The sequence below is a fragment of the Sminthopsis crassicaudata genome, chromosome 2, assembly GCF_048593235.1.
Source record: "Sminthopsis crassicaudata isolate SCR6 chromosome 2, ASM4859323v1, whole genome shotgun sequence".
NCBI classification, from domain to species: domain Eukaryota; kingdom Metazoa; phylum Chordata; class Mammalia; order Dasyuromorphia; family Dasyuridae; genus Sminthopsis; species Sminthopsis crassicaudata.
Window position 1 is genome coordinate 651,033,009 of NC_133618.1, and position 72,089 is coordinate 651,105,097.

General features: G+C 35.9%; 1 long non-coding RNA gene across 2 annotated transcripts; it reads left to right on the forward strand.

Annotated features, from left to right (window-relative positions):
* The first annotated feature begins 20,469 nt into the window (after positions 1-20,469).
* LOC141553829 (uncharacterized) lies at positions 20,470-44,465 on the forward strand. Of its 2 annotated transcripts, none has more exons than XR_012485667.1 (3): positions 20,470-20,542; positions 21,066-21,180; positions 44,156-44,465. It is a non-coding gene; the product is annotated as an uncharacterized LOC141553829 (long non-coding RNA). The 2 variants fall into 2 exon arrangements; XR_012485666.1 differs by having other exon boundaries at positions 20,494-20,816.
* Positions 44,466-72,089: the final 27,624 nt, after the last annotated feature.

A 72,089-nucleotide genomic window follows, 5' to 3' on the forward strand; every position in this document is an offset into this window, starting at 1 on the left:
TGGACTATGAGGATCTGACATTCTCTGCATTCATGAACAATACTGATAATAAACAATACTTACTCAAACACCTTGGTAGTCTCAGTCAATGTATTTCCCAGGGAATATATTTCAGTATATTTCCCAATTAGCATTACTTCTTGCATCTCCTCAATTATGTGACTTCTAAGGTAGCTCTGTAGCTTCCAGAAAGTAGCATCTCACTTTGCTCCTCCCAATAACAATTAGCAGACAGTGTTGGTTAATTATCAACATTTGTTCTGAAATTTTCTCTGTTGTTCCTCTCCATCGCTCTATTTATGGTTTTCCATAGCATCCAGTGGTTGGTAACATCTGACCTATTTCATTTTCTTCATTATCTTTTAAAATTTATATAAACTTTTCCTGACTCAATTTCTTCATTTGGAAAATAGGGATAATATCTGCCTTTACCATTTGCTGCAGAGCTGGAACAAACATTAAGTAAAATAGTAAAGGGAAGCTAGATGGTACCTTGGATAGAATGCCAAGTCTAGAATCAAGAACTCTCCCTGAGTTCAAATCCAGCCTCAGATGCTTCCTAGCTGTGTGATCCTAAGCAAGTCACTTAAGTCTGTTTGCCTCAGTTTTTTCATTTATAAAATAAACTAGAAAAAGAGAAAGAAAATCATTCCAGTATCTTCGATAAGAAAACCCCAAATAAGGTTACAAAGATTCAGACACAACTGAAAATGACTAAACAACAAGATTGTAAATATAAAACTACTTTTAAAAGTATAAAATATTAAATGACTATCAGATATTTATTGCTTTTGCTGCTGCTGCTGCTGCTACTAGTACTACCACTACTACTACTACTACTACTACTACTACTACTACTACTACTACTACTACTATCATAATCATTCCCTCCAGGAACATGAGGATGATATGAAGAAGTAAAATTAACAACAACAATAATGACTATTATTCTTGTCTAGCTCTGTGATTTCGTTGGCATGGAAAATTTTCAGTAAGGAAAGTATCTCTACTTGTACTAATGGCTACTGTTCTACAAATTACAAAATTTTCTGGGGATATTGAAGGCTAAATAATTTGCCAGAGGTTTGAATTTGTACTGGTGTTATCCATAATCCAAAAATATAGTCATTATATCACTCTGCCTCTGATTTATAGCAATAGTTGTAAAATATGTACTATATCAAATACTCATCATCTCCAAGTTTCATGGAATAAGAATTTGCAAAACACAAAATAGTAGAAGAAATCCAAATCACATGGGAACAGGATGAGAAGGAAATAATTCCTCCTCATTGTTCTATTTGCTCATGGAGATGATCTGAAGATGCTGTCAGTGAGCCTATAGAGGAAGAGTCCATGCCCTAATACTTTCATTCAACTACAAAAAGTCATTTGATCTACCAGTTATTTTACCCATCCATGCAATAGTCTGCAGAATATTAACTATCAAAGAATAATAGGATGGTGACTTGTTCCAGTATTGTGTCTTACTAGAACTCCATCTAATGATATTTCTTTTTTATTTTTAAAGCTTTTTATTTTCAAAACATATACACAGATCATTTTTCAACACTGACCTTGCATAGCCTTGTGTTTCAGATTTTCTCCTCCTTCCCCTCACCCTCTATCCTAGATGGCAAACAAATCAATATATATTAAACATGTTAAAATATATGTTAAATCCAACATGTATGAACATATTTATAAAATTTTCTTGCTGCACATGAGAAATCAGTTCAAAAAAAAAGAAAGTAAATGAGTAGGAAAACAAAATGCAAGCGAACAACAACAAGAAGAGTGAGAATATTATGTTGTGATCCACCCTCAGTTCCCACTGTCCTCTCTCTGGGTGTAGATGGCTCTCTTCATCACAGGATCATTGGAACTGACATCAGTCATCTCATTGTTGAACAGAGCCACATCCATCAGAATTAGTCATTGTATCATCTTGTTATTGTTCTGTACTATGATCTCCTGGTCCTGCTCATTTCACTCATCATCAGTTCCTGTAAGTCTCTCCAGGCTTCTCTGAAATCATCCTATTGGTCAACAATAGAACAATAATATTCCATTATATTCATAAACCATAACTTATTCAGCCATTCTCCAATTGATGGGCATCCATTCAGTTTCCAGTTTCTGGCCACTACAAAGAGAGCTGCCACAAACATTTTTGCCCATGTGGGTCCCTTTCCCTTCTTCAAGATCTCTTTGAGATATAAGCCCAATAGTAACACTGCTGGATCAAAGGGTATGCACAGTTTGATAACTTTTTGAGCATAGTTCCAAATTGCTCTCCAGAATGGGTGGATGTGTATCAGGAAGATATAATGTAAAGGAGGAAGAGGAGGAGCTGCAGAAGAAGAAAGAAAAAGAAGGAGGAGGAGGTAAATACTAAAGAACATGATAAAAACTATTTTCAATATACTTTCTATGTGGATTCCATCAAATTGGATGAGAAGAATTTTTCAATTACAATAATAATTATATATCACATTATTATTAACAATTGGTGACATCTCTATGGCATTTTAAAGTGAGCAAAGCAATTAATTTACATATGCTTTTAAAAAGCTTAATATTCATGACAACCCTTGGAAGTAGGAACTGCAGATATTTTACAAAAAAAAGAAACTGAAGTTTAAAGAAGTTGTGCATGATCACATAGCTAGTAAATGTAGGGAATGGAAAGTCTTTCTAGCTCCAAATCTTGCATTCTATCCAACCAAAGACCAGCTGCTTTCCTGAACTGGTATGCAAAGGGAATGATTACCCCTGAGGGCCCCAAATCTTTCCATTTGGACAATGTTGCCTGGATTTGAAAATGTAGCAAAGCTAGGAAAAGTATGTGCTTTGAAATATCTATTAAATGTCTAACCAATGTATCTCTTTGCCCATTTTCCTTTCCTGACAATAGGATCCAAAGATCTCAGCTGGAAAGAACCTCATAGACAAACTCATCCTATATCTTAAAAAAAAATACGATTTTTTCTGATTGGGTGCCCAACAAATGGTGGATTAGCCTCTGGTTAAAGCTCTTCTGCAGTGAGAATGAATCTGTCAACTAGTTCTAATTTTAAGGAAGTTGATTTTCTTTCTGTTTCAAGCCTCAGTTCGTTCCTCTCCAATTTCTACTCACTGCTCCTATTCCTACATTCTAGGGTCAAACTGAACTAGTCTAGACTAAGCCCTCTTTCAGATGGTAGCTAAAGATGTAGATTTTAGGATTAATTCGCCTTAAGATGGGAGCAGGTAAGAATCAGTGATAGTCAATCCATTGGTTTTCTCTGAGAAGGACAAGTAGCAAATCTTTGTTATTTCCTCCCAATGTGTTTAGGGCAGCTGATGAGTCTGTAAAAATCCATGGCCAGGGCTAACCCTGGGAGGGAGAAGAGGGTGAGTGTTCTATTTTTTCCTGATTCTTCACTTTCTTACCCTCTAGCCACTCATTCAAAGTGAGATGTCTGGGGCTTTTCTTCATTTCTATACCAGACTCTGTTGAGAGAAAGCTTGACCATTGTATTTCTGAATGAGTGAAAAAGCATCTGCTATTTCACAGAAGATATGTCATCTCCTTATTCAATGCATTTGCATTGATGTCCCCCAAAGCCTGGGAAGCTTTCCTTCCTCATCTCTGATTCCTGGCTTCTCTGATTTCCTTCAAAACTCAGTTCAAATTCCATCTTCTCCCAGTCCAAGCTCACCCCTCCCTTCCTCCCAAGATTCCTTCCATTTACAACACATATATCTTATAATAATCACTTGCATGTTGCCTTCTCCATTAAAATGTGAGTTCATTGAGGACAGAGACCATGTTTTTGCCTTTCTATCCCCAGAACTTAGCACAGTACCTGGTACAAGTAGCACTTAGTAAATGCACATGGACTTCCTGATAAGCACCTGGCATGTAATTGTGGGGAAAATGGTCTCTACTTTCAAGGAGCTCATACACTAAAGGGAAAGATCACAGAGACAGAAGAGTTCTGATGCAGGGTGGATGGCAAGGACCTGAATTTATTGTGACTAGAGAAATATGGAAAGTCTTTAAAGAAACCTTCTTTATGTCACAAATTTCTTTGATTGTCAGAAAAAGACAATAGTCCCTTCTCAAAGACATGTTTCTGAACATTTTAAAATACTGCTAAGTTTCAGTTAGAAATTAGTGAAAATAAAAATATGATCATTCCCCCTCATCCAATTTTATGCACTCTCTGAAATATATCCAGGGATCAGAGGGGATATTGTGGATCCAAGTTAAGAACCATTGATTGGAGTGATTCTGCTCTCTAGCTCACACCTCATGGCTCCATCCGGGGTACACCAATGTCGTGTCCTGTCTGCTCCCAATGTATCTGCACAGCTGGCAGGGATGTGGCCTGGGAAGGAAAGCCTGTAGACCTAATGCACATCTTTGGAAGAACCAGGAAGGAGCCTTGCTTCACATCAGGGTGCAGTGAGACTGAGCAGACAAGGTTAGAACCGGGGCAGCACTACTCTGGAAATGCCACACAGTTTGATGGATTGATTGTTTAATATTTATTGAGAACCTGATGTGCAGAGCACAGGGCTAGAGACAAAGAAATAGGTAAGAAGAAAGGCAGGCAGATGGTGAAAGAGAGAAACCAGAGTGTCCAGAAACTATAATGATTAGAAAAGAACTTAGGGAGTCATTTAGGCATTTCCCTGGCTCTGAACAGGTCTTTGCCCTAAATCTTCAAATAGGAAAGACTTTTCTGAATCCTACAGTACTATTGGGAAAGGACTTTCATAGTTCATCAGCTATTATATTTTTAAAAATCTCATTTTTCAAAGAATCACTTTAGAGAAGCCATAACTTTTTACCCAAGAAGACAGGAGTTATAATTTGGTTTCATATTTCCCTTCAGCATCAATGGAGGCCAAAGATGTTCATATTGGGGTCACATGGGCTTGGAATAGAGCCAATATGGGGAAATGACCTTCCATTTTTTTGCTAATCTTTTCATTCTATTCCTCTTATTTAGAATAGCTTGAAACAGCATGCCGCACCTCCCAGCTCCCATCACTATGCTTTTCAGAAGGAGCTTCAACGGAGCAAAGAGAGCGGTAAGAGATAGGGAGTGAAGACTTGCCTTCATTGTACAAATCAAGAAATTTATTCAGGAAGAGGTGAAATAAATTGTCCAGGATCACATAGGCAGTAAGTGTCTTGAAGTCTGATTCAAATCTACTTTTCCAATTCCAATCTTCCTCTTTTATTTTATTTTATTTTTTTCCATCCACCAACCCTCGGTGGTAGTGGTAACTGAAATCTATATATGTTCCTTCCATGTCTACAAGACACTTTTGTATTAGCTCATTTGAATCTCACAATATACTTGTGAGGTATCTCTGGCCCCGCTTTACAAAATGTGGAAACAGAGGCTCAGACAAGTTATATGAGTTTCCCAGGGTGATATAATCAGTAAGTTCTAAAAAGATTTGAATCTACTTAGTAGTTGCTGCCAGCCACAAGAGTCTATTGTTAAATTTTGAATGTGAACATTTACACATCAGAATTTTGCATACACTACAAATCAGGGTTTGATTTATTGTTTTGTCAATTGTCAGATTTAAAAAAAACATGTGAAAATAATAAGGAACATTAAATTTAAAAGTGTATCCTTCAAGAGCTGGTTATTAAATATTTCCCAGCACATCCCTGAACTCGGATCTTTCTGGTACCAAGTCCTACATACTTTCTGCTCTGCCACACACCCTCCCCAATTAACTTGTGTAAATCCAGAATGAAGAGATTTTGATTTGTTCTCTTTTCCACTCCATGTACTATTTTCCCCTCATGAATGTCTTCTCCTGACCCCTGAAATCATGCCCTCACTGCCTTAAAAGTCAGAAAATCATAGGATTCAGATCTAAAAAGTGGCTTTAAAATCACTATTAGTAGAAGAAATTCTTGTCTTGAGATCTTGAATTTTTAAAAAAATATTTTGATAACTATTTCAATAGAATTCCTTTCCTTTATAATCAATGTATCAAAAACATGATTCTACAAAGCAGTTCTTAGATTTTACCAGATTGCTAAAGCAGTCCAAGACACACAAGAAAGTTAAGAATCCCTGATCTTGTCCAATCTTCTCAATTTAACAGATGAGGAAACTGAGTTCCAATTTCCTCCAAGTCCTCTAAGTCCACATTCAGTATTCTTTCCACTATCTTTCTCTTAATTCCATGGGCTTTTTTATTTTGATAAACTGAACAATCAGTGTATTCCTTTCTCATTCTGAGAAAGTCTAAATGCAATTTTGTCAATAGCTCATATCAATATAATGCCTTAAATTTTGCAGCATTTTCACCACAACCCTGCAAGGTAAGTAAGTGAAGTATAATTTTATTGACAAATTGAGACAAAGAGGATCAGAGTTATTTACTTAGAGTCACTCAGCTACTAAGTGCCACATATGAATTTGCTGTTCTCCTAGTTCCTATGTTCTATTCATATCTATTGTGTATCTTATGATATGGAGATCTGTCTTCTTATAGTACACAGTTATTATTCAAGCATCATATTTGATATGTTACTTAAAAAACTATGATGCCAAAGAATCCAAAGGAAATGTTACTTAAACATTCTGCAATCTTGGGAGAGGGTTGTCCTTTTATATGTGACTCTGATTGGGCTGGGAAGTAGGAAAGGAACATTGCACAAGGCCTAAGAGGGAAACTTTGGCTTGCATGAGTGGTTACACATGGCCCAAATGAGGGAAGAGCTCTTCAGTTCAAGGGAAGTGATTGCTAATAATCAATAATTTGGGAAACCCCAGATTTCTCCTTTTCTTTCCAAGTCCTGATTTTGAAAGTTCAGGCTGTAGAAGGACATTGCTGATAATGAGATTGAATAGGACCCCACCATGATGAAATGACTATTGGGTTCTGCTCAGGGATAGGTAAGATATGTATTCTTTGAATAGATAATCTAAGACTTGGGATAGTCTGGTATAGAGAGAGTTTCTTTGTCCAAAGATGACATGGTTTCAGTCTCAGCCCTCCCCCCCTTTTTTAAAATACAAATTACCTCCTATTGTACTAACAATTAAAAGTGATTGCTGTTTGAAGGACCACCTCTTGTCCCAATAAAAACCTGAAGAAGTAGCCTTTAGATCTTTTTAATGAACTAGAGGATAAGGAGAAATTTTGTCAATTTCTTGCTGGTTGAGATGGATAAAATTGGTTATAATTTGCCCCAAACTTTGTCTCTCAAAATTATTTTAATCACCACAAACTGTCATCCCAAACACATCATCTCTGATATGTTTATGATCAAGGCAAGTCACTTTATCTCTGAGTCTTAGTTTCTGCATCTGAAAAATAGGAAAATTTGACTTGAAGACTTTTAAAGTTTTATCTCATTCCAAATCTGTGAAATTTTCCTGGGTACAGCCAGTCAACTCAACTCTACAGTTTCTTACTGTTTGTCATTAAGGAATAAAAGAAGATTGGATCCAAATGAAATCTAGATGGAAAAGTTCTTATTGCAAACAAGATGGCATTTGAATGAAAGGATTGGTTGACTGCCAGCAAAAGTGGCATAAATAGCAATAACAAAGGTAAAGAGGTGACAGTGTTGACATTTTCAAAAGAACATAATCCAGGTTTACTAGGGCATAAGATATTACTAGGGGCATAGTGCAAGATAAGGATGAGAATAAACCTGTGATTTCATTGCATAGGGAAATACCCAGAAAATCTCTATCAATTCAAGTTGGCAACTAATTGTACCATTTTGTAATCTTTGAGAATTGCCTAGAGCATTGAGAAGTTAAATGAGGAAAGTCAGAAACAGGCCTTGAATCCACATCTTCCAGTCTTTCCTGAATATGCTTTCTATCCATTAAGCCAAGCAGGTCCTCCAGAATGGGAGATAAGGATGCAAACACGTACAGAGGCCAGAATATTATGTTGAGATACTAACAACCTACATTTTAGTCTCAGTTCCACCAATCAATGGCTACATGACTTTGGGCTGGCAACTTAATCTTTCCGGACCTCACTATTAGTTTCTTAATCTTTAAAATGAATTAGTTGTACTAGATAATTTCTAGGATCCTTCTAGCTCTGAAAGTCTATGAGATCTCATGAATCTTTATTTCTATCTAGGAGGCTGTTTGGGCTAGATTGTGAGCCCTAAAGGTCTGAGAAAGGAATCTTGACTTTATTTTGCCAGCAATGGATGCCATTGAAGATGCTGTCACAGGGGAAGAACATGATTAAATCATTCTAGAAGTATAGCTAATTAAGTAATAATTGGATCTTTAAGAGAAGAATTTCAGGAGAAAAGCAGGGGGCTATAAAACATTGTTCCTGTTTAATCCTTGCTCCTGTCTGGGTTTATCCAGTCAGGAATATGCTCTGCAGCAACAGGTACCAATGGAGTGTTTTCTGATGAGGAAAGATGCCATTCTGGACTGCCACTTGTTAACACCAAACTAATCTGACGCAGCTACTGATTCACGTTAACTCCTAAGGTTCCTTGAAATTCAAGGTACAGGGGCCAGCAGTTATCCTGATTTTAATATGTAAAGTGTCCCTAATTGCAAACACAAGTAGAGGTACCCCTTGTACTAATTAAGCATCAGTGGGCGCTCTCCTTATAGTCTGTAGCTTGCTAACATTATGGTGGATGCTTTATTAAATATTAATTCTTCTCTTCTAGTCATTCATTAAAATGCCTAGTGTTGTCTAGACTTAGGAGCAGAAGACAGGCTCAGAAGGGAGGAGAAATGGGAAGGCTGGTAATCTTAAGGGTATCTTTGCTCCTCCGTAACACTTCTCTGTCTTGGAATAAAGGGCACCAACATAGACTGGGGAGCTTGAGATTTGCCCAGTAGTTGAATCTACTCATTCCTCTGGCTCATCCTCAAAACTGGGGACCCCTGTGGACTTCCCCCTTAGTATATAAGCCAGTTTTATTCCACAGATCCATCCAGCTTGTGTCAAGCTATGTATACATATAGCACATATAGCAGAAAATGAAGAATATTTGTGAATATATCACTATGTAGCTAAATGTACTCATGTAATTTCTCTAAAAAAAAAAAAAAGTTATATTCTGGAGAGCAGTTTGGAACTATGCCCAAAGGCTATCAAAGTGTCCATTGCTTTTGATCAGTAGTGTCTGGGCTCGTATCCCAAAGAGATTATAAATGAGGGAAAGGGACCCACATGTGCAAAATTATTTGTGGCAGCCCTCTTTGTAGTGGCTAGAAACTGGAAACTGAGTGGATGCCCATCAATTGGAGAATGGCTGAATAAGTTATGGTATATGAATGTTATGGAATATTATTGTTCTATAAGAAATGATCAGCAGGATGATTTCAGAGGGGCCTGGAAATACTTATATGAACTGATTCTGAGTGAAGTGAGCAGAACCAGGAGATCATTATATACTTCAACAACAAGATTATGTGATGATCAATCCTGATGAACATGGTTCTTTTTTTTTTCTTTTTTTTTTTCCTTAAAGCTTTTTATTTACAAAACATATGCATAGGTAATTTTTCAACATTGACCCTTGCAAAACTGTCTGTTCCAAATTTTCCCCTCCTTTCCCCCATCCTTTCCCCTAACTGGCAGGTAGTCCAATACATGATAAATATGTTAAAATATATGTTAAATCCAATATATGTGTACATATTTATACAGTTATCTTGCTGTAACTGTATAAATAAATAAAAACTGCTGTAACAAAAAAGTCAGATTAAGAAGAAAGGAAAAAAAAACTGAGAAAGAAAACAAAATGCAAATAAACAACAACAGAAAGTGAAAATGTCATGTTGTGGTCCACACTCTGTTCTCATAGCTCTCAGTCTGGGGGTAGATCGCTTTCTTCATCACTGAACAAGTGGCACTGGTTTGAATCCTCTCCTTGTTGAAGAGAGCCAGAATGTGGCTCTTTTCAACAATGAGATGACTTAAGCCAGTTCCTATGCTCTTGTGAGGAAGGGAGCCATCTGCACCCAGAAATAGGAGTGTGGGAACTGAGTGTGGATCACAACATGGTATCTTCACTCTTTTTGTTGACGTTTGCTTCAATTTTGTTTTCTTTCTCTTTTTTTTTCTTTTTGCTATGCTTTTTCTTGTGCGGCATGATAATTGTGGAAATACGTATAGAAGAATTTGCACATGTTTAACATGTATTGGATTACTTGCTGTCTAAGGAAAGGAGTGGAGGGAAGGAAGAGGAAAAAATGGATTGCAAGGTTTTTCAGGGGTGAAGTTGAAAATTACCTATGCATATGTTTTGAAAATAAAAAGCTTTAATAACCCTCACCCCCCAAAAAAGAAAGAGTATGAATTTTGTTCCAGTACCAAATGCCTTAGACATAGTAAGTATGTGCTTCAAAAATATTTTGAGTTGAATTGAATTGGAACTAATAGAGCCAGAAGTAGGATGGGACCATTAATACCCTGGGGTGTCAGTGTTTAGATGGACACTGATAGCATTCAGACTCCTTCAGCAGCAAACAATTGAACTTTGCATAGTATTCCAGGGATAATACTATCTCTGCCCTTGGATTGCAAAGTATAAGGCTCTCTGGATCCCCTAAAATAACTTTCTCCCCCCTTAAAAAGTGTCCTTGGTTCCTCCCTACTATCAACTAAATTTGTCTGAAAAAGTTGAAAAGACATTTTCTCCTACTTTCTGGGAGATATTTTCTGCCTCATGTATCACACACCAAAATTGTTAGTTGTAGGTTTGGGGACCAAAGTAACCAGTAAGAGCCTCTCTAGAAACAATGCTTCAAGCAGTAACAGACACTTAAATAGTGTTTCAAGGTTTCCAAGAACTTGGGATGCATTAGTTCATTGGATTCTTGAAACAGGCCTTATAATATCTAAGATAGATATTGTAAATGAGGATATTGAGGTTCAAAAAGGTTAAATCACTTCTCTGGCCCTTCTTAATTCTCAAGTCCAGCACACTTTCCATGCCATCATATTGTCTTCATAATTTGCTATGAAAGCTAATAGGATGTGATAGATTATACACTGGAATGGGCACCAGGAATCTTGGGTTCTAGTCCCAACTCTGCCCCTCATGTACTTAATGACTGTCACTCTCTCTGAATTATAGTTTCCTTATCTACTATAATGTTTACTATTATCTATTTGAGGTTCAAATGAGATCATGTATATCAAGTATATTGTGGTCACAAAGCAATCTTATGAAAAGTAAACTGTAACATATAGTTTATGCTTCCAATATCCCCAAGTATGGACATTAGAGATTTCTGGGTAAGATTTTCTTTAAATTGGTCTTAAGAGAGATTGAATCTTCTAATTGGTCAAATTATTGCCTTTTCCTTTCAAATCATCCCTACTTTGCAGGTGGGGGGTAAGAAGCACTAGGGAAGAAAAGAAAGAAAAACCCTTCCAAACAGTGTAAGAAAATGGTGAGGTGGATTTTGGCTAATTTAAAGGGAATGTATCCTTTGGAGTGATATTCAAACCAACACTCTTGAAAAGAAAGAGAAATGATAAGGTTTTTTTTAGTGAAATGGAAAATATTTCCCTCTCTTAAGATCAGGCTATTGCCCCTTTATCTGTTTAGTCAAGGAAATAGCATATTCTGTAAGGTTCAATTTAGGAAATTCTTGCCATAAATTGTCGTTGATTTTACTGAGGTGTAGACTTGTTGTGAAGATAAAGTGAATATAGTATATCTGACATTTATGTAAAGCTTTAAATTTTGCACCTTGCCTTTGCAATCTCATTTTATCCCTACAACTCTGAGGGAGGGTTAGCACAAGCATCATTAGTTCCATTTTACAGATGAAGAAACTTAAACTCAGGTTAAATTGCTTGCTTTTGATCAAGATTTTTCAATTATTGTATACAAAACATTGTCCTAGACACAGGAGTAACAAAGAATCATTATAATTATAATATCAGCTCATATGTATAGCACTTAGGTAGCACAATAATTATATCCTCATGTTAGAAATGAAGAAGCTTAGACTCAAGTTAAGTGACATTTAAGTCACTGGCACATAGTAGGAATTTAATGAAAGTTAATTGCTTAATTAAGTGACTTACCCTTGATAAGATGGCTATTTAATATTACTGCTATGCCTTCTGATTCCAAATCTCATGATCATCCCTCTGTGCCATATCATTTCCCATTCGCTATAAGAAAGACTTACCTAAAAATTGTGACTAACAAGAGAATGAGCTGTGTAATGAAGTAGTGAGCTCTCTATCACTAGAAAAGCTCAAGAAGATGATTACCAACAAATGATGTCCTAGGATGCTTGTCCTTGAATGACTAATTTTTAATTCTAAAATTATAAAAAGATAGATTTGTGAGTCATCACTATTACTGAACCTCAGAGAGAAGATAAGATCACCAAAAGAGAAAGTTTGAAAAGAGAAGGGGGTCCAAGATAAAGCTATAAGGGACAGCAATAGTTGTTCCTGTAGTTAGTGTAGGGTAGGAAAAAGGTGAGTGGGAAAATGAGGGAGACTAAGAAGCAGTCAGAAGGTAGGAGAATCCAGGGGTCTTTTGCCATTAACTTGGGGGTCCTAAGTTCTTTCTAAACTTTCTTTGATTCCTAAAGTAAGAAGAATGATTAATTTGAATTCAATAAGGCATAGGTTCAAATTCTGATTTTGCTTCTTATTATCTATATAACTTTGAACAAACCACTTAAGGTCTCTGAACTTCACAGAGATTCAGAGGAGACAGATAGCCTTTCTTTTTCAAAAATTCTTCCTGATGATGAGATACTTCATCTTAGCTTATGCTGATCACCTCCTTTATTCATTACATTGCCCATATTTCTATTTGATCTTAGACAAATTAACTGGGGACAATATTAGTAAATCAGTCTGCTTTCTAGGGTCAAGGGCTTTGTCTCTATTAGCCCTACTCATATAATTGAGTTATTTAAAGTCTCAGCTTCTTACAAGTTATTAACTACTTCATTTAAACCTAAAAGGATCTTACTCTTACATGTCATTATTACTGACCCTCAGTTGTTGTTGTTACTTTTTAGATCTATAAAAATGGGTTCTGGACTAAATGATTTTTAAGATCTCAGCTCTAAATTCTATAAGCCTATTTTAAACATCCCTCTGTATTCATTGAATTCTCACTCAAACTGGCAAGTTGGGTCTTAATAGGAGTGATAGCTATATGTCTATTTTTTTCAGGGTAATATTGTGAGTAACTACTCCCAAAACTTTCACCCATGAGTCCCCATTAGTGTGCTTCCTATTAGCAATCAGTCAATAGACTCATTTGGCTCTTAGGAAAGATATTTACTCAAATGGTATAGCAAGCATAATAATTAAAAGGCACTCTCTACAAAAAAAATCAGTGTCTAAGGATGGAAGAGAGGATAAAAACTTAAAATACACCAGCAGTAGCACACTGGTATAGGGAATACATGAGGTCAAGGTAACTCTGCTCTAGAATTGCAGGACTTCAATGTCATCACAAAGTTCAATGTAAGTTGGTACCAGTGATGGATAAGTTAATTCTGCTTCTAGACTGGAAAGATTTCCCACAGATAACTAGATGGGTAGTTTACTTGGGGTTGTTCCTCTCAGGGCATAATGTTTCTGCTGGATGAAATCAATTCACTGATAGATCTGGGAAGGTCACTTATCCTCAGGCTGTCTTTTCCCAGAGCATGAGATTGATGCTTTACATGTTGGTCCAGGCAGATTGCTCAACTGCCCACCTAGCTTTTCATATGGTGCAACATCTTTGCTGAACAGCTTGAGCCACTAGATTCTTTTGGCCCATTTTTTGATAGGCAAGTATAGCCTCCCCTAACTCCTAATTTCAGGCTTGGCTAAGTATTCTATTTTCATTTAGAGTTTATTGTGGATTTTTTTTTTCAAAAAATGAGAGAATTTTTTAGTCTAGGATCAGCAGATATTTCTCTAATTCTGTTCCCTCACCATCTCAGCTCCAAGATTTGTCACCTCCCAGGCAGCGGATAGACAATATATAACATCTCCTATTCAAAAATTCTTCCTGATAGTGAGACACTTCACATTAGATTATGGTGAATTCCTCCCACTCTATCCCAATTACATTTCTCATATTCCTATTGCATCTTCTGCAAATGATTAACAAGGATAAACTTAGTAAGTCTACTTCCTAGGATCATGTCTCTTCTATCCCAGCTCAAATGCAATTATTCAAAGGCTCAGATGTTTACAAGTTATTAAATGCTTCATTTAAACCTTATATTTCATTGTTTCTGCCTTGCTTCACATAATACCTTCACCTTTTATTGAAGTAAAAGGAGGCACCCTATTGTACAATGAAAAATAAAATAAAATCAGAGATATGAGAAACATAGAGATTAATCATGTAAAAACCATGTGATTAAAAAATGGAAAGAATGCCGGAATTTGAGCCATAGTCTCTGGGTAGGAATCCAAACAGCCTGATAGGTCTTGGGTAAGTCAAGTGCCCTCAGTAGCAGTCCATTTATCCTCCATTTTCTTCTCTATACAATGAAGGGATTGAAAAAGGCCCTCTAAAATCCCTTCCATAATCCAATGCTGATGGGCTTTCAATAGTCTGTTAGGCTCTGGTTTGGTTTCTATTATCCCCATGGAGGTGGGGAATTTTATCCTTATTAATAGAGGTCTTTCTTTCCTTTTTCCTCTTCTAAAATGGAATCAGGGAAACAGGTGAGATACGCTGCTGCCTATTATGCTCACTCTGTAGGGAGGAATGAAGGGGGAGAGAGAACAGAAGACTGATGTTGTTATTACAGGGCACTGAAATGGGGCTGGAAACAGCCTTTAATTTGCTGGCTCAGAACGTCATGTTCTTTAAGGTTATTGGTTTAATCCTGGATGTTTGGAGGCTCAAACAAGGCAAATTCATTTGTCTAATATTCATTAGCCAAGGCAGCACACTGGCTGACAAGTAGCTGGGTTATTGGGTTGTTGTCGGGTGGTTTTTTTTTTCCTCCTTGAGCTGTCCACAGGATGGATTGGATGCTGTTTGCTTCAGAGGGCAAATTCCTTGGCTTTGCTTTTTATGTTTTTATTCCAGAAAATGCCCATGTCCAGCTGTTAAAAACTGCTAGAGGGGGTAGGAATAGTCTACCTTGATGTGTATAGAATGAAAGGCAGCCACCCAAGTACCTGTGAAGAGGAAGATGCATAGAATACCTCAGATCTAATCAAGGCAATAACTCCCTCCAGACTCCTTCAGCCTGACCTGAGTTCAGCACTGAGGACAGAAGGTTCACGAGGCTCTTTTGGCAACAGCTGTTTCAGGTGTAATGAAGAAGCAGTGAAGGAGAAGCAAGGAGGAGCCATCTATTTGGCAAAGAAATCCAAGCTTGCACCGGATCTCGGCTTTTTATCCACAGACCCTTAGCCAAGTCAGCCCTTGAGCCAAGCCATTCTCCCAACACTGGCTATGTTCCTGAAGCCTCCTGGCTTTGGATTTATTCAGAGGAACAGATGGAATTAAACAAAGATCAATTTTGGACTTTTAGATATGGAAATGACCTTCAAGATCATTTCATTTAACCCCCTTGTTTTAGAAATGAAGATAGTGAGATAGAGAGAAAAGGGATTCTCCCAAGATCATACCATCAGTGGAATAATAGGAAAGAAGCCAAATCCTCCTAAATCCATCTAGCCCTCTCTATTCACTAAAAGCACCAGTAAGTAAGAGAAACAACCAGTTATCAACAACTTATTAAGTTCTTATAATGTGCTAGGCATTGTAGTTAGTGTCGAAATTACAAAGAAAAAGCAAAGTATCTGCCCTTTGGGATATTTTAGTCTAATGAAAGAAAACAACATATACAAATCAGTACATATGAGATAAATATAGTGGAGAGGAAAGATAGCCTTAGGTGGGAGGAATTAATATTTGTAGAAAGATTTCCCTGGAGCCGGCAACTTGAGTTAAATCTTTAAAAATACTAAAATCATCCAATCTTACTTTTAGAGAGAGCAGGATTTATGCAGTCACTAAAGTCTTTGGCCACTACAAAAGGGAATCTATGATTTCCTTAGTCTATGGAAATTCCTAGTGTGGAAATTAACTTGAGAAGAGCAATCTCTTTTTGAAAAATAATAATAGCTTTTTATTTTTCAAAATGCATGCAGAGATAGCTTTCAATATTCACCCTTGCAAAAACCTTGTGTTTCAAGTTTTTCCCTAAGACAGCAAGTAATCCAATGTAAGTTAAACATGTGCAATTCTTCTAAAGAACAATCTCAAAATGGAGAAGACCTAGGCAGTTGTCTGAGATATGACAAGGATATATCTTTCTTTGGTTGGATCTTTAAGTCTTTCACAACCTAGCTCATGTGTATATATATTTCCAGCCTCATTAAACATAACTTCCCCTAATCTTCCCTTCCGTACTCTGAAATCTCAAAGTAGGGGAGGAAGAGAAAGGACCTTGTTCACACACACACACACACACACACACACACACACACACACACACACACACACACTTTTGCACTTTTTTGGACTGGGAAATTGAACCCTCACTTCCTCTTAATCATAACCCCAAACCTAGAAATAAGAGTGGTGAGATAAGATAGGAACTAAAGCAGCCCAGCCAAGAACTGGGAAAAGAAGATAGATGCTGATCACAGCATAAACATAAAAACATAAAAACAAGATCAACCCCCTCCCAACGAGCTTGTATTCTGTCCCTTGTTATTTAAGAATCCCTTTCATTTCTACCTGCCTTTTCCCCCATAGCCAAGCTTAATTGTTGAGGGTTGTGCCATTTTAAAGGGCTGATTGTTTCCACCTCCTACTTCTTTGGGGGAGTACTCATCCTGAAAAGAAAAGAGTCCATGACAACAAGCCTCTTACTTCATGTTTCGATTAAGGAGGCTATCATTTGTCCTGGTCATGCCTTCACTATAGTAAAGGTAGAGTCAATTGAACTCTGTATCCTCCTTTGTCTCCCCCATACCAGAAAGGCCTCTTAATAAAAATGCATCTGACTTTTTCCTTCTCCTCTTTTAGTCTCCTGGATTAGTCTCAGCAAACCATCTCAGACCTGTCACTACTCTCTAGTGTCTGTATCTAAATAGAATCAAGCCTTCTCCCTCCAACAGCTTTCCCTTCTAGCATTGTTTTCTAGGTAAATAGTCCTTATTAACATGACACGAATTGTATCCGCTTCCTTGGTTTCTCTTTTGCAGCCTTTCTTTATGTGGGTAGAGTGTGTTTTGAAAGAATAAAAACCAGACCCCTCTAGTATTATTTACAGCAAATATCTTCTAATCAAATCACCCTTCCCTGGCCTGCTCCTTCTTCTCCTTCCATCTTAGACACTACAACTTTGAAGTTGATTTTATTAAAATGAACACATTGTTCATGCAGTTCTGCTCTCTCCCTCTCTGCTGCTCTGCATAAATAATGTATTTGAAAGTTGATTTGGTTGGCTATAGTTCTGTCATCTGTAGCTGACCCTCACAATTTATTAGTAAAAGGCAGGACCAAGAATATCATGGAGAAAGGCTAACCTTTGGTTTAAATCCAGAGTCCTACACAGAAGACTCTCCTTCGAAAAACCTAGCTATGATATATTACTTTATGAGAGAGAGAGAGAAAGAGAAAGAGAAAGAGAGACAGAGAGACAAAGAGAAAGAGACAGAGAGAGAGAGAGAGAGAGAGAGAGAGAGAGAGAGAGAGAGAGAGAGAGAGAGAGAGAGAGAGAGAAATAGATGAGGGAGAAGAGAAAAAAACTGAAAGAAAAAGATGGAAACAGATATACAGCAAATGTAGATAAAATGATAGATAGGTTAGGTAGGTAGATAGGTAGATATATAGATAGATAGATCCTTTCCTTCTTTCTCCATTCAATCAAGATTGGTCCTAATTTATCACATGGACTTAATCATCAGGATTTGGGGGTTGGTTGATAAATTGGTTCAGTTAAAGTTTTGGTTTTATTTTATCTCAGTTTGTACATATCACACTCCCCCCAAAGAATAGTTAGAGAATTCTTCTCTTTCTTAAAAGAAGGAAAGGGACCCACATGTGCAAAAATGTTTGCAGCGGCCCTTTTTGTAGTGGGAAGAAACTGGAAATTGAGTGGATGCTCATCAATTGGAGAATAGCTGAATAAGTTATAGTATATGGACATTATGGAATAATAATATTCTATAAGAAACAATCAGGAGGATGATTTCAGAAAGGCCTAGGGAGACTTACATGAACTGGTGCTGAGTGAAGTGAGAAGAACCACATCATTATACACGGCAACAGGAAGACTATACAATTTTCAATTCTGATGGACATGCCTCTTTTCATTAATGAGATGATTCAGACCAGAGAGAGACTGTGGGAATTTAGTGTGGATTACAACATAACATCTTCACTCTATTTAATGTTCACTTGTATTTTGGGGGTTTTTTACTCATTTTCTTTCTTTTTTTATCTGATTGTTCTTTTGCAGCAGGAGAATTGTAAAAATATGTTTACACATATTTGATTTAACATATATTTTAACATATATAACATATATTGGATCACTTGCCATCTATGGGAGGGGGTGGAGGAAAAGAGGGGAAAATCTGAAACACAAAGCTATGCAAGGATATATGCTGAAAAATTATATGTGCATATGTTTTGAAAATAAAAAGCTTTAAAAATTAAAAAAAAAAAAAAAGAATTCTTCTCTTAGTTTGACTCTATTCTTCTCATCAAAGTTGCCTTCTGGCTTCATGGTCCCACCCTAAGCATAATTGCATCATGGAGCATTCCAAAAGGCATGCTGGTACTGAGAGTTTACATGGTATAGTGGACAGAAGGCTAGAACTGGTGTTAGAAACACCTGAGTAAAAAGCACTTATTACTAGCATGGTCACAGACAATCCACTTAGACCTCTATGAGACTCAATTTTCTTATCTGAACAATGGGGATAATAATGGCACTTACTTCACAGACTTGTTGTGGAAGCCAAATGAGTTAATGTCTGCAAAGAATTTTGAAAACCTTAAAACACTGTAATGTGAGTTATTATTACTATTCATCTTCCAGTGCCCCTACAAAGTTCTTTGAGACTTTAAGTTATATAGATGCTGCATATTTACAATGAATGGAGCTAGTTTTCAAACTAAGCATTAACTATGCTGATAAAATCATAAATTTGCATATTTCTCCTCTTAAGGCATGAAAAATTGTACCTTAGAGCATTTTTAACAATCTTGTGGAGTATGAATAGCCTCTACGTTTTGATGTTTCCAAGGATAAAATCCTTGGAGGTAAAGATTGACTTGAAACACAATTTCAGAGTTAGAAAGACCTCAAAGACCATCTAGTGAGTCCAACCTTACGTGATCAACAATTTCCTCTACAACTGACCCAATCATTTCAGTCACTTGAGTTCTGCCTGAAGATGACGGTAGTTCCAGGGTGTTGTGATATCTAAAATGCAATTTCTTATATATTCATTCCTTCCTTGCTCACTTATATTTAACATGTATAGAGAAAGGGAAGAGAATAAGCATTTATTTTTACAAATATCATTTGATCCTCACAGCAACCCTTTGAATCCATTTTCCAGCTGAGGAAATTGAGGCAAACAAGTTAAGAGACTTGCCCAGTCATACAGCTGGTAAACTGTCTGGGGTAACATTTTGAACTTAGAATTTTGGACCCAGTGCTCTATCCTTTTTCAAAAGCAGTAGAGATGGAGCATGCTATCAGCAACTGGCAGCATGTCACTGGAAATCAGCAGGTGTGCCAGACATACCAAAGGTTGGCAGCTCCTGATGGATGGCATCTATGGAATCCAAGGGGCTTCAAAAAAGGGGGTGGGCTGATTCAACTGCCAAGAGAAGGGCTCTCCAGATGGGGCTACTGCCTTTTATTCCTCTCATTGTTCAGAGATGGGGAGGAGGTGCAGAATTCTCCCATGTTTCCTTTTCTCTCCCTAAAGGACCTGTCTGCCTTGAGGATTAGGGACAGCAGATCATCAGCATCAGGAGAAAGGTACAGCCAGCCCTACAATAGGGAGTCTATCTTGTTTCTTTATTCTCCTTTGCAAAGAGCAAAATAAATCCTAATGAGCTATAAAAAAAGACAGGAGGCCAGCCCCCTGCTGACAAGGAGGTACCAGAGAGGTGTCTAGCATCCAGGTTGAATGTAAATTTCAAAAGATTGCTCTGTGGGCCTCCTGGAAGTGGTGTTCAAGCTGCCAGAGGCCCTGTTCTGCTAGAGACAATCCGAGTGAGTGATTGTGCCTGGCAAGACCGCCCAATCCTTGCTGGGATTCCTGGGAGACAACCCATCCTTGAAAGGGAGGAAACCTTGATGCAGATGTTTAGGGACCCCCACAGCATCCCTGATGCAGTGAAGGGTAGCCTGTCTGCCAGTTCCAAAGGTTCTAGAACCCTTGCTGACCATGCGGAATTCAGAGACAAAGGTCTTCCTTCAACAAAGGTCTTCCTTCAATTCAGCAAACGCCTGTGGAGCATTTTGTGAGTGGGTTGGGGGGAGAGGGGAGAGCAGAAATGTCCTCCTCAAGCAGGATTCTTCTTCAGGTCTACAGAGCACTTACTGGGATTCTGGCATCATCAGCTTGGGAGGGAAAGCTCTTACCAGGATATCCCAATATAGAGAGTGCTAGGATGTCTAACACAGTTTAGTTAAGGACCTAGGATTGGGAATATGTGCAAAATTAGATCAAGGAATAGCCCAGAGGATAGCTGGTCCTGGTCAGGAGCAGCTTGGGCCAGAATCAGAGACAGTTTAGCCACTGAAGATTCCTGCCCAAACCTTATAAACAGTCAATGTCCAATCCCTGCCTCCCAGATGGTAATTGGGGGGGGGGTGGAGGGTGAGACACAGGTGGGAGGCAGCTGTACTAGGATTTGGGAGAAGAGTGCCGGTAAGCCCATGAGGGGGAGGATTTCATATAATGCAGAGGACCAGACTTGAGGACCAGCAAAGGAAGGAAACATGTTCTGTTTCCAAGCTGCCATTCTGTTAAACGAAAGCCCCTTTGTCCCTCTCTCGCTAGAGATCTAGTAATATCCCACAGCTGGGTCTTCTTTCTTTCCCTAGCCCCTGCCTCTCCAGGACCTCCAAGAGCAAGCCTTCAGCTTTTTTTACTCTCTGAAACCCCCTGCTGTCTTTGGCTACCAATTCCAAGCCTAGCTCCTTCAACTTCCTAGATAAAGTAGGTGATGTAGTTTTTTTTCTTTTCTTCTCTGTCCTACTGATTCTAGACTTGCTATATAATCTTTCTTTTAAAGAAAAAAAAAAGGTTTGTTGATGTTTTGTTTTTTATAGCAGCAACATTTCCTGATATGCCCCTCTCCTTACTAAATTCTCCCTGTAACCAAGATAAAGGTAAATGAAAATCAAAGTAACAATATTCTGATAGCATACTCATCCTCTGCACCCATAACCTTGGACCCAGATGATCCCAGAGGAGAAAGTGAGACAACTAACCTTGAATAGATCTCCCTCGTTTAAATTGATTTACTTACATGTCATGGCATTACCTCCCTGATATCATAGTCCTCTTCAAGAAATAAGGACCAAAAAAACCCAAAACAAAACAATAACAACAACAACAACAACAACAACAACAACAACAACAACAACAACAGCAATCATCACCTAAATGTAAAGATAAGGAAAGTGCATTTTATCAAGTGTTTAGCACAGTGCCTGGCACTTACTGGTGTTTAACAAATACTTATTGATTGACTAACTGATTATCATATGTCCCTTGGTACTTAATAAATGCTTCTTGATTGCCCAACTGATTATCATCTCTGTTGATGCTTGATAAATGCTTCTTGATTGACCAACTGATTATCATCTCTCTGTTGGTGTTTAATAAATGCTTATTGTTGACTAACTGATTATCATCTGTCCAACCAAGATGAGTTAGTACAACTAATCAGTTAGGTAAACTGTGAATATGACCTTTATTTGTATTGCTGTGGTTGAGTCATTTCAGTCCAGTCTGATCCTTTGTGAACCCATTTGACAAAGACACTGAACTGGTTTGCCATTTCCTTCTCCAGTTCATTTTACAGATGAGGAAACTGAGGTAAACAGGGTTAAAGTGATTTGCTCAGGATCATACTAATAAGCTATTTTGAGGCTAAATTTGAATTCAGGCTTTCTGACTTCAGGCTCTGCATTCTACCCACTATGCAATCTAGATCCTTTTTATGTATTTATTTTTATGTTTATTTATACTACTATAGTAATTTATACAACCTTTTCTCAGGATTGCAATGCTAATTTTAGTTGACAACACAGGAGAGTGTAAAAACAACTTGCTTTTTAAGAAGGATCTTAAAAATGTATCCTGTCCTCCATTGGAAGTCATAGAATTATAGAAGTAAATGGTGTCCCCAATATCTTAGTGCAGTTTTAAGTTATTAAAGCTTGGAGACATCCTGTAGTTAAGCTCCATTTTCTTTATCTTCCCTATAGTTCATTGACTGAAATCCTTCTTAATCTTGCCTGGGATCAGCCAGCCCCTAGTCTTGTCTAAGCTGAATGATGGACCAAGCTCCTGGGAGAAGTAGCTTCAGTTTCTCAAGCCAGTAGCTAGGTTTCTCATCCTTCTTAGAACCTGTTCTCCAATCTTATTTCTGTGTCAGCTCCCACTTGAAATTTTATTCTTGTCTCTCCCCACACCTCAGCCTTCCCAATTCCCTGAACTACTCTTGAGAGATTACCATTGCTGTGTTCTCACTCTCACAATGTAGGCATGCTAGGGGGGAGGAGAGAAGAAATCAACTCACCCAGATGTGGAGTTCCTGATTCTTTTGTTATCTGCTTCCTACATACACAGACACACACACTCCAAAAATTTTCTTCCATGGGTTTTATATTTGTAGGTTGTACAAGATGACTTTTGAGACAGCTAGTAGCATATCAGATAGAGTGCTAGACAGATTCAGGAAGAACAAGTTCAAATACGGTCTCAGATATTTCCTGGCTGTGTGACCTTGAACACATCACTTACCCTTGTTTGCCTCAGTTTCCTTATCTGTAAAATGAGTTAAAGAAGAAATGGCAAACCATTTTTAGGATGCTCCCTCCCCACAGGGCCACAGTGTGATGTTTGAGTTTATATCAAGGGTCTGCCAATAAAGATCAATGCAGGCAAGTAAGAATGAGTCAATGTGAAGAAGAAATGGCAATCACTACTATTCTGAACTACAAAATGGGTATAATTATAGCACCCAACAAACAAGTTGTTGTGAGGATCAAATGATTTACTATTTCTGGGGAAAAGTGACTCGCATAGTTCCTGGCACATAGAAGATATGATGCTTACCGCCTTGCCTGCCTTCCCCTACAAGGCAGCTATTTAAATCTGACTGCTTGATTTCATTGGTAATCATAGTCGGGGGTATTCTGGTGGGGGTTCCTAAGTTATTCCCCAACCCCTCAAAACCACCTCGAGAACAGAGGAGCAATAAAGCAGCTGAGCTCTGGTGACAGACTGCCAACATGATCGAGCTGGCAGAGGAAGTCCAAACAGAGTGACATGAGAGAATCATAAACATGGATCCAAAAGAGATTTCAGAGGTTATCCATCCCTCTTATTTTACAGATGGGGATCGGGGACAGAATTTGCACCTAAGGCCTCTGATTCCATCACACCACATTTATTCAGTTGACCTTGAGTAAAGGCTTCAGAGCCACTGAAAGCTTTGGCTCAGGGGATAAAAGCAATGCATTAGGAAAATTACTTGGTCACTGGTGTGAGGGATGGATTGGGGATGTGATACATTAGAAGCAAGAAGACCACTTAGGAGGCTATTATAGCAGCTAGATCAGAAGCATGGGCCTGAAGAGGGGTGTTTTGCTCTGTCTGGGTGTTGCCACTATGTCTCTGGGCCCTACTGACCTCAAAACTATTCCATAGCCATCTTCATATAGTTCCTCTTCTAATGTTAATCCACAAAAATGTTAACTACTATGAGGTGGTTGAACAACTCCTGGCTTCTGGTGCCCAGGATCACAAAGAATAAAGGCAGGAATCCCAAATAAATTGCTCAATCACGCTGAATCAATCTGTAATGCATTGTATAGGGCCATTTGGAGGTGTAGTGGATAAAACATCCTGTTTGGATTCTGGAGTAAGGAGGATCTGAGTTTAAATCTGGTCCTAGATAGTTACTAGTTGTGTGACCTTAGATATTTCATTTTACCCTGATTGCCTCAGTTTCTTCATCTGTAAAAATAAGCTGGAGTAGGGAATGGCAAACTAATTCAGTATCTCTGCCAAGGAGGTCAAGAAGAATCAGACACAACTGAGGAGCAAAACTTTTATGTTTGTATAAAATGGTATATTCATGGGAGCTGTCCTCTAGCCTAGTATCAGCCGATGAATACTTGAATGTAGGACTCAAAGCCATCATCCCTTTGCTAAATTCTCTGCTTCAAGAGCTGTTTGGATGAAGGAGCAAGACTTGCCTGGTATCCTCTGTTTAAAACCGAAACCAGTGGATCGAATCTGGGAAGACAAAGACAAATTACCTGGGGAGCCTTAAAAGCCTAACAGTCCTATCACAGCAGTCATCCTGAAAGTAGAGCACCAGCAACAGCATCTCCCCAAAGATACCTGAGCGCTCAGGCTTTTTCAAGTTGATCCAGACAATGAATAAACAGAGAATAAGCAAATACATTTCAAATCTTTTCCTCTTTCCTTCTCTTTCTCCATTGTTTTATACCACAGTTCTACCTCAAGTTCATACTTTTTTTGTACAATATTTCAATGGTCCATTGATCTTTGCAAGCTACTTTTTTCCTCTCACAACTATCCTAAGAATGAATCAGTATAAGGATATTGCCTATATTTTATAATTCATCAGAATCAACATTGGAACCCAGGCTAAATTCCATGTTCTTTCCCCAGTGGTACTTGCTTGTAAAGCAAATTTTGCTTTTGGGGAAGGGGATCTTTGTCCTTTCCCATTCAGTAAATGGTCAGTCTTGAGCTTGGTCTAAAACAAGTGCTTTTCCTAGTCCTCCTAACTGCTCATGCCTTCCTCTTTCAGAGTCCTGATATATGTCGTGAATAAGTCTGTATTTATCTGGATATGTGTATGTTATATCCTCTGTTAGAACATATATTTCTCTTCTTTTTTCCTTTCTCTGTATTCTGGTTCTTAGCACATTGCTTGGTGCAAAGTAAGTGACTGATAAATGCCTATTGACTTATTGATTTATTTACCCCTGTTTGATCCAGACTTGGTCCGCCAAATTAATTTGAAATACATTTTATATCAGATATTATTATCTAATATAAATTGTTTTGTATTAGATACCAATGCAATAACTACAGAAGCGATTAAATCACAGGGCAACATCCATATACCTCAACTTCCTATGTATAGTGTCACAAAACATATCCTCCAGAAAAAGTAGTTTTTGCTGATCCCCAATATCATGCAAATGCTTTAGAATTGTCTCTCCATGTCTGGGTCTCTTCAGGACTCATCCATCCTCCTTAGCATATATAACCTATGTCTGGTGAGCTAGAAATCCAAACATTATTTTGTCTCAGTATTTGTCCCAAAAATTGCTACATCTTTGGGGCTCATCCTTTATCAAATAAGCCCTGTCTTATTATTCTCTCGGTGAGCATCAGTCACCCTCCCACCTGGGAGAGTTGCCATATACTAGACCAAATGAAAGGTAGAACAATCCAGTCATTGATGCCAAGGTGTGAATAGAGTAATTGACAAGACTAATATACCAGGAAAAAGTCATTTCACGCTAAGATGTTGAGGGCAATTTAAAAGGCAGAAATCCAAAACACTGTTCCAGATCAGAAACCAAGGGGAGACAGCTAATGAACCATCCAGTATAGGCAGGAAGTCCTCAGGTATAGCAGGATTTGTTTACTTAAAACTCTTGTTACCCTTGCTCTGTTTTTATTAACCCCTACTATTAATGCCAGTCCCATAAAAGAAGCCTATGAATGAATACTATATCTGTGCATCTATGTTGAGCCAATTTTTAGGATCATTGGCTCTCACTACCAGCACCTTGCATTTGTGTCAGTTTCCTACCTGCTACTGGAAAAACATCATCCATATCTTCCATCTGCCTAGGTAGTTGGTAGTATGCACTCATAATAATATCATTTCTTCTCTTCTTTTATTTTTTCTCAAATATTTTGTACCATAATCCTAAGCTCAGTTTTATAAACTTATACCATTTTTTTCCACATGCCATTCTCTCTCTGTTTTCATTGGATCTTTATTTTAAACAAAATAAATCCTTTGGTAGTTTTAAATAGTCTTAAGCCTGTGCCCTTCCATATCAGAGATACATATGAAACTTTATCTGCCTTCATGTGTTAAAATTTCAAGTTTCCTTTTCCACCCATACTTTTTATTGGTATATAAACATCTCAGGGTGCTGAGTAACTGCTATTCATCTGTTTCGGACTTATGAAATTCGGAAAGATAAGATCTAAAACTTGCATATTAAACAAATCATCTATAAAAATGAAGTGTTAATGATGTACATTCCTAATCTTATTTTATTAGAAGAACATGAAAATTCATGAGGTATGAAATTGCCATCTGTGACAATTTGCGAATGTATCTTTTGTACTAAGACACAGAAAGCATGAGAAGCCAGAGGTTACAGTGACACCATCTAAAAGAAATAGCTTAAACAAGGAGAATGAAACCTGGGGCAGGGATCACCAGGATCAAGAGCTAGCCAGGCTTAGGAAGCCAATTCTAGAAGACCATCCCCACCCCTGCCAAACTAGAGCCACAGAGTGATAAATTTGAGTTTACATCCAGGCTCTGGCCTTAAAAGTCAGCCCAGGCAAGTAAGAATGAGCCAATGTGGAATTGTTAATTCTTGGAAATCAGGAATTATCACCAGGAAATATGATCTAGGGGGAGACAGAGATGAATAGAAACAGGATCCATGAGGAACATTGTAATTCCTCACGATTCTGCTTCACATGGTCTCATATATATTCACTGTCCAGGCTCTCATAAAATTCTTTAAATCCCTCCCATATGTTAACCCAAACACCATCACTATTCTTAAAGGACATCTCTGACTCCCCTACTACAGTTTGGAGTTTGCGAAGATATAAAAAGTGGGAGGCATATATTGGATTTAAGAAAGGCTCAGACTTTTAGAAAGGAATGATGTACCTTTAAGCATGATGTTGTTTCTGTCCATACCTGCCCTATTCCATTACATAAGATACTGGTCCTTGCTATTACTGGACATTTCTTTGACCACAAATCCTTCCAGGCAATTAACAGTGCTAGAATTAGTTATGGCATAAATGGGTATGGGTAGGTACACATGGCTATTAGAATCCTGGGATGATAGGCATGGAGATTGGATTAGGGATCTGAAAGGATAGATACCAGGTTCATCACGTGGATTACAGAAAAAGGCCTGATATCACTATCTTTTAGTTGGCAAAACATTTCAGTTAGAACAGAGTTTCCACAGTGACAACCATGTGATATCCAAAGTGAAATTTAATTCAACCAACATTTTAATATCTACTAGTTATCAGGTACCAGAAATATAAAGACAAAATTGATGTCTTCCCTGGTCTCAAGGAGAGTACATTCTAATATAAGAGCACACTCTAATAGAAGTACTAATTAGAATTAGCACATTCTAATAGAAGACTATAAAATAAATTCTATATCTAGAATAGAATACTTTCTATTCTAGGAAATAGAAGTATTTTCATTCATGTTAATGAAATAACAACATATTCACATCTAAATTATGATTTCAACAGGAAGAGAATACTCATAATAGACACAAGTAGGAAAAGCCTTATATAGGAAGTGATACATGAACTGTATTTTAAAGAAAATTAGGGGTTGATTCTACAAAGTAGAAGTGAAGAAGGAGAACATCTGAGATATGGGGGACCACCACTGTAAAAGTGGGAGATGAAAGTTAATGAACAGTGAATTAATGGGCCAGTTTGTTTAAAAGTGAAAGGGTCTAGTTTGTTGACAATCTTGAAGCATTCTATGCAGTGTATAAGTTTAATTGGGCAACTCCCAAATCCTTGAGATCAATGAGAAGGATAGTGGTGAGAACAGGAAAATCTGAGGGTAAAATACATAGTTTAAAACAAAAAATTTGAGGTGGAGAGAATTGTGAGCAGAATTACTGAAATAAAATATAGTAGTGGGGAGTAAAGTGGCCCAGTTATTGTAATGATAGGGAATAGAGCAACAGAAGTATGGATGAAATATGAGATTAGTCCACATTGGTCCACTGGGTCCATTGATCTATCCTCAATTTTTTTTTCTCTTTTCTCATGCTCTAGTGATTTCATCTTCCCATATGGCTTCAATTAACACCTCCATCAGGCAACTCCCAAAACTACATATTAAGTTCAAATTTGCCTCTTTAAATCCAGTTCCATAACAACAAAAGTCCATTTAGCAGCTCCAACTACATGAACTACCAACACCCCAAGTTCAAAATATTCCAAACTCATAGTTTAAGAACAGCATATTCTTTCCTAAGCCTACTTCTCCTCTCAAATTCTCTTTTACTGATGACACTGTCACTTTTGCAGACACCCTGATTGATGTCTGAACTATGTGAATGGTAAGGGAGGGCAGTTCCATTGGCTCTGTTTCCCTAATATCTCTCTTTTCTGTCCCACACTGTCTTCAACCTACTTCTGAGCTTTATTATCTTTGTCCTACAATATTCTAGGCCTTCTATAGGAAGGTCTGCCTAACTGATCTCGTTTCTATTTGACCTATTTTGTATATAATCTGCTAAAATGATATTCTCAGATCTAAGTACATCATTGCTCAAAAGTCTTAAGTGACTCCCTATTCCTTCCAAGATAAAATGCAAATTCTTTTTTATTTGTTTTTAAAATTATTTTTATTATAGCTTTTTATTAACAAAGCATATGCATGGGTAACTTTTCAACATTGACCCTTGGAAAAACTTCTGTTCCAACTTTTCCCCTCCTTCCCTCCACCCCCTCCCCTAGATGGCAGGTAGTCCCATACATGTTAAACATGTTAAAGTATATGTTAAATATAATATATGTAAAATGCAAATTCTTTGCACAAACCTTTGCATCCTTATTTCACGCACTTTTCATTCCAGAGAACATGTTCAGTTAGTAGTCTTCAACTTCATACTCCACTATATTGCCTTTGTAATTTTAGTTAGGGCTTCCATTATTCCTCCCTAATATATATTTTCACTTCCTCCTCATCTCCACCTTTGGGAATCCTTCTTAGCTCAGATGAGAATTTCTACCTATAGCTGTCCTTGATTCGCTCCATCTCCATTTTTAAGTAAGGGGATCTTCCCCTTCTCTTTTCCCCTAGAACACTCTGATTTTGTTCTTCACGCTAATCCTATTTTAGCTTTTGTGTATATGTCATTTCTTCTCATTAGATTTACAATACTTTAAGGATAAGATGTTTTTTTTTTTCATTCTTCTATTTCTTTCCTCAGAGTCTACATTCTTTAGGGGGAGAGGGTCAAGACTGGGTAATAACAAAGTCATTTTGAGGAAAGCAAAAGCATTAGTAATTTCAGAGGATCAAGAAAACCTTTACAGAAGACACTGATGACTAGAATGTACCTTGAGGGAAGATAAGAATTTTGAGAAGCAGCCGTGAAGGAAACACAATCTAGGAAAGGAAAATGTTTTCTACAAAGACATGGTAGTGGAAAATGGAGGGCAGAGCTCATTTTTACTATTATTTCTACTATGCTAATATTATTTATATATACTATATACAAAATGCATGAAATAAGGATGCAAAGGTTTGTTTATTTATACTACTATTATTTCTATTGTATCTAATTACAGTATCTATTATTAGTAATTACTGTACTTATTATTATAAGTGCTATAACTATTACCATGATCATTACTTCTATTATTACTACAACTACTATTATTAATACTACTATTATATATAGTAATATATTACCATAGTATTAATATTAATACTATGCTATATTATTAATACTATGTATATTAATATAGTATATTAATATACTAATAATATATATTATAATACCATAATTCTACTACTGTAACTATCATACTGTTACTAGTAGTATTGCTCATTTTATTGTAAGTACTTACTATACTTCTACTAATAATACTTTAAAAATAGCAGCTAGTATTTAAAAGTGATTTGCATATGTTATCTAGTTTGATACAACAAGTCTTGGAGGGAGATACTATTATTATCCCCATTTTACAGATGAAGAAACTAAGGCTGAGAGAGGTTAAATGACACAGCTAATAAGTGTCAAAGGCAGGATTTGAACTCATATTTTCCTGATTTAAAGTTTATTATTCTATTAGCTATATTATCAAGCTTTCTCAAAGACAGTGAATTGCCACATAGGGCATTTAAAAATTGAACCTGTGTTTACCTATTATATCTTACCAAGATTGTAAGCTCCATGAAGGCAGGAACTGCGGCTTATTTAAACTTTGAATCTTTCCCCACACTGAACACAGTGTTCAGTAGATAGCTTTTAAATATTTGTAAAATGATACTTTGAATGCTATTACTTTACCCCATGGAATAACTTTTAAGCTAGAGATTTTCCAATTGGGCTTTAAAAGTAAAGATGGCACATTGTTTTTTTTGTTTGTTTGTTTGTTTTTGTTTTTTTGTTTTGTTTGTTTGTTTGTTTGTTTTTTTGATGGCTCACTTTCTCAGTCTTAGGCATTCCAGGTTACTGCACCAAGCTCTCCTTTTCTCTTCAAGCCATTTGCAAGGGTATATGATGAGGTGATATAAATGATTCACAGAATATTCTTGTAGTTACTATTGTTAAAGGATGGAGCATGGCTTTCTTATTTATTTTGCTTCTTTTCTGAGTTGGAAGGGAAATAAATGGTTACCTAGTCCAAGTTGTGAATCAATAGGGATCCCCTCCAACATCCCTAACAAATGGTCATCTAGCTTTTCTTTGATGTCTGATCAAAGTGTCCTGTCCATACCACTTTTGGACAATTCTACCGGTTAGAAAGTTTTTCCTTATATAAAGCCAAAATTTTCCCTAAATTGCTAAGACTAAATCTAATCCTTTTCCCACCTAACATCCTGTGGGATACTCAAAGATCTCTCTCTCTCTCTCTCTCTCTCCTCTCTCTCTCTCTCTCTCTCTCTCTCTCTCTCTCTCTCTCTCTCTCACACACACACACACACACACACACACACACACACACACACACACACACACACATGCTGCTACTTTCAACTTTTTTTTTTCAACTAAACCACGCTCATTTTATTTCAATGAAATTTACATGTTTTTCTCTTTCCTGGTTATCTTGATCAGAATCTCCAGTTTGATGCTTTTCCTAAAATGTAAAGCTCAAAGTTTAAAATAATACTCCAGATTTTTTCCAACCACTATTGAGTACAGTAATATTATCCTCTCTCCTATTTTGAATTCTGTCTCCACAGTGAGATTGTATATTTTTTTCTAATATCATTTTGTTTATTTATATTGACCTTTCACTCTGCTATCCAACCCCACAGAGTTCTTCATATTGCTTATTATCTATCCATGCTTCCTCGAAGTAGAGAGTTGATTTTTTGAATTCAAATATGAGTTTATACTTATGCTTAATATATTTCATTTTATTAGATTTACTTTACAGTTTTAGATTTTTAAAGCCTTTCAGGGATCTTGACTATCACATTAACTATTCTTTCTAGTTCTGTGTTCTCTTCATAGTTGATAAATTCATTGCATATTCCTCTTTCTGGCCTGGTAGCCTGTGTTTATATTTCAAGAGTCTATCCTAGAACTCCTTCCATTCTTTCTAAAGATCCTCTCCTTTAGAGGTCTCATCAGCTCTTATAAGTCTAATTATTATCTTTATTATGATTCTCAAACCTATATGTCCAGTGTGCATGGTCAGTTGCACATCTGCAGAGCGCTGGGCTTGGAATAAGGAAGACTCATTTTCATGAGTTCAAATCCAGCTTCAGACACCCTCACTAGCTCTGTGATCCTGAATAAGTCATTGAACCCCATTTGACTTAGTTCCTCACCTATAAAATAATCTGGAGAAGGAAATGACAAAACACTCCAGTACCTTTGTCAAAAAAAAAATTCAAATAAGGTCATAATAATTCAGATAAAACTGAAACAATTGAGCAACAGATTGCCAATTAGCTATTTCAAACTAGACGTTCTATAGGCATTTTGACTCAACATATCAAAAACTGAATTTCTTATCTTTCCCCTAAAATCTACCTCCCTTCAAGACAACCCTATTTCACTAGGGGGCCACCTCTATCTTCTAGTCTTTGAGGATCTCAGCTTTGGAATTCTTCTTGACTACTCATTCTAGACTTAATATCTGCCAAAGCTTACTATTTTTACAGCAATTTTCAACTGTATATCCAAATGTATTGCTATTTTCAGCAATGTTTCTCATATAAATTCAATTCTCTCTACTCATATGACCACCACTCTACTGAGGTCCTTATCATCTCATCTACTGCAATAGCTTCCTCAGTCTTAAAGTCTCAAGTCTCTTCCCCCTCAAATCCATACACTCTCCACATAGCTGCCAAAGTGACACTTTAGGGATAGATCTACTTGTGCTATTCTCCCACTCATAAACTTCAATAGCTCCCTTTTGCTACTACATAAAGCAAAAGTTCCTCTACTTAGATTTAAAAACCCTTCAAAGTTTATCCCCAATCTTCTTTCCAAATTTATATGTTACAATTCTACCTGCATTTGACGGTCCATTCCCATTGGCCTTCTTTCTGTTATGCACCATGATTCTTCCATTCCTACCTTACTTTCATCTTATTTTCTTAAAAATGTGGCTTTATGAATAATTTCTATGTGATGACATTCCCTAATATTATCCCCACCAAATACTACTGTCCACCCTGGCAAAGTAAATAAATTAACAAATAAGTAAATAAATAATCTTGTATTTATTTTACACATATTTCATACCACTACTTGATTATGATTGTTTCTTTTTGTATCCCTAGAACTTAGCACAGTGCCTGGCACATAGTAGGCACTTAATGTTTATTGATTAATTGATTGACTTATTTATATATGTGTGATTTCAGTTTATCAGCTTATTGAGGGCAAGACATTTCATTTTTGCCTTTGAATCATCAACAACTAGAATAATACCTGGTACTCAGCAGCTGTTTAATCAAATATTTGATTGATCCCTCCCCTTAGGAATTCTTTCTAGGTTCCTTCTAGTAACATTATTTCTATTAACATAGATTAGAAAAAATAGGTGATGAATACCAGCTTTGATAAGACTTAAGAGGCTTTCCATTACATAATGGAAAGATAGCACATCTCTCACTAGTTGTCAGGTCACTATATGGCCAGTTCAGTATTCCCAAACAAGTTGGCCACCATTTGTTTCTTTCTTCTCTGTCCAGTGCCATATACAATTTATTGTTCCTCATCATTCCTGGAAATACAAGAATCTTTTACATCTTCCTTTGGTCCAATTTTACTCTCCATGGAAAAAATCCTTCATTCCATTGATCAGCTGCAAAGGTTCAATGGTTCTTTCATTCTTTCTTTGTATCAACTTCTTTTAATTTCCCTCTATCAACTGCCTGACTCATTATAGTTCTCACCTACATTTCTAGATTTTTTTCTTTTTTTTTTCCTTTGAAATATTTCTTCCATTCTCCTGAGAAACACTTCATAGTCTCTTTTATTCTGCAGATTAGAAGGCCAGTTCTCCAAGTCTTTCACTCTTTCCTCCAGTCGAAGCACTTGGCATGGACAAAAATAGGAACACAGCACACAGAAAACACTTGCAATATTCCCCTTGTCCTCCATACCAGCTGGAACCCCAAACTTCAGTTCAGTCTCACTCTCATTGCTGGCACTTGTGTCTCACTGCCACCATGAAGTGCTTGTTTTTTTCTGCCTGTTTCCCAACATGGGGCTTCTAGGTGAGGATTTATGTTCAGCAGGCTCTGCTACCTTTTCCTAAGGCTTCCTTTCTCTTTGTTTTCCAAAAAAGGGATGCTAGTTTGTTCAGCTGCCCTTGCTCTGTAATTAGCAGATTCCTGCCAAAGCCCTGATGCCAGATGAAACTGCCCTCAGCTGTTGTTTACAAGGGAACATGCAAAGAAACCCAACTCTCCACACTTTTTACCTCATTTTTTCTTACTCTTATCTCATTACAAAGAACTGTTTTTTTCTTGCCTCTTGCCTATTTTATGTAATGACCAAGGATAAGCAGTAGTAACCAGTAGATAGAGAGGGAGATACTGACGGAAATTTACCTGGATATGCTAGAACTGAGTTGAATTTAAGAGTCATTCCCTGGGAGGTTAGTTCCTATGTGACTCAGAGAATTAAACAAATCCTATTACTTATTAATTTACTGTGCAAAGTTAGTGTGTTTCATTTGGACCTACCCAGTCAGTGCCAATCCAATCTAATCCAATCAAAAAATAACCCATGTGTGATGCACTTGCATTGTGAAAATGCGCTGTTCTAGGTGCTGAGACATGTACATGAAGCATCCCCTGAAGGTGCTGGGGGAGGGATGCAGGGAAGGAGAAGGGAGAAAATGTAACATAAACAGGACAAGTCCATGAAGTTGTACCTTGTGTGAGTATATGTTCCCAAGAGAACACAGACATTTGGACATGGGTTCTATTATTGTCATCTATGGGCAGCATGAAAGAATGATAAAATTAGACTGAGCTGGCCACATTACTTAAGGGAATAGCTATTGATGAAAATTATCCCCAGACTAAGATAACATATCTTTTGTCTGAGAGTATGTCTCTGAGGATACTCTATTACCATCCTCAAGAAACAATGTCCAGGCAGGGAATAAAGCATTATTCCCACAACTGTCATTTTTATTTGGCTTACCGTGTTAGAATTTGTCAAGATATGTGATTTTAAGAAATGAAGTCTTCTGGGAAGTCTTTCTTTAGCAAAGGTGAGAAGAAATAGATTCAGTAATGCCATATTCCATCTTCATGTTAACTGCTTTTAAAAATAAAGGAAGAAAAAAATCTAGATAAAGGGGAAATGGAAAGAAAGGATTTGACTTTTTTACCAACCTGTATCAAAGGCAGAATATTAGACTCCTGACAATGAGGAGCAGGTGTTTTAAAGGAAATTGTCCCTTATTAGACATACGACACTGGCATCTTCAGTAGCAGTAACACCAACTGGTATCAAAAATTTTGAAATTAAGTCAATTTAGTGAAAATTAAACAGCTTTTCAAAGAAGTCTAACTCTTGTCTCAGTTGTATTTCTTAGCAAATGTTATGTGTTAATACATTGAGAAAAAAGGGAGGCATTTTTAGCATCTGCTTTTCTATAATCCAGTAAGTATAGAGAGTTACAAATTTTATAAAAATATATTTTAACAGCTGCATTGCAATATAATTGATTTCCTTAGTCATCATATATACTTTAATTTTATGCATTTAAAGACTTTATTCTAAGGAGACTGGAGGCAATAGTAAATACTGCCAAAGGCAGCAATGATATCTCCCAAAAAGGTTAAACACCTTTGAATTAGATAATGAAAAGAAGACTAGATCAAGAATGGGTTCAACAAGGAAGTTTCTTACTTTTGTCATTCTTTTGTTCATTATCTATTGGCCTCCAAGCAAATTTGTAGAGTCATCAGATCAAACAATTTACCATCTGATCATATCTTCAGTAATATCTGAGGAGTCCAAGACAAAGGGTTTACCCTTTTATCCTGACCACTGAGAAAATCATACCTACTTTTGTCACTTTTATTATGTATTTTCATTTAAAGGCAGCATACAACAAAGATTATAATGGAGCTTTGAGTCCAGAATCTGTGAATTCTAATTCTAACTCTACCAGATAGATTACTTTTAATAAGTCATAACTTTTCCAAGGATGTCCGTTTCCTCATTTGTTGGATAATGAGAATGGATGAAATTCTCTGGAAGTTTCCTTCCACCCCCAACATTGGATAGCTTTTGATAGAACATAGACCTTTGATTATAAAAATGGTACCAGTTTATGAGCCAAAGGGGTTGCTCACAGAGTTTTTCATTAATAGAAATGAGGCTAGAACCCAGGTTCTATCTAGACGCAGTATTTTCTTCACAAAATTGATGAAGTAATGATTACTTATGAGACTTTAACTGCTGTCTCTTCTTCCTTCTGATCTAGGTCTAGTTATTAGTAAATGACTGCTAGCATAGCATCTGGTATATAGCAGACACATTAAAAATGCTTTTTAATTGTTTGATGTTTAGGTTTTCCACACTGGTAGTGACAATTCAGACTGTTTCAGGTGTACTTGGACCAGATCTCACAGGATCCTGATAATATGAGATAAGTTGGTTGTTTTCTCTTTGGGGAGGAGGGGTGAGTTGTTTAATTTCTGGCAAATAAATCAGTTATAGAGTAGATGTTGGCATCTAAATCTTTCCAAAAATCCATTTTCATACCTCTTGGTTCCATTTATAGGCAGACTGATAACATAGAGCATTGGACCTGGAATCAGGAAAACCTGAGCTAAAATCTAGCTTCAGATATGCATTATGTGATCATAGACAAGTCACTTAAATTCTGTCTGTCTCGGTTTCCTCATTTTTAAAGTGATAATAACAGCATCTAGCCTCATCCCCAGAGTTATTGTAAAGATCAAATGAGGTTAGCACAGTATCTGGTATATAATATTACCATATAAATATTAATTATAATACTTATTATTAGTAGTATTAGTATTAGTATTCTCTACCCTTGATAGATATCTTTTCAACAAGTTTTATAAATTAACTCTTGTTATCCACTTATTTTATTTTATTTTTTGTTATGAATTTAATAATCTTCCACAAAAACAAACATTCCAATATACAAAATATAAAAAAAAGATTAGATATAAATCTATAAATTTCTGTTATATACAAAGTTGTTTTTTCTAAGGAGATCAATGCCTTTGGATAGTAGAGTACAATAAGGGGACTAAAGAATAAGAATTCTGGAAAGGTAGGAAGGGGATATTTTGTGAATGAATTTTAAAAACTAAGAAGATTTTATATTTTATCCCATAGGTAACAGGAAACCACTGGAGCTTATTGAATGGGAGAGGTGTGACATGTTCATACTTGACTTTTAAGGTCACTTTGATAGCCTAAAAGTATAATGGGGGGACACACTTTGGCAGGCTGACCAATCAGCAGGCCATTGAAGTAGTTCATGTATAATAAGATAAGGACCTACATTAGAGTTTCATAGTGTCAGAGGAGAAAATTAATAAATAAAGATATTGTGAATTATAAATATTAGAGACTATGATATTAGTAGATATGGTTTTACTATTAGATTCTACAAATATTAGAATGAATAGAACTTGGCAACAATGGGTAAAAAGAGAAAGTAAGCTTGTAAAGTGACTGAGTAGAGGGATGGTAGTATTCTTATGACACATAATAGTCTATTACATTCTTATTTTACATCAATTGGTTCTGCCATTCCTCAGATGATGGGCACCCAACTTTGTTTCAAGTTCTTAACTACAACAAAATTTTTTCTATAAATATTATCTTCATATGTATACTTTCCTTTTGATTTTGAACTCCCTGTGGTTTATGCCCAGTAGTGATATGACTTTTTTTTAGTGTAGTTACAATTTTTTTTCCTCACTTTTTAAACATTGACTTGGGAAGAAGAACATAGAATGTGTTCAAAGAGAAGTAAGTAATCCAATTTGCCTATATCCTATGGAACATAGAAGAATCAATGAGTTTAGGCTGTTAAGGGCAAGGATACACCAGATTGTGGTCCGAGGAAAACAAACTCTCTTTGGTAGACAATAGGGAGCCATTGGGTTGTACAAATCACTTTCTTCATGATAGTCCTGTGAGGTAGCTAGTGCACATATCACTATTTCCCACCCTAGAGATGACTGAGGTCAAAGAGAGGTTGTCTCTTGGCTATCCTCATTCTATCAATAAATCATAAAATAAGGACTTAGCAGCAGAAACTGGCGTCTGGTACTCTTCTATCAGATCACAATGACTTTCCCTACCTACTCCCCAAGAAAGAGCCTGTTAAATTATTTTAAAATTTTTTTCAGTGACTGAAAAATTATTTTCTCTTCTCAAATTCTCTCTCCCACAAACAACAGAGGAAAAAAAAACACCTTGTAATAAATAAATATATATATAATTTATAGTCAAGCAAAAAAATCCCTACATTGGCCATGTCCAGAAAGGTTTATCTTATTTTGCACCTTCATTCCATCCCTCCTCTGTCAGAAGATAGGTAGCATGCTTCATCACTGGTGTTTAGGAATTATGTTCACATAGTGCCTCTTGTCATAGTCAAAAAAATAACCCAGAATGAATGGGAAAGTTTGTGTTTCTTTGGATGGACTCACCAAGGAGAAATAAATTCGTTGTATAGACAAAAAAAGTTACCTAGTTTTCCTCTGAGTTCCCAAAGTATTTATTTACTATCCACTCTTCTGGTCCTTATACATTGGTCCCCATTTCTTTCTCCAGTGTTATTTTCTATTTCTCTCATGCAAGAGTTCTGCAGTTTAGCCAAACTAATTTGTGTAAGCCATGTAGAGCCAGAAAATAATTATAAAGAGAAACTGGTACTAGTAGGGGAGTTTGTGGAAACACACAAATGCCTGTAGTTGCCAATTATTTATGCCTATTTAAGATCAGGTTTTCCTATGTCCCTAGTATATATGAAAAGTATAGTTATAAAAACTAGTACTAGAGAGGCAGGAGCTGGGCTCAAATCTTGCCTTTGTAAAATGCAGATGTGATCTCTGGTTCTCAGTTTCCTCAGTCATAAAATGAAAGTACAGACTAGATAGCCTTGAAGTTCCTTCTGAGTCTAGATGTATAATTACATGAAGCAAAAGCTTATGTTAGTTCTCAGAGTAGCTGAAATGGTATAGAAAACAATGAAGTGAGCAAAAAGTGAAATAGAGCCATTAAAGAAATTCCATTATGGTTATATGAAGGTGTGTCAAGAGCTTTGGAGTTCTGGTGGTTTCTAAATGGGGTGAGTTAGAAATGGTAAAACAACATAGTGGATGTGAAGGAGTCAATGTGAGCAAGAGTAATTATAGGAGAAGAGCTTACTGTGCTTTATATCTGAGAGTTTCCCTTATACAATGATACTCGGATTGGGTAAAAAGGATTCTCTATAACCCTAGTAGAGTCAAGTAACTTCTTTGAAACTTAAATTCCTCAGTTGTCAAAATGAGGTATTTTCCTTGCTCTAAACTAAAAAATCAAAAGACCTGGATCTGTTATTGATTTGCTCAAGATCATGTGACTAATAATTTTACCTTTCTGGGACTAAAAAACATTGTAAGGGAACTTGAATTATCTAACCCAATCAACTGACCTTAAAGATGATGAAAAAAACTCTCTTACTCTAGAACTGAAAGAGCTTTCTGATATCCTGGATCCTTCAGAAAGTAACATAGAAATATATAATCTGTGTTACAGAATTGATATTTTGAATTTATATAGAACAGATTCCATATCAGATAGCTACATGGTACATGATTAGAGCACTAGGCTTCGAATCATGAAACTCATTTTCATGAGTTCAAATTCAGCCTTAGAGATTTACTATCTGTGTATCCCTAGTCAAGTCACTTAACCCTGTTTTCTTCAGTTTCGCATCTTTAAAAATGAGTTGGAAAATAAAATGGTAAATCACTCTGGTATCTTTGTCAAAAAAAAATTGAACAATAACAAAGGTTCCATTTTGAAGGCTTCTCCCACAAATTTTTCTCTTTAGATCATGTTCCCACCCAGAGTTTCCTCTGGAGATTTGTTCTATGTCTGGTCTACATACACATACACAAACACACATACATACATAAGCTTGAAAATTCCCCCAGCTCTTCTACAAAAACCCTGGCTAACAATACACAGACTATATGTATGTATAAATATTCTATATGTATACATATGACATATATCTTATGTGTATATAATATGGTTGTGTATATATATATATACATGTATACATATATACATATATATGATTTTATTTCACCCAACACAAAAAACAAAGTAATTAACCCAAAATATGGCCTTGATCTCTACAAGACTTATATGGACTATGTATATCCAAAGTATTAACTATCTAGTGACCCCAAAGTGTTTTTCCCTTTTAAGAAGGATCACACTGGTATAAATTTTGAAGCCTATAGGTCCCCAGAAAAGAGAGCTAAATGAGTAGCCATTGTGAGCATCTTGGCTCTTACTTTAGTGGCTGAACGTTTCTTTCAGAGCAATGCTGTAAGTCTGGAGATGACTGTATAGTCCTTGAACAAAGTATCATATGAAGGTGGGGAAAGAAAAGAGAGAAAAGTGGAGAAGAAAAGGGGAGGGGAGTTATATTGTCCAACAACCCTATATGCTAAAGTTACCCTATAAATGCTAGAATAGTATTCTAAACCTCTGGGGAAGGTAGATTCCCAGCGAAGAAGGAAGATGACTGTTAATAACCTTTGTTCTGAATCCTTTACGTTTAATAATTTGTATTGATCTAAATGAAACCTGTCCTGTACTCCATGTATTGTCAGACCCATTGCTTTCATGGGAGCCAAGAGCTCTTTACCTTTACCTACCTGAGCCAAATTCAGATTTTCCAAGGGGAAAGCTCAAATGTGGGAATGAGCCAAAGAGTATATTTCTATGAGAATTCAGGTCATTGGGAAAAAGCCTTAACACCCTTGGAGAGAGATATTAGCTTGACTTACATCTGAAAAGACTGAAAACGTGGGTCAAATCTGAAAAAGTTTCTCTTCTCCGATTTTCTAGTTTTGAAAATTGACTTAGAAGCAATGTCAGCTGCCTGGCCCTACCACCTATTCCTTGGGTGGGCCCTCTGGGAGCTACAGAGCTTCTTTAGGAGAACATCTCAAGCTGAAGTCAGGATTGCTCAACATTTTTAAAAGCTGACACAGCTGTAAGCCCTGAACTCACACACTAATGTCACAGGCACGGAAGTCATGCAGTGGGAAGACGTCAAATCTAGCAGAAAATTTATTGAGAAGAATAATGATCACTAAGAAGAAAGAACATTGGGAAAGCAAATGGAACAGATTTTATGGTGATTTCATAAGCATAATGTCCTCAATCAGATTTCTACACTACCACCCCTAAGTTGCTTTTAAAGCCAAGCTGAACTCATTGCAGACATCTTCAGGAGGCAAGAATGTCATTTCTTGTTTCACAGTCTCTCCTCCTTCCCTGAATCTTCCCTTCTGCCCTCTCACCCAAGTCTCTCTTCTTGTCAAAAAGTCTGGATCAAGCTGACAACTAGAGGGAGAATAATATAAAGTCTATTTATTGATCTGGGTACTAGATATTTAGTTTTCAAAAACAAATAGAGATATGAGAGAATAACCAATCCCCCTCTGAACAAACTACATATAATAAATATCCTGTTCTCTCCAAATGGATGCACACACACACACACACACACACACACACACACACACACACACAGACACAAACTCCTACTACTACTACCACTTTCTACTACTACTGCTACTTACTATCACTACCACTACCACTGTAACTACTACCACTACTGCTACCACTACCACTATTACTACTACTATTGTTATTATTATTACTATACTATTACTATAATGCTACTATTACTACTACTACTATTACTACTACTCTACTACTTCAACTACTACTAGTACTACTACCACTACTATTACTACTACTACTACCACTACTATTACTACTACTCCACTACTATAACTACTACTATTATTACTACTACTACCACTATCACTACTAGTACTTACTACTACCACTATTACTACTATACCTACTACTTACTACTACCACCACTACTACTGTCACTACTATCACTACCATTACCACTACCACTATCACTATTACTACTACCACTATCACTATTACTACTACAACTACTACTATTACTACAACTACTACTATCACTACTACTACTACTTATTACTATTACTACTACTACTACCACTATCACTATTACTACTACTACTGTTATTACTACTACTCTATTACTACCACTACCACTACTACTACTACCATCACCACCACCACCTCATCCATGAAAAAAAAGTATAGTTATTTTATAAAGTTATAACTGAAAAAAAAAACCTGGACTAATAATAATTGTAATTGACATTAAAATAGTACTTCATGATTCACAAAGTATCCTTTACATGATGTTAACTCATTGTTTTCTTATGCTAAACTGGGAAGAGGTCACACAAGAATTCCTACCATGTATACAGATGAAAAAAAAAAAGTTTAAGTATTGTAGCATCCACTTCCTAAGATGTAAGTACCTTGAGGACAATAGCAGTCCTCCAGGTGCTAAGTGCAAGTATTATCTTATTTTAACAGTCATAACAGTTTGAGAAGGGGAAAAGAATAAGCATTAATAAAGGGCCTACTTTATTCCAGAAATGGTACTAAACACTTTTTGCAAATATTATCTTATTTGATACCTACAACCACCTTTCAAGATAGGTGCTATTAATCCCCCCAAGGTCTAAGGTCACACCGCTACTAAGTGTTGAAGATGAGATTTGAATATTTATTTTGACTCCAGAATTCTATCCACCATCTCACCTATCTCTCTGTAATGATGGTGCCAGGTGATAAATAGATTTAGGGATATAAACCCCTCTGGAATCAGTTATTTGAAACCATATTTCTATCTTAGCTTGACAGGTTAAGTTACCAAAGTTCATTTTGAAAACCCACAACCCAGTAGGTTCATAGTTCTAGGTCAGAAGTACTCTACATAGAACCTTTTTGTATGAAAAAAATGCATTGAGGACACAGTGTTCTCCTTTCCCACCAGGAAGTTAAGAGCTCCCTATTACCTCATTTCCTTGAACTGCTAAACAGCTGGAAATTCAGATTCTCCATCCCTCAACTCCCAGCCAGCCGGATGGGCAGAATTCTAGAAGGACAAACACTAAAGAGAAAAAGATATCAAGACTTTTTTTGTGGTGGGGGAAAGAGAGAAAATAAGTCTAAATGGGGCAGTTCAGGGCTCACTTTGAAATGTAAATATTCATGTTATTATCTTCTGTACTATCCTAAAGGCTTCATATGTGCATGGGGGACCTATGTCTTATATAACTTTGTACAAGCTTCACAGGACCAACTCATACATAGTACTCTTTTTTCCCCCAATTCTTTTAAAATTAAACTGAATACAACATAAAAAAACAGAATAGAAAAAGAAACACTGTAAAGGAAAATGAAACAAAGCAAAACATTGTCATTGTGCCAAACAGAACATCAGGGAGGATTCAAAAAAATATAATAAAATATATTCAAAATAAATTTCCATTTCAAGAAAACATGTATAATAATAGATTATATTCATGAGTGTCCATCTTTCCTTTGCTTCCTTGTAGGTTATTCTTTTGTTCTCTGCTGTGTACTTTTTACTTTATTCTTTTTTCCCCTTTTATCCCCCTCCCTAGCTCACAGTACTATTTTAAAAAAAGGATAAATGTATAATGAGTACCATAATCTAAGCTTCTTAAAAGTTACAGTAGGAAACAAAAAGGATACATACAAATATCAAGATTCAAAAGGAGGATTTTGATCTAATGGACTCATCAGATTGGGGCACATCATAGAGGAATACAGTTATTGTACATACTGCTTTTTTGAAGAGGGTCAATGACATCACAAGGTGATATTTGGACTCATATAAGTAGAATTTAACTGAGGCAGAGTTATACAGTTATCAGTCTCCCTCTCTCTTCCTGAGTCATCAAAGTCCAGTGGCAAAACCAAAGTACAAATGATTGGTAAAGGCCTAGGATGCAACACATGAACTTGGTTATCTGTGATGTCTGGCCAAGCTCTGAGCACTCTGAGCCTACTTTAGATACCTTCATCCATTCTCATCTGCTCATACAGCAGATAGTAGAAGAAAGGAATAGGGAGGGGAAAAAATGGATTTGGTGTCAGAATTCCAAAATTCAAATCCTGAAACTACGTCTTCCTACTTTTTTAAGCTTTGGTAGGCTGCAAATTCCTTATCTATAAAATGAAGGGATTGAACCAGATCATCTCTAAAGATCACTTTCTGTTCTAAATCCTAGGAGACTTCAAGTTCAGACAGGCAGTAACAACAATAAAGAGGAGCTTCAGCTGTAAACAATAGAATGTTTCAGTGAGCAGATGGAGTATGACATCAGGGAAGTCTAGTAACAGACCGAGGTCCTAGTCCAGGTGGAGAAGTTGACTCTACCACAGAGGTCCAGTACACCGCCAAAGGCAAATATTGTGATCAACAGGCAAAGGACATATGGTCAAGGAGAGAAGCAGTAACCATGGATGGAAGCCCAGTCAGAAGCATGCTGTCATTTATATAACACTTGAAGAGTAAAGTAAAAAAGTAAAGTGCTTCACACAGATTATTTCATTTGATCTAGACAGCAACCTGAGAGGTATATATTGTTGTTATTATTATTACTCCCATTTTACAAATAAAGGAAACTGAGGCTGAGAAAGATTAATTGACTTACCCAGGGTTATATCATCATCATCACTAAAATATTCTGGTCACACTTGTCCCTTGCCTCAAAGGGAAGACAAGAAAATACATAGACTGGAAAAATCAGAGTGACTAATGAATCTATAAAAAGTCCTTTCATGTACCAATGTATTGTTCTTCTATCTCTGGCCCATTTGATGTTTTTGTTCATGGGAAATAGTATGATATGTTAAAAAAAAAATCTCTGACCCTAGAATCCAGGAACCTGGATTCAAATTTCATTGTAGATACTTTGTGATCTTGGATATTTTTTTTCCTGAGGCAATTGGGATTAGGTGACTTGCTCAAGTCACACAGCTAGGAAGTGTTGAGTGTCCAGATTTGAACTCAGGTGCTCCTGATTCCAGGGCCAGTACTTTATTCATTGTACCATCTAGTTGCCCCTTGGATGCTCCACAAGTCTTGAACTAAATGATCCCTGAAGTACCTTTCAGCTTTTGCTAAGTGATCTTTCTATTCCATTTCCCATCTCTGAACTTTTGCCCAAGCTGTTCTCCCATACCTTGCCCCTTAGAATTCTGAATTCCCTTCAAAGCTTATTTCAAGTGCTACCAATAAGACATTGGTGTCTTTATATTCACTATATATGCATCTTGCATTTACTTTTACATGTGTCTATAATTCAGAACAGTGCAATTCAAGTCAACTCAATTACATTCAAATCCTATATTGTTACATGGGCTGGATGACCTGTCTCAAATTAGGACAAAGGGTAGATGGATGGTTAAGTTCTCAAACTAGTATATGTACCCACTGTCTCTTCTGCTTCTGTATCAATAAATTATAACCAGGTGGATTCATTGGGAGCATGTGCTGTGTTTTTCTTCTCTAAATCCAGAGTTCCACCACTGCATTCATCATCATCATCATCACCATTATCACTGTTAAGAGGCTCCAGCTGTGGGGGTTGGAGGGGCAAGTCATTACACCAAGGGATTTCAAGTAATGTGAACGCCCACCCAGAAGAGGCAATTCATTTAATTTTCCAGGCAAAATTTGCCTGGCAAAAGTAAATGAAGTTTTCTCCCAGATTTCAGCCTAAAGAAAACTAGCAAAGCAAGCTGCCTTCATTCACATTGTATTATAGCAAAAACTAAAAGATATGGGTCATGTGAATTGAAACACAAAACAAAATAATCTAATCACTGTCACCAAGTACTGAGTCTGTCTTCAGCAGAAAGGGAAGAAACCAGGTAAACAATGGGATTTAATTTAATTCAATCTGACAGACAGGTATTAAACATTTACCATGTTCCAGAACTGGGGCAGACCCTCAGGATATAATATAAAAAAATAGGATGGTCCCTGCAAGTCCACAGGGAGCTTCTATTCTTTTTGAAAAAGGTCATAAAGGAAAACTGAGAGCTGCTGAGATAAAGCAGGAAAGCAAAATACAATTTCCTGGTGGCGTCATCATAAAGAACTGGTGCCCAGTCCAAGAGATATGATTATAAATCTTGACTTGGGACAGACCCAGCCTTCTTGATGTTTTCAAATGAGAATCTAATGCTCAAGGACACTAAGTGGCTTCCCAAGGTCACACAGCACTATAGGATTGGAATCCAAGTCCTCTGAATCCTAAGTCACAGCTTCTTCACCAATATCACACTGCTGCCTTGTTAACAGGCTCTAGTCTAGTCTATTCAACTTCCCATACTGCATCTCCAAGGAAGTCCATTCAATTCCACTTAGTGCATTTCTATCCAGTTCAATTCATATTCATGTTAACTGAATTCCAAATCAACAAATACTTATTAACCGCCTATATTTATTACAGATGTATGAGGTGTATTGTACTTGATATTGAGGATATAGGATGAAAATTTAAAACAGGCATTGCCCTCAAAAGTCTTTTTTGTTCCTGGAAGATATAACATGGATAAAGGTTAAGTAAACAAGAAAATTTGAAAAGAAAGCCTGCCTATCTCTAATTTATCCATCCATTCATCCATCTGTCTGAATGTCTGTCTGCCTGTTTATATCTGCATTTGTATATTTGTATCTGTATATCTACCAGGTGTATCTACCTACCTATATTCATCCTTCCTTCCTTCCTTCCTTCTTTCCTTCCTTCTGTAATCTATCTATCTATTTACATACACACATCCATACAGATATATATATAAGTATATCACATCTCTGAATTTTTGGCCAGGCTATTCCTTCCTCCCATATTTTTCCCTTATAATACCCAGTTCCCTTCAAGGTGTGCATGTATGTGTGTATACATAAATACATAATAAGATATACATAAATAGGATCTGTGCATGTGTGTGTATATATATATATATATATATATATGTGTGTATCAATGTGTATATGTATATGTATATGTACACAATGATAGAGCCGTTTGTTTTTACAATTCTAGTGTATTCCTAATGATGACTATAAAAAATATTATTAGAAATATCTTCCCTCCCTCCCTTCCTTCCTTTCTCCTTTCCTCCCTCCCTCCTTCTTTCCTTCCTCCTTCCCTCCCTTATTATTATTAGAAAGGGGTCTTAGTTGAGCCCCATACAATATGGAGGGAGTTGAACAGTTCACTTCATGTTAGAAAGGCAGGACATAATTAAATCAATAATTACTAAGCCCATAGTACATGCCAGACCCTGACTGGAGACACATTAACTTGAGACAAGGGACCAGAGTTAGGAGTTAGGATGCAGTGGCTAGAGTCCCAGCTCTCCCTTTTCTCATTTGCATGATGGCGATTCAATGGCTTCCCTTTTCTGGACCTCAGATGTAAAATGAAAGAATTGCATTAGAACTCCACTAAAGTCACTTTCTTCTCCAGCCCAATGATTGTATCATCTGGGGGACAAGAACACTACGGGACAAGAACACTACTCTCATGGCCTATCCCATGTGCAGAGACCAGTATTAGAGGAAATTAAAGAACTAATATCTAAATGGACCAGGATCAAGTACCAAGAGGTAGGATGTAGCAGACTATATCTCCTATGAGTGATTGGGAGAACACTGGGGCCCAAGGTGTCCATAAAGGCTTCCAAAATGACTTGGACTAGGACTGAAAGGTTTGAATAGGAGGCAGGAGGAGAGGAGGACAAAGGGGATGTGGGTGGAAGTCGAGCTACCTGGGTAGAGCCCAACACCAGGATCTGCAGCTGCTCTATCAGACCTCAGTGGGCATCCATGGCTCCCTGGAAGAACTTCTCCATCCCTAAACTGGGATGGCTGCACAGATTTCACGTGTGACTGCAGCAGGGCAAAACTGTCTCCGAACATGAAATGATAATGATCAGATGCCTGTCTCAGGGACAGAAGCACTTTTTTCACTGCAATAGCAGGCGCTCCAAGTGCCCAAAGCAAAGCTATAAATAACCAATTACAGCTTCCCTCATTCAAATTACGGATTCCTTTTGCCCCAAGTCTCTTACCCATTTGGCAAGATAGCAGATTGACTTTAATTAACAGTTTTACTTCATCGGCTGCATGCTTACAGGTTCTCTGAATAAAAGACAGGCTCCTGGATTTCTGTTTAGGTTTTTTTATTTTAATCCCTCTCCTCTCTCCCCTCCCTCATAGCCTCATTCCCATGCTAGTGATGTTGGAAGAGAGAGAAAGGTTCTACAGCCTGACCGAGATAGGACCTAAATATTGCTATCAGGAAAAGCAATTGGAAAGGAACAGGAGGCTTCGATCACAACTGTTTTCTGAAAATGATAGTGTGCTGGGTACCAATCTTAATTTCACGACTAAGTGGGCCATGGAAAAATAAAGGCCTGCTAACTGTTGGAAAGAAACAAACCTCTCACTTCATTCTTCCTTCCAGAAAACAAGAAAAAGGCAGAAAAATCCAGCCCGTCGAGCCGACAAGCCCCTGTGGCGGAGTTTCACACACTCCTGATATTTTCAGCTTTGCTGCAGCCCCAATCTGTCAGGTCAAGATTTAGGAACATTTGCTGAAGCTCCTCCCTCCACTTAAAAAAGTATTCTTTCCTTCTCTTTCTCTGTGTTCTAACAACCCCCCAGAGAGCAAGAGAAATTTGCTGGGAAATTGTAACTCAAAAACACCAGAGGCCTCCTTGAGGGACAAGGGTATTTGAGTCCTAAAAAAGAAAGACAATTGGGGTTGGAGGGGCAGAGAAGAAAAGAATAGATACCTTCTCCCAGTGCCCCAATTAGTTTCACCTAATATGTAGGATAGTTAAGTACAGTGGCTAGAGCACTGGGATTGGAATCAGGAAGACTCATTCATGAGTTCAAATCCAGCCTCAGACAACTTGTTAGCTATAACAAGACAATTAACCTAGTTTGCCTCAGTTTCTTCATCTATAAAATGAGCTGGAGAAGGAAATAATAAACAAATCCAGTAGAAAACCCCAAATGGGATCACAGAGAATCACACACAACTGAAAAATAACATGTTAGAGAAAATATCCTATAGTACATTGGTTCTAGAGGAACAATGTTGTGAACAAAGAACTTTATATACTTTAAGGTTCTATATTAATGTGAATTAGTATTACTTCATCATCTTATTCAAGAGAATTCTGAGAGAAATAGTCCATACAAAAGTTGCTATTATGGTATTATTCTTTAATATTTCATTTCTTGAAGACAGTTACAAGGATGGATAAAAATCACTTTTTTTCAAAGTGAATAGAAGAATGCAGGTGTGGACTCCTCTTCTGTAGACTGGAAATTCTTAAGGCAACTCAGCAGCAGGCAGGATGATAGGAATAATATGTACTTAATACCACATGGTTCTGATTTGTCACTGCTGGGTCCCTATAATTTGAAAGCCATTCATTCATTGCATGTAGTTTGGAAATTTTGTGCATTTGGTATGGAGACATCTATTAAAAATGGTGTCAGATGTCAGAGAGAAGCCAATCATTTGCCTGAGTTCTCTTGTTTCCCTAAGAAGCAATGTTAAATCAAGTCTCTAAATGGATTCTGGAATAACAAAACTCAAAAAAAGATAAGGTACAAAAAATTTTCCAACTCAAGACACTAAAAGGACATCAGGAAAGATTTCATTTGGGTAAAAGGGGAGCACAACCCATCTTGATAGAGTCTGGTCAACAGCAAGCCAGCTGTAAGGACTCCAGACCCAATGCAGAAAGCAAATTGCAAACCCCAGAATTGCAGCACAAATACAACTAGGCCAAGCTGCCCCAGAGCAGTGTGCAATTCACAACTACTTAAAACCAAGGCATGAAAAGCCAGTAACCAAACCTCTAGCTCCTAAGCTTGGGATAGTGCCCCCTGGCTCCCAGGAGCAGAGCTTAACTTTAAAAGTCATGAAATTGGCTTAAAATGAGTAAGGAACAGAAAAGGGCCCTGATTATAGAAAGCTACTACAGTGACAGAAAAGCTCAAAATAAAATCAGAAGACAATATTATCAACATGCCTACATGTGAAGACTCAAAGGGAAATATGACTTTGTCTCAAACTCACGAATTCCTCTTGGAAGACCTTAAAATATTTCAAAAATAAACTAAGAAAAGTAAAAGAAAAAAGAAAAAAATGGAGTTATTCAGGAGAATTATAAAAAAAAAAAAAGATAAACAGTTTGGAAAAGAAAGTACAAAAACTGACTGAAGAAAACAACTTTGTAAAATATAAAATTAACCAAATGGGAGGAAAAATCCACTGAAGAAAACAATTACTTTAAAAGTAGAATTGGCTAAATGAAAAACTCAATGAAAAAAATAATTCCTTAAAAATTAGAATTGGACACATGAAACTAATGATCCTAAAAGACATGAACAATCAATATCAAAAGAATAAAAAAAAAAAGAAATATAAATTACCTCACTAGAGGGAAAAACTTACCCAGAAATTAGATCCAAAAAAGATAATTTAAGAATTATTGGACTACTTGAAGGCCATGATCAAAAAAAAATATTCTGGACAGTGTCTTTTAGAAATTTGTCAAGGAAAACTGTGCCGGTGTACTAGAACCAGAAGGTTAAAATAGTCATTGAAAGAATCCACTGATCATCCCCTGAAAGAGATCCCAACGTGAAAACTTCAAGGGCAATTGTAGTCAAATTCCAGAATTAGCACAATTAGCAGAAACAGAAAATATTGCAAACAGCCAAAAAGAAAAATGCAAATATCAAGGAGTCACAGTGAGGATTACCAGGATTTAGCAGTTTCTACATTAAAGGATCAGGGGACTTGGGATATGATATTCCAGAAGGCAAAGGAGCTTGGATTACAACCAATAATCAACTACCCAGCAAAATTGAACATAATCTTTTAGGAGAAAAGATGGATATTGAATGAAATAGGAGATTTTCAAATTTTCCTGATGAAAGGACCAGAGATAAAGAGAAAATTCAATCTTCAAATACTAATATCAAAAGAGGCATAAAAATAAACAGAAAGGGTGAAAAACATGTTATTCAATAAGATTAAACTGTTTATATCCCTATACAAGAAGATGGATCTTATAATTCTTGGGAACTATTTTTATTAGGCCAAATAGAATAGTTTACATTTTCAGAGGGTATGGGTATAAGAAGACTTTTATTTGATGATATAAAAGAAAAATTAAGGAGTGTAAAAAAGATTTTTCTGGTAGAAGAGGAAAGGAAGAGGCATAATAGGGTAAATCACATCATGTGAAGAGGCAAAAAGTCCTATTACCATACAATAAAAGAAAAGAGGGTATGAAAATTGTTTGAACCTTACTCTCATTGTATTTGGCTCAAAGAGGGAATACTATATGCACTCAATGTGATACAGAAATTTCTTACCCTATAGGGAAATAGGAGAGGAAAAGAAAAGGAAAGGAGGAGGGGATGACAAAAGGAAGGATAGATTGAGGAGGTGATAGTCAGGAGGAACATGGTGAAAGGAGAGAAAAAAGGTATAAACAACGAAAACAGGATGGAAAAATCTACAGTTAGTAATAACTGTAAATATGAATGTAATGAACTCTCCCATAAGACAGAAATAAACCACAAAGTGGAGTTAGAAAAAAAGAATCCTACAATTTGTTATTGGAGCAGAGAGATACACACAGAGTAAAAGTAAAAGGCAGGCACAGAACATATTATACTTAGGTGAAATTTTTAAAAATCAAAGGTAGCAATCATGAACTCAGACAAAGCAAAAACAAAAATAAAACAAATAAAAAGACTTAAGAAAACTACATCTATTTAAAAGATACCACAAACAATGAATACTAAACATATGTGCAGTAAGTGGTATACCCTCCAGATTCTGTGAGTGACTTACAGGAAGAAATAAACAACAAAACTATATCAGTGGGGATCTCAGCCTCCTCCTCTTGGTACTAGATAAATCTAACAACAAAATAAACAAGAAAGAGGTTAAGGAAGTGAAAACTGAATGAGGATAGAAAGAAGCATGCCTTTCTCCGCAGTAGATGATACCTACACAAAAACTGGCTATGTATTAAAAAAAAATTAGAATCAAATGCAGAAAAGCAGACAGTAAAAGCCTCCTATTGAGTCATGATCCAATAAAAATACATGTATTTTTAGATTAAAATTAATTGAAAACTAAATCATCTAATAATAAAAAATGAATAGTCAAACATAGAAACAATAATTTTACAAGAGAGAAAAACAATAATGAGACAAAATAAATGGTTTTCAGCTGAAACAGTACTTAAAGAAAATTGTATATCTCTAAGTGTTTACATGAATGAAATAATGAAAGAGATCAATTGATTAGACATGCAACTAAAAAAGCTAGAAAATGAACCAATTAAATATCCCCAATTAAATTCCAAATAAGAAATTTTGCAAATTAAAATATAAATCAATAAAATTGAAAGTAAGAAAACTATTGAACTAATAAAACCAAGATCTGGTTTTATAGAGAAAAACAAGAAAATATGCAAACCACTGGTTAATTTGGTTAGAAAAAAGGAAGAAGAAAACCAAACTACCAGTATCCAAAATGAAAAGTGCAAATTCACCACCAATTAAGGAAAAATCAAAGCAATACTTAGGAGCTATTTTGCCTAAGTATGTGCCAATAAATTTGACAAACTAATATGAATATTTACAAAAATATAAACTTTTCAGATTAAAAGAAGAGAAAATAAAGTACTTAAATAACTTCATTTTAGAAAGAGAAATTTTAAAAGTCATCCATGAACTCCCTAAGAAAAAATCACCAGGGCCAGATGGAATTACAAGTGAATTTAACCAAAATTTTAAACAATAATTAATTTAATACTATATAAACTATTTGGAAAAATAGATATAATTCTACAAAATTCCTTTTATAACACAAATATTGTGCTGATACCTAAACCAGGATGAAAGAAAGAAAGAAAGTTATACACCAATTTCTTTAAAGGACATTGATACAAAAATGTTAAATGAAATAGTTAACAAAGGAATAACAGTAATTCATTACCAGGATGGTACACTATGACCAAATAGGATTTATACCAAGAATGTGGAAATTGTTCAATATTAAGAAAACTATTGGCATAATTAACCATATCAATAACAAAGCTAACTGAAATTATGTGATTATCTCAGTAGATGCAGAAAAACCTTTGAGAAAATATAGTACCCCTTTCTTTTAAAAATACTGGAGTGCATACGAATAAATGGAGTTTTCCTTATAATAATAAGCAGTATCTATCTAAAACCATCACCAAGCATTATATGTAATAGGAATAAGCTAATAGCATTCTCAGTAAAATCTGGGGTGAAACAAGGATGTCCATTATCACTATTAGTATTCATTAAGGTATTAGAAATGTTAACTTTACTAATAATATAAGCAAAAGAAATGGATTAGAATAGATAACACACAAAACTATCACTCTTTGCAGATGTGGTGATGTACTTAGAGTATTCTAGAGAATCAATTAAAAACTACTTAAAACAATTAACAACTTTAACAAAGTTATATGATGTGAGATAAACCCATATAAATCATCAGCATTTCTATATATGATGAACAGAACCCAGAAGCAAGAGATAGAAAAGGAACTTCTATTTAAAATAACTATAGACAATATGAAATATTTGTGAGTCAACCTACAAGACAAACCCAGGAATTGTATGAACACATTTATACAACACTTTTAAAGCCTAATCTAAACAATTTGAAAATATCAATTACTCATGACTAGGTAGAGCTAATGTAATAAAAGGACAATTCTACCTAAATTAATGTACTTATTCAGTGCCATAACAATCAAACTATCCCAGAACATTTTATAGAGCTAAAAAAAATAACAGATTTGATCTATAGAAGAACAAAAGTTCAAAGAAAGTAATCATGCCAGATCTAAAACTATATTATCAAGTGACAATCATCAAAACTATTTTGTGCTGGGTAATAAAAAGAATGGAAGATCACTGAAAGAGGTTAGGTACACAAGACACAATAATAAATAACTATAGCTATCTATTGTTTGATAAATCCAACAACATCAGCTTTTGGGATAAGAATTCACTATTTGACAAGACTGCTGAGAAAACTGAAAAATAGTATGGTAGAAAGTAAGTATATATCTCACACCCTATACCAAGATAAGGTCAAAAATGATATGTGATTTAGACATAAAAGAAATTAGGAGTAATTTACCTGTCAGATCTATGGAGAAGAAAAGAATTTATGATCCTCCAAAAGAAAAAGAGAACATTATGAAATACAAAATGGATTTTGATTACATTAAATTTAAAAAGGGTTTTGCACAGACAAAATCAATCCAACCAAGGTGAAAAGTAATGCAGAAAGCTGGGAAAATTTTTCATTGTCAGTGTTTTTGATAAAAGGCATCATTTCTATATGAACAGGAACTTTTCAGATGAAGAAATTAAAGCTATAAATATTCCTTTTAAAATGCTCTAAATCACTTTTGACTAGAGAAACACAAATTAGAACATCTCTGAAGTACATATCAGAATGGCTAATATGACAAAAAAGGAAAATGATAAATGTTGGAGAAGATGTAGAAAAATTGGAATACTAATGCATTCTTGGTGGAGTTGTGAACTGATCTACTCATTCTGGAGAACAATTTGAAATTATGCCCAAAGATTATAAAACTGTGCATACCTTTTGACCTAGCAATACCATTGCTAGGCCTATAACCCAAAGAGATCACAAAAAAGGGAAAAGGAGCCATATGCACAAAAAATTTTAATAGTTAAGTCTTTTATGGTAACAAAGAATTAGAAATTGAAGAGCTATCTATCAACTAGGGAATGGCTGAATAAATTGTGCTATATGGATATAATGTAATATTATTATGATATAAGAAATGATGAGCAGGTTGATTTCAGAAAAGCCTGGAAACACTTACATGAACTTATGCTGAGTGAAGTGAACAGAACCAGGAAAACACTGTACAGAATAACAGCAATACTGTGTGATGATCAACTATGATAGACTTAGCCCTTCTCAGCAATGCAATGATCCAAGACAATTCCAAGGGAGTCATGATAGAAAATGTTGATGACATCCAGAAAAAAGGACTATTAGGTCTAAATGTACCCTGTAGCACAATATTTCTGCTATTTGAATTCTCAAGAATATTTTAAAGTCTGTATTTATTTGTAGGATTTATTATTTTCAGTGTATGAATATGTGAGTACAGTCACCAAGTCATATCTTTCTTTTTAGTTATTTTTACTGTTCAGGTGTTTCAATTTCATTCAACCATATTTCACCTTATTTAGAATTTCTTAACAATGATACTGGAGTTGATTTTCCATTTCCTTCTTCAGCTCATTTTACAAATGAAGGAACTGAGTGAGGCAAACAAGATTAAGTGATTTGTCTAGGATCACAAATCTAATAAGTGTCTGAAGTCAGATTTGAACTCAGGAAGATGAACTTTCTGACTGCAGGCAGGTTCTCTATCCCTTGACCCAAATACCTGCCCTAAATTTTCAGTAGGTGCTAGTTTCAATCTTCAGAATCTGTTGCAGTTACTACTAATCTCTTATATAATCTATATTGATCAATAAGTCCTTGGTTGATTGTTGTATTTCATTCTTAAAAAGGACCAAAATGATATCGCCATGTTAGAGTCAAGTAGCAGTATGTCCAACTGTGGCTTATTAGACAAATATGAGTTCGGAATGCTCTGCCACAGGTCAGACACAAATAGTCAATAAGGATACTTGGGATGGATTCTCTTACTTTGTGCATCTCATGTTTCTTCTGAGCTAATTCAATTCTGCTTTATTTAGAGCACAGCAGTTTCTCTGATGAGGACATACCATGCTGGACCATCATGTGCTAGTATCTTCCAAGTCATACAATTGATTCTAAAGTTTTGAAGAAAGACTTTGAGAATGTCATTGTATTGCTTTTCCTGATCACCTTGTGAGCATTTACCTCTTATGAGTTCTCCATAAAAAGTCTTTTTGGCAAGCGTATATTTGGCATTCAAACAATATGACCAGCCCAGCAATGCCGTGCTCTCTTCACTAGGGTTTGAATGCTTGGCAGTTTAGTTTGAGAAAGGAACTCATTTTCCAAATTATATGGCAAGAGGAGGTCATACCTCTGGAGTTTAAGGATATCTCCATTGTCCATCTCTATAAAGATAAAGGTAAAACATTGTCCTGTGACAATCAAAAGGGCAGATTCTCTCTCATAGTCATTTCTGGCAAGATTCTTGTCAGGTCTACTTATAATATGTAGTCCTGACCAAGGCTTTTGATACTGCTAGTTGCAAGGGTTTAGGGAAAATTATGTCAAATTTTGATTGTTCAGAAAAGTTCATCAGCATGGTACATAAATTTCATGCTTCATCAATGTCATACTTGCCTGCATTCTGGGCAATGGACAGTGTTCTTGTATTCTTGATCTTTCCCAGTTAGACATGACTAACTGACTTAAAATATATATATATATATATATATGTAATATATATATATTTGTGTGTATACATATGCAAACAGACATGTATCTTTGTACATATATATATATATATATACACTTGCATGTGTGTATACATACACACACTACACAAAGGGAAGAGAGATGGCAGTTAAAGAAAATGGTAGTTTATAATAAAAGCTTATTGGTAAGATCTTCTGTGGGAGAATGATGGAACAAAAGAAGGAACAAAATTACCTGGTCAAAGCATGAGAAACATCAAAAACATCCACAAAACTTGCAGAAAACCAACTAAGCAAGATCACACCACAAGCCATTTAAGCAACAAACCAGAGGGAAGAAACTAGAAGGATATTAAACATGAAAAACAAAAAAATCTGACATTTCTGTGAAGATCTGTTTTCTGCCAATCATGGAGAAGCCTTCATCTTCATTTTTCAAAATTACTTAGGTTTTTTTCTGATTATCAATATATATTAACTTTTAAAATACACTTTTCTTTATGAATCATGTTGGAAAAGAAAAATCAGAACAAAAGGGAAAAATCACAAGAGGAAAAAAAGCAGAAAAAGGATAGACATAAAGTGTTGATGTACATTCAATCTCCATAGTTCTCTTTCTAGATGCAGATGATGTTTTCTATTCAAAGTTTGTTGGGATTGCCTTGGAACACTGAACTGCTGAGAAGAACCAAGTTTTTCATAGTTGATCACCACACAATCTTGTTATTACTGTGTACAATGTATTCCTGGTTCTGCTTGTTTTGGTCAGCATCAGTTCATGTAAACCTTTCTAGGCCTTTCTTAAATCAGCTTGTTCATCATTTTTTATAGAACAATTCCATTATTTTCATACACCATAGCTTATTCAGCCAGTCACCAATTGATGGACATTTGCTCATTTTTCAATTCAAGAACTATTAATAATTAATGATAATAATAATAAAAGAACTGTTATAAACATGTTTGCATATGTGCGTCCTTTTCCTTAATTTATTATTTCTTTGGGATATAATCCCAAGTGGATCATATCCTTTGACAGTGGGTTAAAGGGTATGCACAGTTTTGTAGCCCTTTGGGCACCATTCCAATTGCACTCCAGAATGGTTGGATCATTTCACAACCTCACCAACAACTTCTTAGTGTTCCAGTTTTTCCACATCCTTGCCAACATTATCATTATCTTTTCCTCTCATCTCAGCCAAAAGATGACTGAGAGGTGTGAGAAATTTGCATTTCTTTAATCAATAGTGATTTAGTACTTTTTTCATATAACTATAAATAACTTTAATTCCATCATCTGAAAATTGTCTGTTCATATCCTTTGACCATTTATCAATTGGGAAATAACTTACATTCTCATAAATTTGACATAGTTCTTTATATATTTTAGAAATGAGGCCTTTATCAGAAACACTGGTTATAAAATTTTTTTCACAGTTTTGTACTTCCCTTTTAATCTTGCTTGTTGTGCTGGTTTAGTTTCTGCAAACCCTTTTTAATTTAACATAATTAAAGTTGTCCATTTTATATTTCATAATGTTTTCTAGGTCTTCTTTGGTCATAAATTCCTCATGCTCCAAAGGTCTGATAGTTAAACTATCCCTTGCTCTTCTAATTTGCTTATGGTATTATCTTCTTTATGCCCAAATTATGTATCATTTTAACCTTATTTCAATATGAGATGTGAGATGTAGATATATGTTGAGTTTCTGACATATTTTCTTGTTTTCCTAGAAATTTTTGTGAAATAGTGAGTTCTTATCCTAGAAGGTCACGTTTGGGGGGCTTTATCAAATACTAGATTACTATAGTCATGAATTATTGTGTTATATGTGTTTAATCTATTCCATTGATCCACCACTCTATTTCTTAGCCAGTACCAAATGATTTTGATGACTGTGCTTTATAATTCAGTTTAAGTGATATGGCTAGGCCATCAGCTTTTGTATTTTTTTCATTAATTCCCTTGATATTCTTGCCCTTTTGTTCTTCCAGATGAATTTTGTTTTTGTTTTTTCAAGCTTTATAAAATAATATTTTGGCATTTTGATTGACATGGCACTGAACAAGTAGACCAATTTAGATAGAATTGTCATTTTTATTATATTAGCTCAGCCTACCCATGAGCAATTGATATTTTTTTCCAATTGTTTAGATCTGACTTTATTTTTGCAAAAAGTGTTTTGTAGTTGTGTTCATATAGTTCCTGACTTTGTCTTGGCAAGTAGACACTCAAATATTTTATTTTTCTACAGTTATTTTAAATAAGAGTTTCTCTTTTTTATCTCTTGCTGCTGGGCTTTTTCAGTAATATATAGAAATCTGATGATTTATGTGAATTTATTTTATATCCTGCAACTTTGCTAAAGCTGTTGATTGTTTCAGGTAGGTTTTTGGATGATTTTCTAGGATTCTCTAAGTATATTAACATATCATCTGCAAAGAATGATAGTTTTCTCTCTTCATTGCCTATTGTAATTCCTTTCATTTATTTTTCTCTTTTTATGCTAAAAGCAACATTTCCAGTACAATATTGAATATTGGTGATCATGAAGCCCTCATCTTTAGACTTTAACATTGTAGCCCTGGTGTACTTATTGAGGAAGTAAAATCATAGCACTAAGGAAAATAAAACTATTTATAGGAAGAGCAGGTCCACCAGATCACATATGCATACATACCTATATACATACATACATATACACATATGTGTATGTATATATATACATATATGTGTGTATGTTTGTGTGAGTGTATATATATATACACACACACATATATACACACACACACACACACACACATACACACACATATATATATATTAAGCAGTTACATGTTTGAGTAATCACAGTTTGGTGAGCATTGGGGGAACGAGCCAGAATGGCATGAAGATATAAGAAGTAGAATTAAGAGTTATTGATGTTGGACAGTGTATAAAGTATGAGAGAGAAAAAAGTGCTACTTGATTTTCTCCAAGTCCCACTTGGAGCTTGGTGGTGCCCTCCACAGATAGAGTAAAATTTACGGGAAATAGAGGTAGGCTTAAAAGGAAAATACATAACAGAATATCCAAAAGAAGATGTCTGTCAGTTGCCAATGAATGATTAGACTTTAAGAGATATTCAGGCTGTATATATAGATAGATAGATAGATAGATAGATAGATAGATAGATAGATAGATAGATAGATCATGGAGTCATGTACATAGAGATGTTAATTGAAACAAGAGGAGCTAATGATATTACCAGGAGAAAAAGAGTAGAAAAAAAGACAATAGGATCTGATAAAAGGCAAAAGGATCTGATACAGAGATTTAAGGGACACCTTTACCTAAGGGAAGGTGAATGATGAACTAATAAAGAAAGAGCAGCCAGATGGGCAGAGCAAAACTCCTTAGAGAAGCATTTCAGGAAAATTAAGAGAAAAAAGAGCATCCAAGAAGAAGAGATGATACACAGTTTAAAACCCACAGAAATATCAAGGAAGCTAAAAAAGCCTGAATTGAGCAGTTGTGAGCATTGGTAGTCTTTGAATAAACCATACAAGTGAAGCAGAAGGTGAACTACAAGGTACTGAAGGGTGAATGAGTTGTGAGGGAGAGTGAAGGCACTGAAGACAGATAAAGTAATTATAAGAGTTTTGCAACAAGGGCAAAGAAAATAAAAATTAATCAATGAACCAGGACTATTCATCTCCTTCTGTGTGCCAGTACTAGGTAGTTTGGGGAACCAATGATAAGATAACAGTTGGATAGAGAATGTCAGGCAACCTTAACCTACAACTAAATAACTAGACATGGCAATATTTAGTATTAATAGGTGTAACCTGGAAGAAAAGTCAAGAAAAGAAACTGCCCAGGTGTGTAAAAAAAAAAAGTAAAAAAGAATGTCACAAAAATAAATAAATTTAAAAGTGTCAAAAGAAGAAAGTAATCAAAAGTTTCAAAGGTTGTAGAAAGGTCAAGAAGGATGAGGATTGGGAAAAAACCATTTGACCTTGGGAGATTAGTGATAACTTTGGAAACAGCAGTTATAGAAGTTGACTGTCTTGGTATCCCCAGTGTTGATGATAGTGAATGATGTAGAAGACATGTAATAAACATTTTATGAAGTGTGGTATGAAGTATGGAAAGGATTTGTAATTAAAGGCCATCTATTCAAGTAGCAGACCTGTTGTGGGCTTCCTATATGATGTTGGGCAAGTCACTTATGTTTTCCAGGTTTTAGTTTCCTTATTTGTAAAATAAGATGGTTGGATTATATTGTCTTGGAAGCTCCCTTCTGTTCTAAATCTGAGATCTGTAAATGGATTAAATGCATGGCATTCACAATGAATAACTGCTTCTCTCTATTAGCTCAGAACACTTACCTTTCCTCAGCTTAGTCTACTCCTCTCTTTCCCTCACTAAAAAAGTAACTACCATTTGCCAAAAACCAAATTAGCATTCCAGTCAAGCACAGCTGGTCTCTGAATTGCTTACCTCAGACTTCTCTTGAATATAAAATGGACAAACAAGAGAAACTACAGACCATCCCCTTTCAGGATTTTCTCTATACTTAGAAGGAGGGATAGAAAGTGAATATGACTTAGCTTCTTGTGGTGTTGTGGAGAGATAAAGTTGGATGAACCAGGTGTGATTTTCCCTTGGTTTATTGGACTGTCATAAGTGGAGGGACAGGACTGATTTTAGTGCCTTTATAAGCAGGAATGATCTCATAGCATGATAAATCCCTTCTTAATGGGTGCACTAAATATTGGCATTTAGTAATATCTACTGAATTGAAAGAACAGTTTATGAAGACTTAAGTCCAAATATAGTTTTAAACATTTCCTAGTTTTGTGATTCTGGATAAGTCACTTAACCTGTCTGCCTCAGTTTCCAAAAGTGCAAAATGGGTATAAAATAGTACCTATGCCCTATGGTTGTTGTGCAGATCAAATGACATAATATTTGTAAAGTGTTTAGTATACAGTGTCTGGCACATAATAGGTGCTGTATAAATCTTTGTGAGAATGATCATAAGAATGGTGTTTAAAAAATGCTTTATTACCATCTGTAGTAAAGTAGAAAGAGCCTTGGACTTGGCTTTAAAAGATCCAGGTTCAAGTGTTGTGCCTTTCAGAAATTCTTTTTTTTTCATGTGTGAAACAACTCCTGAATTGTCCACTTCCTAGAAATGTCATGAGGATTAAGTTCCATGCAACTCCACATCAAATCCAGAAATCTCTCCACTTCATTTCATTCAATGAAGTTAATGCTTCAAGGCTCCATGATCTCATTTACACAGGGGTTCTTTTCTGTCTTTTGAGGCAGACCACAATTTCCCTTAGCCTTAGCAAAGAGTTTCATGAATTTCTAGGATCAATAGAAATGTACCAACCATGAGCAATCCTCTGGTGATTAAGCTTCTCCAAATGCAAAGGTAGGTTCTTGAATGACAAACCTATCATCAGTAGGCAGGGATTCAAAACATTTTTCATCTGGTTTTTGTTATGCTTTTTTTTTCTTTTCACAAAATTTAAGAGTTGGACAGGATCTCAGATGCCATCTAATCCAATCCAAACCTAAATAACAGTCAAACCTTCCATGACATGTGCAACAGTTGGCCATCTAACCTTTGTTTGAAGACTTTCAGTGAGGGAAATTATCTCCCAGGGGAGCCTGTCTAATTTGGGGGCAGCTCTCATTATTAGTAAGGGTTTTGTAGTTGTTTATTTTCCCCTTGTCTCCAAAGCTATTTGCCTTCTTTAGAGTTTGTATCTATTCCTTCAATATCTATTCTTTGGGACTACCCTCCTTGTGACAACTCATCTAGTGTTTATAATACTAAGAAAGTTATAATGGTCCCCAAATCCAAGAGTTTTCAATTTGGTATCCATGGTCCTCCAAGGAAATACAGAGATTCTATGTAGTCTGTGGTTTGGAGTAAAATTACATATTTATTTCAATATAATTGACTTGTAATCCTGAGCATTTTATTTTATGCATTCAAAAATATTCTGAGAAGTCAATAGGTTTTACCATACTGCCAAAGGTGACATAAAATAAAGGTCAAGTACCATTGCTCTGAGTCTGTCTTTCTCCAGATCAACTATCTCCATTTCCTTCAAACAATCCTCCCCTGTAATAAGTTAGATTTAGAAATTCATTTCTCCTGCTAATCATAGCTTATTCTTGCCTCAAGGAAGTCTATTATTGTTGATAGATGCAAATGGGCATCAAGGAGTCTAGTTTAATACCTTTATATCATCAGTCTATCCTTCGAGGATATCTTGTTTGCTTATAAAGAAGTGTGATCCACTATTTTCAGCCTTGCAGATTAACTCAAACAATGAACATGTCTTAGTCACAGGAGGAAAGAAGTGGGTCATTGCTAGTCCCTTATGCCAAATTTTCAATCAATCATATTAACATATGGAACAGAAAGATTTCAATAATTTTCCTAAAGTTACATGACTAATAAATGTCCAAGCTGTAATTTGAATTTGGATCTTCTGGATTCCAAGTGTAATGACCTAGCCAAAGTACCTCTTATCAAGGAAGAGTCTTCATGAAATAGATAAAATTTCAGATGAATTTTGGATGATAGGCTATATTTGCTATTCAACTATTAAAGCAGATCTAGGTGGAAAGATTTATCATTCAAAGGATCGTCAATATAGAGTCAGAAGGAATCTTTGAGATCATTTATGATTTACAACTAATAAAACTGAGGCTCAGAGAAGAGTGACATCCACATAGCTAATAAGTGGCAGAAACTAATATTAGCCTGTCCCCTGATAGCAGTTTTATGAAGTTTCCCCCCTTTTATCATTCACAACTTGATAGTCTTCAGCCCCAGATAACTCCTACCATCTTCCATCCCGTTCCCACTCTCAAGCCTCTGAGAGTTATATTTCATACATCAGAAACCAAGGCACAGGTTCAAGCTCTAAGAATGCCTCATTGCCCATTGTCTTAGAGATGAGATTATGAAGCTAGTGCTCAATATGAGTTCATTCTATCCATGGGCTCTCAGTCTCTGAATATTCACTGATGCAGAAAACAAACCTAAATTCTCTCACCATCCAGAATTTGCCGAGACTAGCTCAGAAAGTTGATACCTTTGTCCTCACAAGGACTTTCAAGTATTACAGAATTCAGGAGCAAAAGGGACCTGACTTTTGCCCAATTCCATGGCAGGAAAACCCTATCTCTAACTTTTCTAAATTTCATGATTCAGAGTGACAGTCTTCTAAAGCTAAATAAAGGTATTTACCTTTTTTCCCCAGTACCTCTCTGTTGCTCTCTCTGAATACTTATCCTTATCCAGCCTAGCTTTACTTCCTCCACAATCCTGAATAACCTCTCCCTACTTTTCCCTTCTATTGCACTCTTGGGAACCCCAATCTCTTAAGAAAACTTCCCTTTGTCATAGATTTCTTCACTCCATATTCTTTCCATTTTCTGGCACTTGTGGATAACTGGTTCTCTCTGGTACATATTGCATCTCTGTACACTCTTTCTCATGCTGCTTATCTTTTCTCACATGCCCCAAGATGCATTAAGCCATCTATTTTTACTCTCTGAAGTGACTTCCATAACCCTACAATCATCATTCTGCATGAATTATTATCATTTGATGCTAATGCAATATGTATATATTTCCTCATCCAACCACCGCTATCTCAAGTTCTAGTTGAGAACCTGTCCACAGCCCTCCTCCCCATCACTCCTCCACCTTTCTATTTGAGTCTTTCAACATACTTATCAACATTTCCTGGAATTCCAAGTGCCCCCAGATTATAATCTTTATCTTTATCGTATATCTTCATCTCCTACATCTCAATCCATCTTAAATCACTCAAAGAGATGATTATAAATTAATTCTCTTAACTATAACTTTGTTACCACCTTGATCTTGAAATGTTCTTTTTCTGATCACAATCTCTTACTTTTTCATTTTCATTTTTCTGCTTTACTCTTCTCAAACCTCTTCATTATCATTGAAATTAGTGATTTCGATGTTTTTCTGTTCACTTGATCCATCACCTTTGTTCTGGCTTTTGGGGATCATAGACCTATTGTTGAAAGGTAGCTTATACCCTATCTAACCCAACCTCCTCATAATTTTGATTAGGAAACTGAAATCTAGACAAGTCGTGACCTACCCAAGGTGACACAAGAAGTAAGTCTCAGGATTTGAACCAAAATCTTCTGTCTCTAATCTATTTTTGCACCACACAATCTTGCCTGCATTTTTCTCTCTTCACTATGCTCACAATATAATTATAAAAAATAAGTTCAATATTGTTCCTCTGTAATGCCTCAGTTTCCCTGCCTCAGTTTCCCTGAATTATAATACCTCAGTTTCCCTAAATTATTATACTCACACTGAATAAAATTATTATTGCCACCTCCCCCTCCTTACCCCATTAAGCTCTGGTCACTCTCACATTCCAGTGAGTCATAAATCTCTGGATGGCTTATTTCAAATGCCTGGATAATGCTCACTATCTCTCATACCATACTCTCTGTCTCCTGCTTCCACCTTCTTGACCCCCAACCTGTCAGAACTAAAGTTATGATCCTTCCTGAAATTATGACTTCCTAGTGTTCTCCCTTGCCTTTGTTTCCTTTATAGCTGAAGCCCTATAAAAGGTCTGTGTTTTAATTGCTAGTGATCAGACATCTTTGGGGCAAAAGTCCTATCTGACCGACTGGCCCAAATTCTCCACTATTAAAGTAATAAAAACCTAATCTCTGTCTTGCCTCAGTTTCTCCAGCATTACACCTCAATCACCATAGGGAATGTTTTCTTAAATGCATTGATTACATGGAGGATAATTTGCTGGCAAAAATGACTGATTGCAATTGAGTATATATATATATATATATATATATATATATATATATATATATATATATATATTCTAATTTAGTATAAATTCCTCCCCAACTTTAGGACAGCAACATAACCATTTGTTCCCTTTCTACAACAAAGAAGGATTTAGTCCTTATATATATAAATCTTCACTTCTGAATTCCTTACCTAAGTGGCTGTCCTTCCACCATTCACAATTTTCCAATTTTCAATGCTGAATAATCCCCAATATCTGCAATCTAATACCTATTGCAAAGCTGCTGAGAGCATTGGAGGAATTTTTGCTGTCCTGTGGACAGGGTCCACTACACATTCATGTTAATTGGGCTCTTATTACTGTACAACAATCCTTTTATTCTTCCATGATTGACTCTATTAAACACCTCCTGGAAGAAGCTACTGTATAATGCTCCTATCTTCTAAAGTCTATCAGATCAATGCACACATTCACTGTCATCCCGAGTCCTAATATCAGCTGATTACTGAAAAAAATCCAAGATCATCTATAATAAGCAACCTGTGCGTTCTCTCTCCTCTCTCTCTCTCTCTCTCTCTCTCTCTCTCTCTCTCTCTCTCTCTCTCTCTCTCTCTCTCTCTCTCTCTCTCTCTCTCTCTCTCTCTCTCTCTCTGTCTCTGTGTGTCTCTGTCTCTGTCTCTCTCCCGTTTCCTATCTTATAACTCTCCTTTCCTTCACTACCTCTTGACTTTCATTTTCATTACTAGAAAGTCAAATACTCTCACTGCCTCTATCTTCTCACTATTTCCTCACTTCTTAACCCTTTGGAATCTGTTTTTTTTTTCTCCTCTCTCCTCCTGAAGTAAACTGCTCTTTCAAAGATTCCTAGTGAGTGCTTAACTGATAAATACAATCACATTTTCTCAGCTTTCATCTCTCCTGAACTTTCTATTATCCTTTTTTATGCTGGTGACAATCTAATACAATCTTTTTTCCTAGGATTCCATGACAATTTTCTCTCTTTCAGCTCTTCTCCTACCTCTCTAGATCTTCCTCTGTCTCCTTTGCTATTTCATCCCCCATCTCCTGCATCTTAAACACTAATGTTCCCCAGGTCTTTTTCTTAAGCCCTCATCTCTCTGTTTTACCTTCTTTGGTGATCTCATAAGTTCCCATATATACAATTATTTTATCTATCTAGACCATTCCTAAAATTACATCCCGCTTTAATCTCTCTCCTGAATGACAGTTCCATATCTAATTCAAATAATTATGTGGGTGCCTTTTCAGCATCTCAAATTTCAAAGATCCAAAATGGAACTGATCACATCACCCAGTAAACTTTTCATCCTCCAAAATGTCCTTTTTATTACTATTTTGCTGAGGCAATTGGGGTAAAGTGACTTCCTGGGGTCACACAGCTAGGAAGTGTTAAATGTCTGAGACCAGATTTGAACTCAGGTCCTCCTGACATCAGGACTGGTATTCTATCCACTGTACCACCTAGCTGCCCCTGTCTTATTTATTAATGAGGGTTTTACTTTTCCCTCGATCTAAGTTCATAATTTCAGATTCATCCTGGGGTTTGATTCTCTCTTATTCATAATAAATTAGCTACCAAGTTTTCTTATTTCTATCCCTACATTTCCCCTTTTTTCTTCACTACAATTCCAATCATTTTTTTAAAATGCCTATCAACTTCATCCTTTGATTAATATAATAACCTTCTATTTTATTTCCCTATCTTCTAATTCTCCCCTTTCCAATCTATCTTCCTCAAAGCTATCAAAATAACATTCTTAAGGCACTGGTTTGACCACATCATTCTTTTGTTCAAAAGCCTTTAATGATTTTTATTGCCAATAGGATAAAATATAAACTCTTTAACTTGACATTTTAGACCCTTCCTTCTCATGCTTAAAGGCATTGAGTCAGAGGACTTGAGTTTGAATCATACCTTGAACAAATCATTCTTTGTTCACTTCGACATCTATCCTATTTTGTCAAATTAGTGGATTGAACTAGACAATTTCTAAAATCCCTTCCAACTTTAGCCTGTTATCCATAATAATCATGTTCCAACCCACCTTTCAGCCTTATTTCATGCTTCTCCCATTAATAAACTAATTCAATCATATAGTCTACTATCACCACGCTAAGTATTTTATCCCCCATCTCAACATCAGCACAAAGCTTTCCCCTTGCTTGAAAGTCATTTCTTCTTAATTTTTACAACTCAGATTCCTCATTTTCTTTCAAGGTAAAGTTCAGGTGTCACCACTTTGATAAAAATTCTCTCCCCTTCCAATTGTTGATGGTCTCTCTCTCCTCCAATTCTCTAGTATTTATCAATCTGTGTATGTATTATACCTCCACTCCACTCCACTGCACATTACCCTAACAGGATGCAAGCTTCTTGAGGGTAGGGTTGGTTTTGTTATTATCTTTATATCATGAAAGCCAATTATATGTCCTTCACCTAGTGGGCACTTAATAAATGTTTGCTTAATTAAATTGAAATTGCAGGCAGGCTCGGTGGAGTGTTAGTCATTTGAATTTGATTTGACATTTATTAGAATCTACTGCAAACAAGGCATTGTGATAGACCTTATACAAGAGCAGAAACAATAAAAACATGCTTTCACTTCTGCAGAGAATAACTCGGAATCATAAGAGAGTTTGCTAGTCCTAAAGACAAGAGTAATATTAGTTGGCTCAGCTCTGACTTCTCCTGTGATAATCAAGGCCATGTAAAGGGCATGAGCATCTTTCGATCGCTCCTTGCACTCCTCCTACCCCTTTCCCAAGCACAGATCTAGGAATGAAGGCATATAGAAGTTCAAGTAAGCTGTCTGAACCCATAGATCCATCTTTATGACCTTAGAGTAGAGCCGCAATAGAACCTCTGCTTCTGGTACTAAAAACTGGTTGTGCTGAATGAGTCACTCCTCCTTGATGGCATTTAATTCAAGAACCATTTATTAATCATTTAATTCCCCACTCCCCACTGGAGAAACAAAGACCAAGTGAAAACAAATTCCTGCCCTCAAGGAGCTTATAGCCTATCTGATGATTAATAAGTAAATAGATAAATAAATGCAAAATAATTTGAAGATAAAAAGTTATTCTAATAATTTAAAAAAAGAAAAAAAGATAATTTGAAAATGAAAAAAGTGCTTAAAATTAATAAGGAAACAATTGGTAGGAGATGAGCTGAGCTTGTAAAGAAGACTAAAAATTCTTGGAGGCTGGAAAAGAAGAAATACATTCCAGAATTGAGGGATACCATGAGCAAAGGCACAGGGTCAGTTGTTTTCTTAAAAAAAAAAAATAATAGGAGGATTTTGGGAAATGGCAGAGTAGGATGGTAAATTTCAAGGTCTCCTGATTTCCCCTCTGAAATAGAACAAATTTGTGCCTCAGAGTAAGCAGAGACTCCTGAAAAAAATCAAGAAGACTTGGAGTAGAACTGGGGTGCTCCTGAAACAACCTGAGAAGATTGTGAAAGTCAGATGTGCTGCTGAGATGGGAAGGAATCAGCACTTTAAAAGTGCAGAAACAGTAGGGCAGAGATGCTTTGATTATGGATACTTGCAGGAGAGTGGAGCTCTTTATTTAGGGTTCCTAGTCAGAATGGAGAACTAAAAAGAAGGCACCATTCTCACATGCCAGAATTGGAGGATCTTACCTCTTATTAATTAATTAATAATACCTCTTATTAAAAAACAAATGAATCAGCAAAGAATAAAGAACCCCACTATCAAAACATATTATGGGAACAGGGAAGAGTGGGGTTCATCTTCAGAGGAGGATACATTTGTTTAAAAAAAAAGTTTCTACTCCAAAGAGTAATATGAAATGAGTTCTTGCCCAGAGAGAATTTATAGAAGAATTCAAAAAAGAACTCAAAAATCAAATGAGAGACATTGAGGAAAAACTAAAAAAAAAATAATAATAAATAAAACCATCCAAGAAAAATAAGAATTTTATGAAAAAAAAAAAGTTAGCTAGCTAGAAAAAGAGGTACAGAGTTTCAAAGATGAAAATAATTATTTGAAAATCAGAATTGGGCAAGGAGAAACCAGTGAAGCTATGAGAGACCAAGAAATAGCAAAACAAATTATAAAGAATCAGAAAATAAAACAAAAAGACATAAGAAATATCTTATAAGACAAATGACAGATGTGGAGAACATATCAAAAAGAGAAAATATAAAAATAATTGAGCTGCCAGAAAATTTTGACCAAAAACAGAACCTTGACACAATAATACAGGAAATAATCCAAGAAAATTTTTGTAGAATGATAGAACATGAGGGGAAAGTAGAAATAGAAAAAATCCACCACCTCAGAGAGCCTGTGTGGAACACACACAGGAATATTATAGCCAAATTTTGAAACTCTTAGATCAAAAAGAAAAATTTGCAAGAAACAAGGGGGAAAAGGCAATTCAAATACACTGGAGCTTCAATTAGAATTGTAGAAGACTTAAAAACTTAAGTTATAATAAAAGACTGCAGGTCTTAGAATCATATCTATTGACAAAAGAATTAAATCTACGACCAAAGATATAAACAGTAAAATTATCTAAAATTCTGAATGAGAAATAATGGATATTCAATGAACTTACAGATTTTCAGGACTTTCTATCAACCAAATCTGAACTTAACAGAAAATTTAACATATAAGAGCCAATATTAAAGATCAATTTTAAGGAACTTAACATGGACAAACTGCTTAAACATGGACAAATTATTTGTTTAAATATATGTATATACATATATACATGGATGTATATAAGATTTATAACAACAATAGGATGGCAGAAAAGATTGGCAGAGTTAAGGTAAAAATAGAATCATGTTATACAAATGAGGTGCAGAGAAAGAATAGACACAGAGCCATTAGAAGGGGAAGGAGGGCTCATAGTTCTGAAAACCTACCTATATCAGGAATGTGTTCACTAGGTAATCCTTCAGAAGTTTATCAAGCTATTCCCCAATTGATGGACATCCCCTCAATTTCCATTTTTTTTTTACTCTGAGTAGAGAGCTGCTATGAATAGTTTTGTACATATAGGTTATTTTCTTTTTTTTTTTTTTTAAGAATAACTTGATCTTTATACTTGGTAGTAGTGTTGTTACATCAATGGATATGCATGAATTTATAGGCCTTTGGGCACAAATCATTTTGATCATTTATCAATTGGAGCACTTATTTTTTTATAAATTTGACTCAGTTTCTTCTGTGTCTGAAAAATGAGGCCTTATCAGAGAAACTTGCTTTGAATTTCTTTTTACCATTACTAATGCTAACTCCATTTAATCTCTTTCTCCTTTCACTCTGTCCCTCCTCAAAAGTGTTTTTCTACTGATCACTCCCTCTCTCAATACCCTCTCTTTTATCATCCTCTCCCCCTTCCCATCCCATTCACATCTTATTTTCCTGTAGGTTAAGATAGATTTCTATATTTATATTGAGTATGTATGTTATTTCTTTTTTGAACCAATTCCGATGAGAGTAAGGTTCATTCACTTCACTCTCCTCCTCTTCTTCCCCTCTACTATAAAAACTTTTTCTTGTCTATTTTTATGGCAGATAATTTGCACCATTTCACTTCTCCCTTTCCCTTTCTTCCTGTATATTCCTCTCACCTCTCAATTTCATCATTTAATAAAAAAGTTATATTCAACTCACACCTATGCCCTCTCTCTCTCTCTCTCTCTCTCTCTCTCTCTCTCTCTCTCTCTCTCTCTCTCTCTCTCTCGATATATGGCAGTTAGAAGGCGTATATATATATATATATATATATATATATATATATATATATATGGCGTATATATATATATATATATATATATATATATATATATATATATATATGGCGTATATATATATATATATACGCCTTCTAACTGCCATAATGAGAAAGTTCTAATGAGTTACAAGTATCATCCTCCCATAAAAGAATGTGAACAGATAAATTCTATTAACTGTCTTACGGTATCTTTTACCTTATTACTTCCTTATGCATCCCCAGAGTCCTGTATTTGAAAATTAGATTTTCTCTGGTCTTTCCATTATGAAATCCTCTATCTCATTGAATGACCAACTTTTCCTCTGAAGGATTATACTCAGTTTTGATGAGTAGGTGATTTTTGTTTGTAATCCCAGATCCATTGCTCTCTGGAATATCATATTTCAATCCCTCCAATCCTTTAAAGTAGAAACTGCTAAATCTTGTGTTATCCTGACTGTGGCTCTACTATACTTGAATTGTTTCTTTCTGGATGCTTACAATATTTTCTACTTGACCTAGGGGTTCCAGAATCTAGCTATAATATTCCTGGGAGTTTTCATTTTGGGATCTCTTTTAGGGGTGATTTGTGGATACTTCCCATTCTATTTTATTCTCTGGTTCTAGAATATCAGGACAGTTTTCCTTGAAAATTTCTTAAAAGATGATGTCCAGGCTCTTTTTTTACTCATGACTTTCAGGTAAACCAATAATTTTTAAATTGTCTCACCTAGATCTATTTTCTGGGTCAATTGTTTTTCCAATGAGATATTTCACTTTTTTTCTATTTTTTCTTTTTTTTCTGTTTTGCTTTATTGTATATTGATTTCTCATAAAGTCATTATTTTCCATTTTCTCAATTCTAATTTTTAAGGAATTATTTTCTCCAGTGAACTTTTGAACCTCCTTTTACAAGTGGCCAGTTTTACTTTTTAAGGCATTCTTTTCCTCCTTAACTTTTTTGTATTTCATTTGCACTCTCTCAATTATTTTCCTGATTTTTCTTCTACTTGATTTTCAAAATCCCT